The sequence below is a fragment of the Natrix helvetica genome (assembly GCF_964273705.1).
Source record: "Natrix helvetica genome assembly, chromosome: 2".
NCBI lineage: Eukaryota > Metazoa > Chordata > Lepidosauria > Squamata > Natricidae > Natrix > Natrix helvetica.
In genome coordinates, this window is record NC_138552.1 from 199598319 (window position 1) to 199651782 (window position 53464).

At 38.3% G+C, this 53464-nt stretch overlaps 1 protein-coding gene across 4 annotated transcripts; it reads left to right on the top strand.

Annotated features, from left to right (window-relative positions):
• The first annotated feature begins 10455 nt into the window (after nucleotides 1–10455).
• Nucleotides 10456–52053, top strand: MYB (MYB proto-oncogene, transcription factor). Of its 4 annotated transcripts, none has more exons than XM_081944865.1 (16): nucleotides 10456–10547; nucleotides 15288–15405; nucleotides 19818–19889; nucleotides 20567–20659; nucleotides 22769–22989; nucleotides 25502–25727; nucleotides 27149–27229; nucleotides 27895–27999; nucleotides 30472–30726; nucleotides 32649–33014; nucleotides 34109–34251; nucleotides 36079–36193; nucleotides 36970–37095; nucleotides 39044–39154; nucleotides 40909–41016; nucleotides 50678–52053. In XM_081944865.1, the coding sequence occupies exons 1-16, from the start codon at nucleotides 10525–10527 to the stop codon at nucleotides 50792–50794; spliced, it is 2280 nt and encodes a 759-aa protein (XP_081800991.1). In that variant the 5' UTR covers nucleotides 10456–10524; the 3' UTR covers nucleotides 50795–52053. The 4 variants fall into 4 exon arrangements, with proteins under 4 accessions (XP_081800991.1, XP_081800992.1, XP_081800993.1 ...); XM_081944866.1 differs by having other exon boundaries at nucleotides 36085–36193; XM_081944867.1 differs by lacking the exon at nucleotides 32649–33014.
• The last annotated feature ends 1411 nt before the right edge of the window (nucleotides 52054–53464 follow it).

Sequence of the window (53464 nt, forward strand, 5' to 3'; positions counted from 1 at the left end):
AGCATAAGTTTCACTGGGTTTGTGGAAGTAGTGTTGTGGGGTTTTTTTGCTAGTTGTTGGATTTTGGGGCTTGATGTGGATTCGTACAACCTACAATCAGGTTCACATAAACATATTACACAATAATGTGGATTTATTCACTTTGTTTAATAGAAAGCCACTGAGTTTTCTAAACTATACTTTATGACAGGGGTGTCCAAACTTGGGAACTTTAAGACTTGTGGACTTCAACTCCCAGAATTCCCCAGCCAGCATAGCCAGCATGTGGACTTCAACTCTCAGAATTCCCCAGCCAGCATAGAATTCTGGGAGTTGAAGTCCACAAGTCTTAAAGTTCCCAAGTTTGGACACCCCTGCTTTATGATCAAGTGTAGAGATGAGACAAACAAGTGAACCTGAAAAAAATGTTTCTAAGCAGGTGAATGAAAGAAAGTGATAGATTATGGAGGAAACTACTATCAGTTTTCTACTTTTGTATTATTTTATTTTGATGTTTAACCTCTTATTCACAAACTGAATATGTGACTATCTTGCGGAGATTTCTAAACTACTGAAGAGAAATAATTGAAACAAAAACAGGTGCCCTGGAAAGTGGTAGTACCTAGCTGATATCCAGGCAGATGTGAAGAAGAGTTCCTAGGAATGATATTCTATCAAATGAAACACAGGAATGTATCGTTTCTTGCCAAAATGACACAAAATCAGTAGAATTGTTGTGGCTGGCAGTAGAATTGGAGGTTCACGTGAATATCTTACTGCGTCTGCAATCAGTATCTGACCACAGCACTGGCTACTAAAATTGTGCAAAGTAAACAGTTGCTCCATTTCCTTTTCTGTGATTAAACCTGTGGCTTCCAATCCACTTTTCTAATTATTTGATATTTAGAGTGAATTCCAAAATAGGATGCAAAGAATATTTCATTATATTGTGACCATGCTTCTTTTTTGAGTTAATACTTTTATTTTATAAGCATAATTAGAATGCACACAATTCTAAAAGGTGGAACAAATAAGGCACACGGATTTTAGTGGAATTCACTTCCATGTACTGTGCTTAGCATTGGACTATGAAGTTTTGTGTAACAAATGTAAAATTTGCAGAATTGATCGAGCCTCACAATTCCACGGTACATGGAAGTGAATTCCACTAAAACTTGTGTTTTTAGCTACACTACATTCCACATCATTTCATTAGGATGAAACTTGTGCAACTTGATTGTAATGCACTCTATAAATTGAATCACAACCCATATGCTTGGAGTTTGCTGCAAGTACATAATAATACATGAGCTACACTTATGCTAGGAAGGTGAAAGCCATGACTTCCCACACATGAACCCACAAGGGAAATCCTATGAGTAGAACTGCTATACATGGCAAACTATATATAGATTATATATTATTGTTTCTTTAAAGAAATTCTGTACTTTATAAAGTTTCTTTCAAAGGAATTCTATTTCTGACTATTATGCATGTTACATTTGGTAATTAGTATTTTAAATCAGAGCTAAGTTTGATTTCAGCTTCAGGTCTTGGAATTGCTCATTATTCTTATTCCATCTTTTTTATTTACTTACTTGCAGAGTATTCTATGGTCCTCAGTATTTTAAAAACGTTTTTCCATATACTCGTATACATGCATTTCAGGCTTTGTCTTATGGGGAATTGCTAACATGTAAGCCAGCCATATTGTATTTAAGGGTTTACTTGTTCATTTGGTGTAGCTGCACTTCAGACTCCATATTCAGCCTTCATAGCATAATCATTTAACAAGCATTTTATATCGACTAATTTCATGAGAGTCAGTCCTAAACAAATTTGCTGAGTAGGAATTCTCACTGATTTCAAGGGAAAACACACTTAAGTACATTTAAACAACAAAAAAGCCACAAACTCAATACATTAAATAAATAGTTTTCCTTGAGATAGAAATTTAAATATTTGATGTATTTTGAAATGTGACTCATTTCTATATTTTAAGGTGTTTTTTGAGTCATTTAAAATATATCAGGTACTTTCTTACAATGACAGTAACAGTAAAAGATGCAGAAATCACAAGTACAGAAAAAAAGCATAAGAATCTAATAGAATTATTGTACAAAATCAAACAAAATAGCCTTTTTTCTATATATCACTGCAATCTTTTTTTAAGCTTTTAAAGTTCCCAAAGTCTTGAAAATACAATACAAATACAATAACAGAGTTGGAAGGGACCTTGGAGGTCTTCTAGTCCAACCCCCTGCCTAGGCAGGAAACCCTATACCTTTTCAGACAAATAGCTATCCAATATCTTCTTAAAGACTTCCAGTGTTGGGGCATTCACAACTTCTGGAGGCAAGCTGTTCCACTGATTAATTGTTCTAAATCTAAATCTAAAAGGAACATTTTGTAGAGAGTCATGTATAAATAAGATCATGCAAAAATTAAACCATCCAACTCTTATGAAGAATGAGGGTTCCTATACAGATCGTCCTCGACTTACAGTCATTCATTTAGTGACCATTTGAAGTTACAATGGCCCTGAAAAAAGTGGTCACATGATCAAAATTTGGATGCTTAGCAACTGCCATGTATTTACAACAGTTGCAGTATCCTGGAGTTATGTGATCATCTTTTGAGAACTTCTGACTTAGCCAAATCAATGGGGAAACCAGATTCAGTTAACAACCATGTTAACAACTATGTTGTTAATTTAGCAACTTCAGTCATTCACTTAACAACAGTAGTGAGAAAGGTTGCACAATGGGGCAAAACTCACTTAGCATCTGTCTTGCTTAGCAATGGGAATTTTGGTCTCATTTGTGGTGATCTGTACTACTGTACAGATAAAACCTGGCACATCATCTTGGCCTATAATTCTATGCATTCTTCTCAGCCTGGGGCTTGGATTGAAGTGACTGTGCCGTTTGACAAGCAGACTACAAATTTTACAGAGAAATACACCAAGAACTGCAATGTATAGAAATACATCAAGACAAGCAGAAGGCTGCCATACTGTCTATACCGGTGATGGCTAACCTTTCTGTCATCACATGTCAACAGCACGTGCATGCCCACACCCATAATGCAATGTGCACGTGTCACACACACACACATCCAGCAGGCCCCGTGCATGCACATGCAACACACACACTTTGCCCTGTTTTGGGCTTCCCTGAATCTTCCTGGGACCAAAAACGGGGTGCGTGTGCACGTGCCACACCCCTCCACCCCCTGCTTTGGGCTTAGCATGCCTCCCTGAAGCCTCCTGGGACAAAAAATGGGATACGGGGGCGCACTGCCCCCCTGCAGTATGCAGTCGCGAGGAGCGCGCAAAGTCCAGCAGAGGCAGGAAGGTTCTCGTCGTTCCCCAGTCGCTTTCAAGGACTGCGGAGCGCGAGCCGGCGGAGCACGCTCAGGAAGGCAGGGAATGGGATCACGTGTGCTGGAGGCTGAGGCAGCCTGAGCCTCCAGCACACGTGGTCCCATTCCCCGCCTTCCTGATGACGTCACCAGCCTCACCAGCCATAAACCTCACCGCACATCACTGCCTAGAAGAGTTGTTAAACCAGTTGTAAGTTAAGGACTGCCTACAGTATACCAATGTCTTTTTCAAATTTGCAGTAAGATTGTCTATCTCAATGCTTCCAGGATTTGATGTATATTACCTAGATAGGTGAACTTCTGCACATTCTTGATGGGTTGATGTTAAACATCCAATTCTGCATTTCCAAGATGCATTTTTTTTAGGATTTATCTTCAGCAGCTACTTCTATTTTGTCAGGCATGTCCTGTGAATAGTCATTCATTTCTGCTACTAATGTTTAAATTACTAAATTTTATATAAACTTTATTATCATTGTACATATATACACAATATACACATGCAACGAAATTCACATGACACCCAGAGACCAGGCCCAAATAAATTCAAATCTGTAGTAGTTTTTCCATGGGATGTAGACATATATGCCATTCAGCCTTTCCCATGACAAAGCCTACAAGGAATAATGACAAGATGATGCACCATTGCTTGTAATGTAGTAATGTTGAAAAACAGTTGATACCATTATCAGTCTTCACACAGCACCTGGAATTCAAGCAGAGGCTATATCCTAGACAAATAATCAATACATTCTTATAGATGACAATAGATGTTGGAATGCAATACTTTGTTCAGTGATGTTGCAGAGCATTAACACTTGGTCAATGTAGCCCATTTCTTCCTGTAATATATTGTCCACTGCATTTAGAAGCCGCCTTAATGGAATGGGAAAAACAACAACCCAGCCTTAGGAACTGAAAGAAATGTGATGCTTCTCCTGTTGTAACAGTTGGTGGCATTACCTTTTTGGCAATTTGACAATGACTCCATTTTTCCACAGACACACAGTTTTTGCCGAACATTTAATGAGTAGTCCAGTTAATTCCTGCTTCTTGCTGTTCCCACTAGAATATTTTCAGTAGTTCTGTTGTGATTTAGAGTAAATGAGGGTCTTTGTAATTTTTTTAATGCTTTTATTGCTTGCACAGTTTTGCTGTGATCATCCCCTGGTTTCCGGACAAGACCGGACACACAAAAACCATGTTATGGTTGACCATGGTTGATTTTGTACTTCTTTGAAATGCTTTACATAGCATATTTCTTGTTCTTCCTTAATGAGCAGAGTCTTCCCATTCTTATATTTGAAAGGAGCCATTGGACTTCATCTTTGCTCCTGTTATATCTCAGATAATACAATATACAGTATTTTCATTTGCTGCTATTTCTGCTTCAATTCCTTAGTCTTTCAAGCTTTTTTGTTTTAAGTCAGCCCAGCACCTTCTTTTGAGCTTAAGGTTCAGGGCTTGACACAAGCAGGGAAAAATAAATGCTTTTTTTTTTGCTAGTTTCCTAGAAACTGGACCAAAGCTACCTCCTTGGAGAATGCTTTCATTTGCATGCATTATACAAGGAGATGAAATCTGACCTACAATTGCAATTTCAGTATTTGTAGTTTGTTCTATCAAGACAAGAGTTCTTTCTATAAATGTATTTCTCATTTTGTCTGACTTCCTTGTTTCCATGCTAGTTTTTAGAAGGCAGAAATATGCAAAGATTGAAATAGTGCCAAAAAACCCCATAGAAATGTCATTTGGCTATGTGTTTCAAATACACATACATTATCCTTTCAAGCAGTTAGCTTGAAGAGAAAAAAAATCACGTGTTATTTGGAATATCTTTGAAAAATCTGTATTTCAGAATACATAACCAGAAGAATTCAGATGATTTGGATATCTTTATTGCCTTCAACTTTCTTATATTTTAGTGGATAGCGACTACTGTAGCAATATTCCCAGGTATATGTGTTTTAGAGTGGCTGAGATGATGCTTGAACATTTACTTTCCCTTTAAAAAAAGATATGTAGGATAATTTAACTAAGGTCCTGCTAGTCACCATCTTTCATCAGTTTAGGTTGGTGAACCAAATGCAGCCCAATTTAGATGAACATGGTTTAGTTTAATATTGCAGAATATATCCAGTAAGTTAACTCAAGCACAATAGCAAGCTCTATCTTGATAATATTAACTATTCACTGATTCCCAGATAACTTTATATTTCATTTCATGTTACCAAGTTACTAAGACAATCTTTATTGGCCCTAAATGAAAACATTGGGTGGCTGCCCCTTAATTGATGTATTATATTTGATTAATTACATATCTTTAAATTGTGTCAACGTTTAATGACATTAGATAGGTTTTCACCAGGATGATCTCTCTCCAACCTGGCCCTTCTGATCTTCCAGCATGTATCTACAATAATGTCTCTTTGCTTTTTCTGAAACCAGCTTGAACATCTGACATTCCCTTTCTATTAAGGTTCTAATGTATGTTGGATAATCCTATGCATTGTTTTGCTAACATGTAAAATTAAAGACAGTGCATATACATTTGTTTGCATGCTTGTTTTTACAGAAGCTGCTGCTGCTTGCTATATTTCAGTTCCAGCAACCCACTTTGTAATGACTAGAGTACTGATCTAACGTTATATCTAGTACTGGAATAAGTAAGGAATGCAGAGGCATGGTGACTCAGTGCCTTGAAAAGATGCTGGAGATGTTCTCTGCTCCAGAAGTTTGAGCTCTAGCATCATGCCATCACTTGCCTCAGCTTCTGTCCACCCAGCAGTTCAAAAACATGCTCCATGCAAGGAGATAAATACTGTAGGTACCACTTCAATGGGAAACATGGTGGTGTTTCATGTGGATGGTCAGACCCCTGCCAGTGTTGAACCTATTTGGATGCACTGCCCGACTGTGAGGCAACATCAGCGGTGAGAGGCCCCGGATGACATACCCCGGATGGTATTCTTCCTTCTGGTGTGGAGCTAATTTCCCCCCTAGGGTGTACCATGGATAAGCATGTGAGCATGAACTAAATGAACTAGCACTCTTTGGCAGCCAAATAACTACTATGTACTAACACTGTGGTCTCCTGGCTAATTGTACCATCATCATATGCTAAATAAGTAGAGAATATTTGCTAAACTATCTTGAATGTTGACATCTCTTTTGTTCAGTATTTCAGTATATTCCTTCTTTTAAATGGGTTACTACTTATCCGTTAATTTATTTAGCATACCAATTAAAGGTCAGAATCCTTAACATATCCCTTGTTTTTCTACATCTATTTCCATCTTCAATGTATTTACAGAAGTTGTAATAATTTCTAACAGCTCCTTGAAATTCATTGTTTTCATTCCATGGTTCCTCTGCTTCCTTATTAAATAAAGCTCAGGATTTCAATCTGTTCCTTATATTCTCCTTTAAAATGGTGGATATGCATTCATGTTTACACTATGGCAGTGATGGCTAACCTTTTCCGGACTGAATCCCCAAAGCGTGTGCGCGCATGTGTGAATGTGCATATCCAAACCCCCAAAATGCAATGCATGTGCATGGCCTCTGTGCATGCCCTGTGGCCCCGTGCATGTGCATGGCCCCCCACTCCGGCACATGCATACGCCCCAAGCAACCGCATATGCCCCCCCCTGCACACATTCCTGCCCCCGCACAGCAGAGACCCGAAGACCAACTAGCCGGCAGAAGGCGCGCACACATGCGTGGCAGAGCTGAACTGGGGCGACGGCTCATGTGCCCAAAGAGAGGGCGCTGCGTGCCACCTGTGACACGTGTGCCATAGGTTCACCATCACAGCACTATGGGAACTAGTATGTTTTCTTTCACTTTAGTTTGATTTCAAACTTGATAGGAACAGTTTGTGATCTGTTCCACAGTCAACCCCTAGCCACGTTTTTGCAGTTACAATTGAGTTCTTTCGTCTTCTCGTGCCAATAATATAACTAATTTATTTGTATTCCAGGTCATGCCTGTGTGTGTGTAGATCATCTTGATTATTTGAATACTCTGTTAGTAAAAACATTCTAGGAGGCATACATCATCCAAATATAGGCATGTAATGTTATGGGCACAATTCGGAACAGCATTTTGGTCGCTAAGCATTGCATTCGTTAAGCAAGTCATCGCTTGACAAGACCCAATTTTCAGGACTATTTTACTGAGGTCATTAAGCAAATCACTATGGTTGTTAAGCAAATTATGTGCTCATTAGGTGAATCCCATAGTCATTATGGAATCCAACTTCTCCCATTAACTTTGCTTGTTGGAAACCAACTGGAAAAATCGCAAATTGCAACCCCTTGATTGCAAGACACTGCAACCCTCGTAAATGCAAGTGATTGCCAAGCAACTGAATTGCAATCATATGACCACAGGGGTAGTGCAATAGTAGTAACTTCGAGGACAAATTCTAAGTCAGTTGTTTTGAGGCCAATGTAACTTCAGACTATGGTTAAACAAACAATCATAAACTGGAGACTACCAGTAAAACAATTAAAACATGATAACAGAACAACGTAGACTAAAAAACAACCATAACGATAAAAAACAAATGAACAAATAACCCTGGGACTGGTTTTAAGGTCTTTCCAGAATCCCAGGAGAATGACTACCCTACATGTTTCTGGAGGATGCAATTCCAGAGGGCAGGGACAACAACAGAGAAGGTACAATTCACCCACTCTATCTAAATGTGTTGAGTGGGCCAAAACAATTGGAGATAGATACTCCCTCAAATAATCCCCACTCAAATAATCAAGCCCTATGCTATGAAGGTTCTTAAAGGTGATGACCAGCACCGTTCATTGCATCCAGAGCCCAACTGGCAACCAATGCAGCTCATTTAGAAGCAATGACACATAACGACTAATCAGAAGTGCCTGTTATGCTTGTGCTGTCACAGCGTAGAAAGTAAAGATGACCGCAATAGAAATGTGCAAGCTCCATTACCAAAGTGATAAGGGGTTAATCGTGTCTTCAATCATAGAGATGGGGAGCTGGGTTTACATCAGTAATTGCTCTGATCTAAATACATTTCCCTTATTACTTGAAAGTGGGGAAAATACTGCACTTCCCAATACTTCTGTCTTGTCAAGTAGACTCTGGTTGCGTGTCAGTATATCATGCAAAGCTTTGGAAAGTCCCTGCTAGTGCTTGAGAAGAGGACAAATATTTGGAGGCTCACTGGTTGCATATGAGTACATTTTTCCAACAGATACCTGCACATAGCTGGTGTATAAGTAAAAGGTCAGACATAGTAAATGTATACCGTTCATTGATTAAAAGTTTGATCTTCCTTGCTTTCTCATGCAAAACATTATAAACTGCAGAGCAACAAAAAGTCTCTGTGATACGCACTGTTGTGTACTGTTCTCATAATGAACTCAACCCCAATACTGCCAAAATTATAAACCGACCACAAAAAACAAGGAGAGAGGTACTACATGCGTAGACAACTTCAAGGGTGGCAAAAAAAGAAAATCAAACAAAAAATAACATACAGAAGAAAGAACCCACACAGCCACAAGACACATAAGCACACAAACCAGTTCTATCTGGGCAGAACACGCTTAATGGCCAGCCATGAAATAAGATGCTACTGACAATGCAGGAAAGTGAAATTTGTTTGAGGGCCATCTTTTCCCAGTTATAGCCACCCAACCCATTGGAGCAGAGAGTAAGGGTGTTCGTTCCTTATGTTAATGAGATCCATTGTAGGGGGACCAAGAAGGGTCTTCTCCATGTAGCTGTCTCCCTGTAGAATAGCATCCCTGAGGAGATAACACTGCCATCCATCTTGATAGGCTTTTGTAAAGCTCTGAAAGCATGGTGTTGCCAGAGGGGCTCAGGACCCCAGGGCAATATGGAGCTATCAAGTAGTTTGGTGATTGCTGTCACCAAGGTGTTTATTGGGTTTTGTTATCTGAGGTTCTGTAAACTGTTAACTTCTGTTAATGTCTGCAAACAGCCCAGAGTCACTGTGAGTTGTGCAGGCATGTGCATTTTTTAAAATAAAGTTGGAAAAGTATGAAGTACCTTGGAAACGTATGCAACTGGCTAGCTAGGGCCTTCCATAGGAAAAGCAAGCAACAGAGTGCAGAAACCTGGCAGAGAAGACCACTTGTTTTTCTCTTACCTATATGCAAACAAGCAACCCTTCCTACATATGTACCCCTCATAGCTAATAGGTTGCTAGGTGCCATCTAGCAAAAGCAACTTCCCGTATCTAAATAATGGAATGCCCAGACTTACTACAAGCCTCAAAGAGAGTTGTGGCCACTTTTTAATCTGGTATCCTTTGCCCGTGCCTTTAACTAATCGCTTGGCAAGCAAAGAAAGGATTTTCTTTCAATAGACTAAGTCATCAGCAGAGTTATCTGTACTTCTCCTGTTGAATTCCTGTCATGGACCCAATTCTAGGAAGCAAAGGGCAGATTTCGGACACACACACACCCCACTCGTTGTTCCAGAAGTGAAAAGAAGCGGATAGGATGGTTTCCTTCTCGGCAAAGCAAAACGGGCATAGTACCTCCAGAGGAAGTTTGAACCAAGCCCTAAACTACAAGCCCCAAGGGAGGTGAAGGTATCGTTTTAACGGAGCGTGCACTGGCGTCGGAGCCGTCCCAACTCCGCAGCTCTGCGCTCACGACCCAGCCCGCGTTGGTGTGTAGCCCAGCGGGGAGGGTGCTAAAGTGCGCCTCCGCAGAGCGGGCACGGCGCAGCGAAAGGCGCCTTTCCCGCCTGCTCGAAGGTCCCTCCTGAAGCTCCGCTCCGAGCCTTTGCCGCCACCACCTCAGCCGCGCGCGCTTCGGGAGCCGAATGGCTTGGCAGAAGTTCCCGAGAGCCAGGCAAGAAACTCAAGAGCCAGCGGCTCGAGGAGCGCCTGCGCACTGCAGGGGCGCCAGATTTGGCGGGAGGGGGAGTGTCCAAAAAGCCTTTGTTAGATGGCATCTGTTTACAGAGTTACGCTTTCATCTCAACCTGTTTCCTCCTCCCCTCTCCGGCTCCTGAGAACTTAACAGCATAAGAACCCTTTTTTAAGAGGAGACACACGCCAAGCACTGCTTCCAGCAGCATAAAGCCCTCTCCTCCCCCGCCCGCCCACCCATCTCTCGCCTTTCCCCCCCAGTGACTAATGCAAGGATGGCCAGGAGACCTAGGCACAGGTAAAAAAAAAAAGGCAAAGACTGGAAAGGGCAAAGCAAATTGCTTTGCAACACCGAGGCATTTTATTTTTATTTTTTGGGTCGTTTCTCTCTCGCGCTCTCTTGCTGGCTCTTTCGGTCTCTAGCTATGTTGGTAATGTGCGCGCGCGTGGCGTCTTGTTTTGTTTTAGAGCGGCAAGATTCTTTGGGGCAAAAAGTTAAAAGGGTTGGAGAGAGATCGAGAACTGCTGCACAGGGTTCAGAGGAAGCGTTCTCTGCCAGTTCACCTGTCAGGACGTGCGTTAAATCGCTGTATTTAAATAAAATGCTGCATTGAATCAGTTGGTGCTTAGCAACTCACTTTCTCTGGGGCTCCTTAAGATTTTCCCCCACCTCCGCCGCTTATTAGCGATTAGGAATAGATAATAACCCACGGATCAGTGCAAAATTTCCAGAAGGGGTGGGTGAGCGTCCGACCGAGTTGCAAGTTGTACGTGAGCCGAAATAATTTCAGTAAAGACTCGAGAGCCGTTCCAGCCTTGCAAGGGGGATCCGTTGCTTCTGACAATCGCGATCTTGGTTTGCGATCGTTTGGGGTTGCAGGAGGCGAGAGAGAGAGAGAGCCCAATCGTAACGCAAAAAAGAGAGAGAGAGCAAAATGTCGGAGCTGCAGGTACCCGATTGCGTTTTCATTCATTCGTCCTTTCATTCATTCTTCGCGGCTGGGTCAATGACAAGCAGGGTGGAAGGAAAAGTAAATGCCTTTTTGCAGTTGTCGGTTTCTTTCGGGACCGCAAACCCATTGCCTTTGAATTTGGGTGTCTGTTACTTTCTTTTTTTATTAAGTGCTTGACGGTGAAGTTTGCGTTCGCGTTGCATGCGCTGGTTTTACTTCTGCGGGAGTTCGAGCTTTCCCTGCAGCGCGGCATGGGACAGTTTGGCACCGCAGGACAATGTTGCATTGAGGGAGGAAGGACTGGTGGTTTGTCAACTGTCACTTATTTGGTAATGGTGGAGCTTTTGACCTTGCTTTGCAGGCCTGAGTTTGACAGTTTCTACGGAGGGGAACTTTACCTCCTCCCAAAAAAAAATCCCGCTGAGGTGCTCGTATGTGGTGGCGAGGACGGCTTGTGGTTGCGGGGAAATGTTGCAGGGTGGAGGTGGCTGAGGCTACCCGCTGCTTACTCCTTTTTCTCCTTTGCACTGCGATGGCATGCCAGCAGCCGGCGAAGCGAAAACCTGCGCCTCGTGGCCTGCAGAAACGCTCGTTCAGTGCGGGGTTGTTTGCTTCAATTAGCTCGGGACAGCGTCCACGTGGAGTCCGGATTGAAAAGTCTTTCTCTTTCGCCCTTTGAACGCGCTTCTTTTCCTCTCAGTTTTCCTTGGCACGGAAAGCAAAGGGCTAGCCAACCTTTGGAACTCCGGAAAGTTCCCGCTTTACTTCTAAGGAAGAGAAAGGAAAATGAAATAAAGCCAGGGCAGAGGAGGCAGCCTTGCAAAACCGCCTAAGGAATATATACATATAGGTGTTGCATGCATGCAGACAACGTTGCTAATCCGGCTGGCAGAAACGATTTGCGGGGAGGGAGGGGGATCATCTGCGCCCTGGCTATTTTATTTTAAGTGGTGGCAACGCTTCCGAGCCGCACGACCGCTGGCGTCCTCCGGGTGGAGATCCGCAGCGCCGTGCGGGGAAGGAGCGGGGCTGTTACTGAGCTTTGCACTTGCACTTGGGAGAAAGCGCTCGACTGTGCCAATGGCGCCGTCTTCTCGACGCAAGCGCGGGACTTTCGGAGCATTTATTTTTAAAGCGATGTGTAATAATGTTCCCCGTTGCAAGAGCGAGGTTGAAGAGAAGGGTGGCGGTGGTGACGAAAACACCGCCTCCTCTGCTCCAGTGGGATTGGTGAAGGGCCATAGTTCCTCGTTGGCAACGGGCAGGACGGGCGGGGACACAGAAAATAAAACCACCCGCGGCTCGCTTCTTTCCAGCACCTGCCGGACTAGAAGACTGGCGAGAAGGATCGCGAGTGACTGTCCTTCGGCCGACTGGCGAATTGCTCGCTTTTTCTTCAATCACAGTGACAGCGGTAGTAGTAATAGTAGTAGCTGTAGTAGTAAGCGGCAACAACAAATCACTTCCTCCCCGCCCCATCCCCACCCTCTCTTTCTCTCTCAAATTGGTTGCACAATTGAAGTTCCTTGGCAAGAGTATTCATGAGAGTGTGTAGCATTTATGCACAAATTAGCTGGAGGAACGGTCTTAACCCTTTCCGTTTCTACAGCCTGACACGTCATCTCAGATTGCTCTGAGCGATGGCCCGGTTATGGGTGCTAAAGATCAAAAGCAGAAAAAGTGGATGGATGGAGGCTAGAAAGAAAGTTGGACTGCTTTTTTGTTTGCCTTTTTTTAGTTGCAAAATGTGAGAGCATCTGAGTCACACCATCCTTATTATCTGGAAAACAAAAGAACACTTATGGAACTCGGCTAAAGAGCCTATAAAATTGATGTGAAAATAGAAAGTAAGGGTTTCTTCCACACGGTCATGGTTTTTATTGCCTTGATGCAACAAAAAGTGCAACTTGTTAGTAGGTAAAGCTTAAAACATGCAATTAAATCAACATCTGAGAGCAGAAAAAATATTCAATTGTTTTCACAGCTCATCAAGCCCCTTTTGCATACACACACACACACACTTAAATTATGCACATAAAGAAAACCTCAAATTCATTTTATGAAGGAACAGCCAAATCATATGATCAGCAATTTTTGCATGTCATCTGTTCATAAAATGTCATTTGATTGTAGGGTCGGTTTCCTGGGAAGCAAGGGTTGCCCTGGATTTAGTTTGGTTTTGAGTATTTTATACCAATTTTACTGGTCTCTTGTGAGCACAAAATATGTATACGTATTTGCAAAAATATGTAAAAATACTTGGAAAAATATAAAAAATTATTTAGAAATAAATAAATGGACCAGTTTACTTTAATCTGATTTGTCAAAATGCATTTAAAAATGGCATTAAAGTGCATTCTATTAGCATATTGCCATAAGTACCCCTAAATCATCCATATTTTCTTCTCTACTTTAGATACAATCTTTAGGCTAAACTTTCAAAACCTATGTTTACATTTTCCAGTTGAAAATAAAGTATTGCTTAATAGAAGCAAGGCAACTTTCATTGCAAAATACTTTGAATTTTACCAAACTACATGAATTAAACTGGATGTTTTAGTCATTTCTGCTCTCACATTAGCTTTGAAAAAAAGCTGGGGCAATCAGCGGCTGAAGAATATTAGATGGGATTGAGGTAGCTGTAGTAGGAAAACCTCAGATTGTATTCATCTTAGAGATACCTGTTCTTGGCCATGAATTGTGAACTTCTTGTCATTGAAGAGTAAAACAAAACAAACTGACTAGTTGAATTTATTTTGCATTGACTGTTGACCTTGGGCACTTTGAGGCTACATTGCCGTGCATATGTGCAAATTGACCCTCTTCAAAGTCATCCTCAAAGAATTTAGTAGCATATATCCTTGTAAAATATGTCTGCTCTTTCTTCAAGTGCATAGAAAGTTCGCTTAGTACATATAAATGGTAGGTGAGAATGACTTTGGAAAGCAGGAGAAAGAACAGCAGACTAGACAAACAGGAAAATTAGTGTCCACAGAAGGACACGGGGCATGAGAGGCTTTTCAGAAGGGACCCTCCTAGTTTCCTGCAACATAAAAAGGGAGGAGGGGGAAATATTTCAGACCTGCAAGAATCTATTATGTATCCCTATAATAAAGGTAGAGCTAATATTCATTGTTGTGTTTCTTGCCTGCACTACATCGAAGGGCAAACAGTGTTGTTTGAACTAGGATCAAGTCTGGTCTGCAGAAAACCTGAAGATAAACAAATGGTGGGAAAAATCAAGAAAGTTCTCACTTTGCTGCCATCTAGTGGCCCTATAGAGTTTTGCAGGCTAGACACTAGTCCTAATTTGAAATTAGTAACAACGTGATTCCCAAACTCTGTGCCCCAGAGTTCCAGACTGAATTCACAGGGTCACAGACAGTGGAATATTTTACACTGTGTTAATAAATGGAACTGTTTGCGGATTGATTGTGGTATGCCAAGACACCAAAGCACACAGTGTGGGAATCATTAAGGTGCTATAAACTGAGGAAGCTAGTAAACTTCTACAAGAGTTATTGTACTAGAGTTATTCTGCATAAGAGGTTATTCAATAATATGACAGTAGGATAGTACAAAATACTAGCCGCCTGAAAATGTCAAAACGTGATTTTCATCTGAAAATTAAAATGTGGAATTTTTTTACCTCTTTGTGAGGTGTTCTTTGAATGATTTGGCATAAGGATCCCAAATATGTACTTGGGCAAAGGACACAGCCTCTGTTCCCTTTATTGTCCTAAACATTGTATTTTAATTTGAAACCATCATTGGCTGAACAGCTGCCAAATGTGTAATTTACCACTGATCTAACAGCATGAGCAGGTCTAAACATGCACAGTAAGCAGAAGGTTGCCAACCTTTTGCTTGTATCTGTGGATACCAGAAACAGCAGAACCAGTTCAGAATACTAGAACAGAATGCAGAACAAAATCTTGTCATGCAGCTTTCCAGACAATTAACCCTATAACCTTTGCAAAAGTTGTTGACTTTTGCTAACTTTTTGTAGAACCTGTGATATTGAAATTAAACTCTCCCCTTCAATGTTCTGTCTTAATTTTGCTTTCTGTATTTTATTTCTTCAGCATATATAGCAGTGATGATGAGGATGAAGATGTCGAGCTATACGATCATGACTACGATGGGCTGCTCCCCAAGGGTGGAAAACGTCATTTAGGGAAAACACGATGGACCCGAGAGGAGGTAAACTGGCTTCATACTAAGGGTCTGTAGAAGACAAGAATCTTAGTAACATTTGCGGCTGGCTTCTCAAGAAAGTGGATAAATATAACTATGAAGTGGATAAATATAACTATGATTAATAAATATGAAGCTGAACACTTTTTTTTTCCTTTTAGGTTGCCATGATTAGGCCTGAGTCTAAAAACGCAGTTTGCTTTACAAAACAAACCACACATAAGTAGTTTAGAAACAAGCAATACCTTTTGAGAGGGAAATGATATATAACGTTGATGTTGGGGCCTACTCACACTGGTGCCAGTTGTGATAGTGAGGTGAAAATAGGAACCGCTAAAAAGACAACGGGCAAATGAAGACCCGCTAGTTTAGAAGGGAAAACGATAGAGACGTACTGACTGAATTATTATTATATTGACTTGGAAGTCTGAGAACAGCTAGGCAGTGGAAATTCTATTTCCTCCCCATTTCCCATAAAAATCACAACAGTAGCCATGCCTTTGTATGTTGGATTGTATGAAAAATGGAGGTGGTTCTAGGGTGAGGCACTGCTTCAGCTATTTAGAATATAGGGTTCAATCTGTTGCTACAGATAATGGCTGATTTCATAGCAGTTGGTCAACTGGAATAAGGTGTGTAGAAATTGGCATTATGCATGTGATAGAAAATACATAGAAGCCATTGGCAACATCAGTATTATGTGTTGCAGGGATTTATATGTCATGCTTTGGTTGGTTTCCATCATTTCATAGGGTCAGGCCCTGAGGCAATAACACATAAACCAACTCTTCTCATTTCTAATGATTGTCATAAAAAAAACGAAGACTGAAATTTCTTTCGGCCATAGTTAACAATGCATAACTTTTATCCCCTTGTAGGCAGATAATCAATTAAAGGTATTACAAGGAGAGTCACCCTCTTAGTTTCTACAGTGTGAGTATGGGATGGGTAATGACTAAGTTCGCACATTATACTTAGCTAGATGGTTCCCTGTTTTCAGCTTCCCAGTTGTTATCAGGAAGCAAATTCAGCCAGCTGTGGCTAACTCCATAGCAATAGCAGTTAGACTTATATACCACTTCATGGTGCTTTATATCACTCAGCAGTTTACAGAGTCACCATATTTCCCCCAACAATCTGGGTCCTCATTTTACTGATCTGGGAAGGATGGAAGGCTGAGCCGATTTTAATCAGTCAGGATCAAACTCCTGGCAGTAAGCAGAGTTAGCCTGCAATACTGCATTCTAACTATTGCACCACCATGGCTCATAAATGTTCATGTTCAATCATAAATCATAGTTAAACAGACAATGGCTTAAAATGAAGTGTGAACGAGGACAATGTTTAAAATATGTTTCAGACTTCAAGAAGAAATTAATTTAAAAATGGAAACAAAATATAAGGCTGTCCACTTATTAAAATTGGTGTTAAGCTTAAAACATTATTTGAGTATGTTTAAATAAAGTTTCTAAATAACTGAATTTTAGGTTTAGGACAGTGGTTCTTAGGATATTAATAGCATTTACCACTTAACAAAATATTAGGAATATAGTCGTCTTTTTAGAAAGCTAAATTTTAAGAATTGAATGATTAGCATTTTTAATTCACATGTGTAGTGTACTCCCAATTTCTTTGACACAGTTAAAATGCTAAATTTGCAACACTGTGTGCTGGCAATAACTTCAGCTGATTTTTTGCTAAACACTCCAATTTTCATATTTAGTTTGCTTTAATTTCACTAACATATGATACGTAAACATTGACAGGTCATTTTGCCAATGATTTTATAAAAACTTAGGTTGTTGCTGCATTATTTGGCAATTCTCCAAAATAGTCTCTGTGCTTTCTAAACCCTTGCTAGAGGTTACTGGGTCAAATAATCACAAGGAAGTAGTCATCACCATTGCAACACTTTTTTTGAAAAATAGGGCCACAGAGAATAGTTTAAGGATGATTGTTGTGCTGTTCAAACCAGTGATTTGGTTAAGTTAGTTGAATATGGTTTCAGTTAAAGCAGCAGCCCTCAACCTCCTGGGCACCAGGGATTGGTTCCGTGGAGAAAGGTTTTTCCAAGGTTTTGCATGCTGCTTGCATCCCGCGGATGCGGCTTCATTTGTTTGGGCAGCCCGGTTGCTGGCATGCTGCGGACTGGTGCCTGTCCACAGACTGGGAGTTGGGGACCCCTGAGTTAAAGTTTTGAATCTTAATTTCATCTGGAAAAATGCTTCTGCGTGGGAATTATTTTATGTTGCAGCATAGTATTTAAAAAATCTCTTTCTTCATGCTTTGTGTGTTAAACCCAACACACTTTTAGTAATAGCACAAGACAATATTCCAGGTGGAACAAAGCTTTCCACTTGCAGACACATTTTTTATTAACATTTGTGAAATAGCCATATGTTAGATTTTAGAGTTCAGTGGTTATTGTCCCATCATTTAACAGTGTTAATTGGGACTGGAATTTCCATCCCTAAGCAATCTGGTCGTAAAACACAATGTGATGCAATCCCCTATTTAACTATGACAATTCTGGCAGTTCCCAGCTACCACTGTTAAGCGGAGCCTTGCAGGTCCTTAAGTGAGGACATCACTTGTTTGTGACTTCTGACTTCCTGCCAGCTTCCCCATTAATTTTGCTGATGGAGAAGATTGTAAATCACGATCATGTGATCGTGAGATATTACAATGCCTGGGAGTTTGAGGACTGTTATAAGTAACACTAATTCAGCACTGTCATAAGTTCAGTTGCTGAGCAAGTGATTGCTAACTGAGGATCACCTGTAGCATAAAAAGAAATGCTTATCTGGAGTAGTTCACAATATAATGCTGGCACTATCATGGTGAAGGCCATTCTTGTTCTATCTTGTATGATTACAAATAACAGTTCTTGCAATCAAGTATAATGTTGAAATGCAGATGGATTAATGATTACCAAAACATTATAATTAACTTCATATTCATTGAGCTTTCCAGTTACACTAATTCACTTTTGTACTGTAAATTAAATAACTTCAACACAAATAGTGCCAATATAGGAAGTGATTAGAGCAGTCTTCTTCAATCCAGCCCTTTGGATAAGATGAACTACGTGATTTTCAGTTAGCGTAGCTGATAACTTTGTTGGAAATTTGAGGACTGTGGTCCAAACTGTCTGGAGAACAGCAAATTAGAGGATGCTGGGGTGTGAAACTTGATCTGTGGGATACTGTATTCGTATTTCTTCATTTTTATTTTTGTTCTTCATTTGTTGGCTTTGGACAATTCACTGTGAGAGGCTACATTGCAGTTGCTGTCCAGAAGATTTCTCCCATTGAATTCGTCTCACATAGTAAAATTGAACCTAACCAATCAACTATCTCTAGCTAGTGATATAGATGCCAGACATCATGGAAATTGGACGTCTACAATCTGTTTGCTGTATATACATGGTTTAAGTCAATGTGTGGATAAGTCAAATATATAGTGATTTACTTAACAACCAAGGCAAAAAAGATCATAAGATCAGGCTGACTCACTTAATAACCACCTTGTTTAGCAATGAAAATTCTGGTCCCAATTGTGGTTGCAAGTGGAGGACGACCTGCAGTGTTTGGTACCAGTTGATAACCCAACTTCTTCACTGTTACAGTTTGTTTCATCCCAACCTTTGACTTGACTGAATATAATAAAAGCATATGATGCATTCAAGTCTCAAATGGGGTGTGTACCTAGGAATGCAGCAAATAGGTCAGCCCTATTGTTCATATGCTCCAACAAACCCAATTCTCTGCCAATGTCAAGCTGATAAGGTGAAATTGTGAAAAGTTATACATTTCAGATTCCTTCCATCAGTTTGTCTTTGAAAATAAATTGTAATCATGGTTGATTACCATTGAATTATAGGAATTCTGGCCTCTCCAGAATAGTAAGCATATGCATACATCCCTGGCCATTTCAATCCACACACATATTTCACCCTGAACTTCTGATGATGCAGTCAATGCATATATAAATGGATGGAGAGAGAAATGGGCAGAATCTATATCATGTTTCTTTTTCTGAAGACAAAGCTCAGGCATATTAAAAAGAAAAAAAAGCAAGTGACCTTTAAAAAGTTTAATTACATAAATTTTCCTGACTTCTGTGGCAGTTTTGATCTTCATCAAGCATACTAAGTTTTCAGTGCTGATTTCAGCTTAGCTTATCAGATGACAGCTTTCCAAATATAAAATGTCACACTGTTTTCATTGAAAACTACCCGGTTGAGAAATGGGGAAGAAAAAGACTACCGTGTTGCCTCCAACAATTAAATTGGAAATCTCACTTTTCATGTTTATGGAAAGAAGCAAGAATATTCAACAATGCGCAATGTTAGTTCTGTCTTTTTCCCTGTTTTGAAATGAAACCCCAAAATAATGGAATTTATATTACTGTCTTAGGATGAGAAGCTAAAGAAACTTGTGGAGCAGAATGGCACAGAAGATTGGAAAGTTATTGCCAATTTCCTTCCTGTAAGTAGGCCTCTTTTCTGTTTATAACCACACATTTATCAGTGTGCAAGGAGAGAGGTTGTTTCATAATTACAGATGGAGACTAAATAGGCATTTGGGAGACTTGCAGAACTCAAATTTATATACACTTCTTTCACTTCTCATGTGAAATAAAGGACGGAAAATATAAAGAGCCTTTGGGGGAAGATTTTATGTACAACAGATGGCCGATACATCATAGATTTCACATAGTGAAACAACAAAAACTTCAGAATAGAAGCTGACTATGATCTTGGGTTGCTGCCGCTTGTTAATTCTATATTTCTAGTAAGGAAGGTTGACGAAATGCTAAAGGCATAATATACATATATTAGTAAAAATAGCTTGCTTTTATTGGATCGATAAATATGATCAAAAATTAAAATGCCGTCAGTTAAGAAAAACTACAACTAAGCGCCTGGGATCTGAAATGACCACATAGCTGGCTTCCAACAATGTGTAGCTGCGTATCTGTTTTACTTCTCTCTGTACCACTGCACTTATTCTTTGTAGCTGTACAGATGGTATCTTGAGCAATAAAACAAAAAAGATAATGGAACCCTGCAATAAACATTGGCAGTTTAGATGTTTCTGGACGACATATTAACATCTGTAACATTTTCTAATAATTTGCTTTGGATTTTGTTCTGTAATCCTAGAATCGGACGGATGTACAGTGCCAGCATCGATGGCAAAAGGTGCTAAATCCAGAACTTATAAAAGGCCCATGGACTAAAGAAGAAGATCAGCAAGTAGGTTTGAGTAATCTGGATTTTACTGCTTCCTTAATATTTAATATTGTGTCTAAACAAGATGCATTCCAAAAGTAAAAACTCTCCATTTATATAGAGCAGGGGTGGGGAACTGTGGCTCTTTTGCGACTTGTGGACTTCAACTCCCAGAATTCCAGAACCAACATAGCTACCTCAGGAATTCTGGGAGTTGAAGTCCACAAGTCGCAAAAGAGCCACAGTTCCCCACCCCTGATATAGAGCATTGCCTTCCCCCCCCCCTTATTGTTACAGAATTTATTTGTTTTACAGACTGTCATGCATCCTTGAAAATTTATCAGCGTTTTAAATTGTTCCACTGGGGTAGCCGTAGTGTAGAATGTTTCAGAGATCGAGCTGTAAACTAAGTACATTCAAGGGCAACTATAAGGGGAGTGAAGAGTGGAAGCAGTGTCTCAATACAAGCCATGCCTCTTTTGTATATGCACAATGTTATGGATATGAAAAGGGAAGAGCTTGTAGCATGATACTGCTTTTATCATTCTGGTGAAAGCAGCAAGCTTCCTATAAGTATAGCCAAACACATTGTGGTGTAATTATTTAAGTTATTAATTAAAACTTTTCCCCAAAAAAGTATTTAGCAGGTAGCAGTTGCTTAATTTTGAATATTATATTCAAAATAACTTAGGTTCTATTTTATTTTTCTATTGCAGAAGGTATCCTCTCTAAAACCTTGCCTATTGTTGCACACAGATCATATTAAGCAAACAGTCTGTTATACTCTTCAGAAAACTGTTTTATTTACAATGCATGGTATGATCTTGTTATTTAAATTAAAGCTTCTGTGCTTAATATGACTGACTCATCAGAAGAGAGCGCTTATAATTGTTATCTTGGTGGATTAATGAATTTCAAATACAGAGTAAAATCACCAGACTGAATATCATTTCGCTTCAGCTGATTGTCTCTTAGGATTGGAATCATCCAAAGCAGGTTGAGGGAGGGAGGGAGGTAGACTACCTCATTGAAGTATGTTGCAAATTAGGGAAACTTGTTTATAAGTTGAAATTGGAATTCAACGTGTTGTTGTTTTTTAATTAAGATTTCTCTAATCAGGCAACAGACAATTATTTGATGCAGTATAGTGATCTCAATTAGGCTCTATTTATATAACACTTAGGTGGCTCAGTGGCTAGCTGAGCTTATCGATCAGAAAGGTCTGCAGTTTGGCAGTTCTTAGCCCTAGTGCCACGTAATGGAGTGAGCTCCCATTACTTGTCCCAGCTTCTGCCAACCTAGCGGTTTGAAAGCATGTAAAAATGCAAGTAGAAAAAATAGGGACCACATTTGGTAGGAAGGTAACAGCATTCCATGCGCCTTCGGCGTTTACTCATGCTGGCCACATGACCACAGAGACATCTTCGGACAGCACTGGCTCTTTGGCTTTGAAACAAAGATGAGCACCACCCCCTAGAGTCGGGAATGACTACCACATACACTATATATAAAGGCAGGTGAACAAAAGTATTCGCTCACCTGGCTTTACTCGCATATGAACTTACTGTAAGTGACATTCCATTCCTAATCAATATGACGTCGGTCCACCCTTTGCAGCTATAACAGCTTCAACTCTTCTGGGAAGGCTGTCCACAAGGTTTAGGAGTGTGTTTATGGGAATTTTTGACCATTCTTCCAGAAGCGCATTCGTGAGGTCACACACTGATGTTGTACGAGTTTACGTGGCCTACCACTTCGTGGCTGAGTTGCTGTCGTTCCCAAACACTTCCACATTCTTATAATACAGCTGACAGTTGACTGTGGAATATTTAGGAGCGAGGAAATTTCACGACTGGATTTGTTGCACAGGTGGCATCCTATCACAGTTCCACGCTGGAATTCACTGAGCTCCTGAGAGCGACCCATTCTTTCACAAATGTTTGTAAAAACAGTCTGCATGGCTAGGTACTTGATTTTATACACCTGTGGTCATGGAAGTGATTGGAACACCTGATTCTGATTATTTAGATGGGTGAGCGAATACTTTTGGCAATATAGTGTATGTGCGAGGTGAACCTTTACTTTTAAATACTGGAGATAGTTTTTTTTTTAATTGTTGTTGTTTATTTGCAGGTAATAGAGCTTGTACAGAAATATGGCCCTAAACGCTGGTCTGTCATCGCCAAGCACTTAAAGGGAAGGATTGGGAAACAATGCAGGGAGCGTTGGCACAACCATTTGAATCCAGAAGTGAAAAAAACATCATGGACAGAGGAAGAAGATAGAATTATTTATCAGGCACACAAGAGGCTTGGAAACAGATGGGCAGAAATCGCAAAGTTACTACCTGGACGGTAAGGTCAGAACGTAACGATTGAAAAGAAACCTGGATGGAGTGGGGAGATTCTGCACTTCTATTCTGCACTTTAAAGAGTTAAATGTTGGTATCAGTTGCATTACGCTACATCAAGTAATAGACAAGTCTTGTCATGTTTAATTTCATTTATAATTTTTTAAAGTTTATTTAGTTCTACTGTATGCTTTTTTAAAAAATTACAAAATTTGGATGCACTTTTGTGCATATTTCTAATATACATTTTTATATCCAGTTTTTCTAGTGCATGCTTTTGCAGCAATGATTTTTTTTTGTTTAATATTACATTTCCCTATTGTATTTTTTGTTTTAAGTTTTTCATACAAGGGTCAGTCTGAAACCCGTGAATTGTGGGGTACCATTAGATCATAGCATTGCATGTTAACAGTAGAAGGGCTAAAATACACAGCTATACATCTTAAAGATTGTGTTTAGTAACAACAAAGAAGTGGGAATAAATCAAGTTAACAATTTTGTGAAGTAAAGCACTTGCATTTCCATATTCTTCCCTTCAGAACCACAGATTCCCTCTAAGTGATCTACCAGTCATACCCCCCCCCCCCAAAATAATGGATTTAAAAAAAAATATTTGAAACCTCAGCCTTCCAAAATGCCTGCCCTTGCCTTTATGTCTGCAAAATACTATCACAAAGTCTAGAGAAAATGCAGGTATCAAGGGAAAAAACTATGCACACAGGAGTGCGAAGTATAACTTACATAACATTGTGAACTAAGTCAGTTTTCCCATCTACATTTTGTGTGATTGCAGGAATAAGTTAGATAAGATGTATGTTTTGTGTTGAGTCTTTATTGATAGAGCTTCTTTTTAGAGGCCATTTTGTCAATTATGTCTGATCTATAAAAGCTTCTGGGCGGTCCCTGAAGCCTTCGGAGCGCTCAAAACGACCCTCCGAGCAAACCGGAAGTCACGACCCTCCTATAAAATCTCTGGAGCCTGGGGAGGGCAAAAAAAGGCTTTTAAAAAGGGTGAACTCAGCTGGCCAGCACGCGCATGTGCGCTGGCCAGCTGACAGGCCAGCGCCTCGCGTGTCCTGACAAATGGCTCCGCGTGCCACCTGTGGCACGCGTGCCATAGGTTCACCATCACTGGCATAGATCATCTCCTGTATCACCAGCAAGCAAGAAGCATTGTATTTAATACTTCTATAACAATTAGAATTAGATGAGAAGGGACACTGGCTTATGGATATTTCTATCAGTGCTGTATCTCTATACAGGTCCTGCTATTCAGATTCCTGTGGATCCAAAAAAGGGGGGAAGCATAATCAACTTCCTTTTTTCCCCTCTAATTAATGTACAAAGCGCTTGTAGTGAACATATTTTTCATAATGCAATAGCATATCTTGACTTCTTTTAAAGATTGCAAAAAAATTTCCTACCAGAGACTGCCTATTGTTATGATCAAGCTATGCTAGAGTGGACCAAACACTTAGGCAATCCATTTTTTCTGATGAGAATGTGGAAAAGCTGGAAATAGGTCCTTAGTAGTCAACTGATAACAACAATTGTTTTGTCCCTGTAACTAGATGTAGTATATAAGACCTGTTACAACCTTGCTGTTTGTAGACTACCTTAACACTCTTCTAAAAGAATATACCAAGTTTATCCAGTTTCCATAAGACTTCTAAATGTAACTGAGAACCAAAATGGATGGGGTACAGGAGGTCTGTAAGAATAAATAACAGATATTATAATACAGCTCCATTGACCTTAGAAGATTAGGGAAGTGACTAATTCCATCCGTTCCTTTAACCACTTCTAGCCTCACGAGGAACTTGGGAAGAATAACTTATTTTCGCAAAGGTTTACATAATATTTTTTCAATGTGTTCATAAGGTTCTCATTAAATTCAAGCAACATTAATAATGCTATGGATTCTTATTACTCATGTGTTTCTCAGGTGGATACCTGTTGGGATATCTCCATATAGAACTTAAATTCAAGCAGCTAATTCTTTCATTTAGTTGGTTTGATTGATTAGTCTGGAGGGTGGGAGGAGGCAATTCTTTTTGCATTAAATATGTGCATTGGTTTCATGCAGCCAGGTTCCTTTTAGCATGGCAAATTTCCCTTTATATTTCACAAGCGAAGAGCCCTGATACCTTATACCAAAAAAACCAGGAAGTTGCTCCATGTCCCCATTTGAACTTTATGTTAGGGATGCAGTGTGGGATCGGAGAGGGCTAACGTGAGTTGATTTCAACAAGATATTTGCTTTGTATGCAGTTATGTATTATTGTATTTTGTGGCTAGTTAAAAAGAGACGGAGAAATAACTAAAATGCAGAGTGAAATAAGCATCTTGAAGCTGTATGGGAAGCTTCTATTAGAGTTCTGAAATGTTAAGTAAATCTCATAGTAATAAAATAATTGTTTCCTCCCAGTCAACACAATCAGCTCTGAAAATTCTATTTGTGCAATATATATATATATATATGTATATATATTTTTTTCGCCAATGTTCTTGTGCAGAACTGATAATGCTATCAAAAACCATTGGAATTCTACAATGCGTCGAAAGGTTGAACAAGAAGGTTATCTTCAAGAGTCTTCAAAAATCAACCAGTCTTCAGGTTTTCCAAAGAACAACCATTTAATGGGTTTTACCCATACTCCACCTTCTGTACATCTGGCAACAGACGCTCAAGCCGCAGTGGCCAGTGACTATTCGTATTATCATATTTCTGAGACGCAAAATGTAAGCTAATGGAAACAGTTGGATTAAAAGTTTCTCAGCAATTGAAATAGTGCAGTTGCATCCATGACGTAATTTGACAGTAGCATCTTGTTTGGATATGAGGCATCTGTGATCCAAAGTACCAATGAGGTTTACGTAGCTTTTGGTTGGATTAACTACAGCATTACAGACTCCTAGATTATACTGGGTGGCCAGGAAAAGTGCTAATTAGGATTTCTCAGTTAACTTGTAGAGTTTTGTGTAAATGTATTGCACTAAACAGAAATTTGCACATAGGATTGCCCTCTGAAAGCAGGCCCGTATTGACTTTACTGAAAATAAAGCCTCCTTAAAATGGAACTTTTGCCTGAACTTCTGTAGAATCGCTCTCTAAATTGCTACTTCTTGTAAAAAACTCTTATCAGTAAATATGCTCAGATAGCGCCATATTTTTGACTCTAGTTCACAGTGGGGTAAATGCAGAGAGGCATCTATTATCTTGTTTTGATGATACTGTAAATGTTTTAATTTTAATAATACATTGGAAGTTAATGCAAAGAAAAATTTTTGGATCTAAATATGTACTCCTCATCTGTACATCTGCTAGTTTATAAACTGGCTAAAGACCAAGTATTTAGCTTATGCAAATACACTGTACATGGATATATATACCATAATCATTACTAATTGCATAAAATAGATCTTAAGAAAAATGTAATTGGTTATTACGCATGGAATAATTTGAAAGTATAGAAAAAACTATTCAAAATTTGCCAGGACTCAGAAAATGTCAATTTATAAGACAAGTATGTATATTTTCTTTGGGTTTTTAATTTTAACTTTCATAACATTTGAGGTAAAATGAAATGTTGAGGTGAAAGACACTTGGATAGCAAAATTTTATTTCAGGACTTGGTGAGATGTGGGTAGCATCACATGGTTGTGCATTTTTATGTAAGGTAACACAATAGGTAATTTTGTTTTGTTGTTCATATCTGAGCTGCAATATAGAACATTCTAGATTCACTGCTATAATGGCTTATCCATATATATTTTTTAACTTTTATGACGCATTAGGGTCTATTGTGAACCAGCAATTAATTCTAAAAGGCAAGAACAGAATTATTTAATTTTCTGCTGGATATGATTTTTAAAAAATCTATCATTCCAGGAGAGGCCCTAATAGTAAGAGTCGTGATGCCACCAATTTGTTAGGGTTGTTTTTGTTACTAATTACCTGGCAACTTGAGAACGTCCTTGTAATTTTTTATTAAAATTATTAACTTCAAAAGAACATACAGTTGCATTTCAAGGAAATAGAATGATTAATGTGAAGGCTTTTATTGTTTCTTTAAGCCAGTTCTGTAATTGGGAAGTATTTTAGCATGACAAATTTACGTTTTTTTAACTTGTGTTTTGTTTTGTTCATTTTTTTGGTGTAGGTCTCTCCTCAGATCCCATATCCAGTAGCACTTCATGTAAATATTGTTAATGTACCCCAGCCAGCTGCTGCAGCTATTCAGGTAGATGATTTTAAAGATAATTTGAAGAGTCAATTTGATGTAGATCTGATGTGCAAATTAGATACAAATACTTCATTTTGCAGTCAAGCAAAAGCAAAGCTCTTTCATGTTTTATAGGAAATGTTAAAGAAATAACTGTGTAGATAAAATGTTGTGGCTAGCTCTACTGCTAGCAAATTCTATTCCAGTCTTGAAAAGATGTGGAATTCTGGGAGTTGAAGTCTACACATTTTCAGGTTTAGAAGTTAGGGAAATGCTGGTTTAGAAGAAACTGGCTGAGCAACATATACTCAAATTTGGTGAAGAAAAACTGCAAAAGCAGAAGGAGGAAATAAATTTCAGGAAAGGAGGCATATTTGGTTGAATTTAACCTCTAATTTGCTGAACCCAGTTATCAGGCAAACCAGTGTTATATTTTCATTCTAAAAAGGAGATCAGAGAGAATGCAATGTTGAAATAAGAGGTGAAAAGTTACAAATCACTCCAGAATGATATCTTTAGTCTCATGTTCTCAACATGAATCTCTGTAAAGGTTTAGTTGAGACATTCTTCAGTCAGTAGAAGTCTCTTAGGCCTATCTACAACATGGCACGGGTCATTCTTATGGTGACTGCAGCATCTGGCTGGGCCTTTACTTTCTCTTTTCCTTTAACTCTTAATTTCAGAGACACTATAATGATGAAGACCCTGAGAAAGAAAAACGAATAAAGGAATTAGAGTTGCTACTAATGTCGACTGAGAATGAACTGAAAGGGCAGCAGGCATTACCAGTAAGAATGTCACCATGTACTTGGATGGAGGGATAGCAGCTTTACCCCAGTGCTTCTCTTCACTTCTTCTCGCTCTTCCTCTTCCTTCATTTTTCTCTCTTTTTATATGATACTAATTGAGACTCTATATTTCCATTGACTGGGACAAAATATTATAGCCTTCTTACCTGATTTATGCTGAGATGAAATATGAGATATGAATAACTTACAGTCCTTCGGGAGAGGGTGCGGCTTAGAAATAAATATTGATTGATTGATTGATTGATTGACATTACTTTGCATAATGGAAATGTAGTGTCTAACTCTTGCATTTTGTTTCTCCATGGTGCATTTCTTCAGCTACATGTTATATTGTCCTGTGATTCTGAAACTTTCCTAGAATATTTAATTTAATGGCCACCCTTTTCATCCAATGTGTCACTTCACACTTCTAAAATAATGGAAAATGAAAAGCCATTTGGATTTTTCAGTTATACGATGTGCAAAAGTGAATAATACACTCAGAAATATTTTTAGTAGTTGATATTACCCAGAGAAATGGGTTATTGCTTGTTTGCAAAAAAACATATGCTAGGCAGAATTGCATGCAAAATGCATCTATTGGAACAAGTATACACAGAAAGATCTATAATTTTTATGCAGTTTAAAACACACACACACACACACACACACACAAACAAAATCAACCCAGTGTAGAAATAGGATGAATTGAATTTAGGGGCAGAAAAATGAAAACTTGAGAGGAATCCAAATGGACAATTGTGTTGATTCTTCCTTTAAATATTAAATATCTAACACATATTAAAACCATCTTGATGTAATGATGAAGGTACTATGGTTAAAAACCAGAAGTCTACATTTTAGACTTTCCTTAAGTATGAAAACCATGTGAGTGGTGCCTTTGGGGCAGTCAACTCTCTCTTAGTCCACTCACCTAGCAGTGTTGTTGTGAGGGCAATAGCAGGCAAGAATATTAAAGGTGCAATAAGTAGTAGGCACCCTGGGTGCAACTCCAGAATAACAGGAGCACCACTTGAACTTCATTGGCATTGAGAAAATCACTACCGGTCAATTGGAAAAGGTGGCCTTACTTGAACTGCCCACATCCTGCGACGATTCCTTTAATACCATTAAACAGCACCTGCCTACCTTGAGTCCTTGGGAAGGACTCAATAAATGGATGCAAATGCCAAATCCAGTCTAAACATCTGGCTTATTGTGCAACCAACCATAATAATAGTACAAGACATATGTAGCTCTTCCCTCCGCCCAAGCCCCAGTAGCGCTGTTCTCAGAAGCAAGTAAGCAACTTTACAGGAAAGAAGCAAGCAAAGAATTGAAGACTCTCTCTGTCCACACCCTGCTGCTTTAAAGAATGCCACAAGCATCATTTGCCTGGGCCACTTTTGGCATACATATTGCATCGTGGACATGTTGCATCTAGTGTAATTGGCTTGGGAGATTACAGTTCCAAGTGGTTTGGGAATCACAGTCCAAGTCATGTCATGATCTTTTTCATGTTTTCTTTAAGGAAAGTTAGATTCTATAACTGCATGCATCAAACCAGGGCTATTACGGTACTTTAATAAATAAATTTGTTTTACCTCCCTGTTTCGAAAATAAAAAATAAAAATAAAAAAACCAATTTATGAAATTAATTAATACAGGCATTGCAGGAAAAAAAGCAAGTGGTAGCCAGCAGAAACTTCTGTGTATAATTGAATTCTATTAATATTTAATTTCTAGTTAATACGAAAGAGCAGCTGTATGCATGATGCCCTGTTAGTTTGGCCACTTCTAATTTTTATCTTACATTTTGCAATTTCTTGTCTTGCATGGTTATTCTATAAAGAGACTTCTATTAATTTGCTCTTCTGCTTTCTTAACCACATTGATTTTACAGCCTTTCCATTGCATTGGTGTAAGCTGTAGTGTTAAACAGGGATAGGAAAAAGTCCCCCAAAAGTCAATGCTAGCTCTAATCTTGACCCATAAAAATAAATCAGACCAGTTCAGGTATCCTCAGGTGTGATATGGAGCAGACCTAAAAGATTTAACTTCTAAATCCTTTAGGTACAGACAAGCGTGAGCTTGCATTAGAGAAAATCTGCCATTTCCATGCTTCTCACCAGAAAAACATATTCAGCTACTTTGGTGAAACAACACCATGACTGTGTGGCTTTAAATTATACTTACTTGCCCAGGATGCAGAGTTGTTGCCCAAAATGAGGTAATGCCAAAATGAGAGCTATAAATCATCTACCCTTCTAAAACCCGCTCTTGCTGCACTGATGAAAGGAAACATCTTGACAACTGTTTCATAGGCATTAAGTGCTTAAATGATGCAACCACTTTTATCTTTTCCTTCAACAGCCATCTGACGCCTTGTGCAATTTCATTACTAAGTTCCTTCTCCCTTTCTCTTTCTTTCTCCACTTTCCCTTCTCATACCTGCTTTCCCCCTCTTTTTAGACTCAGAATCACACTTCAGATTATCCAGGATGGCATAGCATCGCAATTGCAGACAATACCAGAACCAGTGGTAATGGTGCAGCCATTTCCTCTTTGGGGGAGCATCATTGCACTGCATCCCCACCCATGGACCATGGCTGCTTGCCTGAAGAAAGTGCATCCCCTGCAAGGTGCATGATTGTTCACCAAAGTAACTTCCTGGATAATGTTAAGAATCTCTTAGAATTTGCAGAGACACTTCAGCTAATAGATTCCGTAAGTAGAATTCTTCTACATTCTTCTAAAATGTGACTGTTAGAGGAATCTGCCTGCTATGTCTACAGCAGTGTGTTTTCTTACTGTGTGTGTGTGTGTGTGTATGTATTTACATACGTACATACATTACTAAATGTTCAGGCCACCAGCATAAAAGGCTAAATACAGGTAGTCCTCTACTCACGACCACAATTGAGCCCAACATTTCTGTTGCCAAGTGAAAAAATTTGTTAAGTGTTAAGTTTTGTCCCGTTTTGCGACTTTCCTTGCCACATTTGTTAAGTGAATCACTACAGTCGTTAAGTTAGCAACACAGTTGTTAAGTGAACGTGGCTTTCCCATTGACTTTGCTTGTCAGAAGGTCACAAAAGGTGATCACGTAACCTTGGGACATAGCAATGGTCGTAAGTATGAACCAGTTGCCAAGCATCTGAATTTTGATTGTATGATCATGGGGATACTGCAAAGGCCGTAACTGAAAAACAGTCATAAGTCACTTTTTTCAGCGCCGTTGTAACTTTGAATGATCACTAAATGAACTGTTGTAAGTGGAGGACTACCTGTAACAGTTTTCACCATTGCTATATGGCTACTAAAATGTTCGCTTCGTTTATTAAAGTTTATTAAAGTTCAGTAATTTATATGGCTACTCAAAATTAAATCTTGTTAAGTCTTATTAAGTACCGTATTTTTCGGAGTATAAGACACACCTTTTTCCCTCAAAAAAGAGGGTGAAAATCTGGGTGCGTCTTATACACTGAATACAGCATTTTTTTGCCTCCAGAAACCCTGCCCACTTTGCAAAAATGGCCGTGCATAGCCTTTAGGAGGCTCCCAGAATGCTCCTGGAGGCTGGGGAGGGCAGAAATGAGCAAAAAACTGGACTTTTTTGCTCGTTTCCCCCCCCCCCTCAGCCCCCAGAAGCATTCTATAAGCCCCCTAAAGGCTATGTATGCCCTTTTTTTGACAAAAAACGGGCCCATTTTTGTGAAAAATGGGCTGTTTTGGGGAGATCTGCAGAGTACAAAACCTTTTTTTAATTTGCCTCTTCCAAATCTTGGTGCGTCTTATACTCCGGTGCGTCTTATACTCCAAAAATATGGTAAATGCAAATATTTCTGAGTAAGAACAGGTTAGCCTAGTTTGGGGTTTAACTAGTTTGAGGAATGTAGTATTAAATACATTCATATAAATGTAGAATGCATGTTTTCTGGAAATTGTGCTCAATATGAATGTTCATATGAAACAGTTATTCACTGAATAACCACCCAGAGTCACCTTGTAAAATGGCTCGCATAAAAAATTAATAAAATAAACAAACAAATATTATAAATAATATGATTTGCCTAATACAAAAACATTACTTAATCTGTAAAAATAATACCATATTACATATTCTATTTCAGTAATATAATAGATTTTGGATCCAGCTTTTTTATAGTTCTGATGGTTTTATCATAATTTCAATAACATCATTGTATTTTTAAAGATTCTTACTAAAGAGTAAGAATATGTGTTACTTTTAAGCACTGTAATTTGAGACAAGAGTTTTAATAAACTAAAAATACATGAAATGTATAACGTCAATAATGATTGATACACAATTTTCCATTTAAAGATGTTGCTATTGTATAAGTTTAGTCAGTAAAATATATTTGCGTAACAAGGCTTGTTATAATTGAATGAACAGCCAGTTTGAGATAAAGCTTGTTCTTTTTTGGAATATATCATTAGGATGATTTGTATCTTAATTTTTACATTTCGGGAAAGTATCCCAATTGGGTCAAACTCAATTAAAAGGAACCGATCTTTCTCCTTTGGTTAATTCTGTTGTTGTGTTAGTAATTCAGTTGAGCTTCTTAAAATAGGTGGGAGGAATATGCACTCTCTCATAGACGCGTGGCTTCCCCCATTGTTTCCAGGATCTGTCGTCATGGGGTGATCTCAGCAGTTTTGAATTCTCAGAAACATCAAATGCTTCACCTACCCAGGTTCCCTCAGACAAAACCCCACAGCTTCAGAAAACAGACAGCAGTGTGTGTAGGCCCGAAGGACACCCTCTTGCAGACTTAAGCAAAGCCATGTTGAGTCAGGATTCCTTTGCTTTACCAAAGTCCTTGACTGGCTCCAAATGTGGCCCAGCTCCATTGGTCATTCTGCGTGCAAAGAGAAGCCATTCCATGAACCATTTAGCCAATGGTCATAATAAGTCCTTCATTCTTGCTGAAGTCAGCAGCTCAACTCCTAAGCATTCCCCTGTCAAAAGCCTGCCTTTCTCTCCTTCCCAGGTAGAGCAATTCTGTTTAAATGTTACTAATTCTCTAAGTCAGTAAAGTGTTAACAACAGGGAGAAACTAATCTTTGGGGCAAATGACTAATCTCTGTTGTGCTTGTTAATTGCATTCTGATTTTGAATCTACCCACCGTTGAGTTTAGAGAGCAAGCAATCTAACTTACTTGTATACTTAATTCTTGATGATTTGGGAAGGATTTGTTGTCTGTTTGCTTTACTCTAGCTTGCAAATTCCTTCATCTGTCCAAAATTAGCATTCCTGTTTCCCATAATCATTTTTTTATTTCATCCATTTTGCAGGATGTTTCCTATAATCCCAGAATTTGGGCTAAACAATAACTTCCAAATTATGTACTAACAAGTTCATTTTTAAAAAAGAAAATCACACTAACCTAATAATAAAAATAAATTTGGAGGGTATTGGAGGAACTGTGCAATGTGACTTACAAATCAGTTGAACGGATATACTTAAATTGTCTTGGTCGCATAGAAGATTTAAACATAAATGTGTTTGCTTAAATAAACTGCGGGACTTTATCTTGGCACAATCTAAAATGATGAGTTAATGAATTCATCTTTACTAGTACCGCAGTTCTGTTTTTTTTAAATTGTAACAGTCTTTTGCAAACAAAATCAATTATTTACATTTTAAAAACCCTGTGCATCCTTTACTACCCATGCTGTTAAAGCAAAGTAATGTTTTAACAAGAAAAATAGGAATCTATTTTTTCTTACTTGTTTCAATTTTTTAAAAATTCCTACATTTGTTCTACTTTAGCTGGAGGATTCAACAATCTTCAGAAAGCAAATTTATTCTTCTCTGATAGCTAAAATTCCACTGAAACAGGTAGTTATTCTTTAACTGTCAACTTGGAACAAATCTAAAAAAATAGATTTGAATAAGCTTAAGCAATAGAAAATTTTGGAAATGCAGTAATCAAAATGCATAACAGCATCCACACTCACATGAAATTAGTACTGATGCACAAAGTTACACTGTGAGTTCCTTTTCTTCACTTCTCTTGGTTTTACTTGATTACTGTTTCAAAAGCTAAAAGCCATTAATTCCATAAAAATATACATTTGCAGTTCTTCAGCACTTCTTCTATCCAAGAAAGTCTGGATCTGGACAATCCTATTTTAAGTTCCACTCCACTGTGTACTCACAAAGTCGCTGTTACAACACCTCTTCAAAAAGACCAAGCGTTTAAGAGCCAGAAAGAAAGTAATTCGTAAGTCTTTTTAAATTATACTTTTGACAGCAGTTTCAACTCTCAGAATGTTTTGTACATGTGTGGAATTGCCATGCAAATTATTTTCCCCTTTGCATCAGTGAAAGATAGCTTGGTGCTTAAAGCACTCAAGTGATGTTGCCCCTTTCAATATGATTAAGATGGCAAAATACATAAAGCTTAATCATGGGTTTGAGAGTTACGTCTTCATATTATCCCTTTACAACCTAATCCTTTCTATAAACTGTTTGTAAAATATATAATAGAGTAGTCCTCAACATAGGACCACAATGGAGCCCAAAATTTATGTTGCTAAGTGAGAAATTTGTTAAGTGAGTTCTCCATGATTGGTGGAGACAGCAATCAGATAGGTTAACTCCATCCAGTAACTAATAGGGCTGAGTCTACAGTTTATAAAACCACCCTCCGTGCAGCTCCTCCCCAGCTTTAGACTCAGCCACTTTTGGACTGGACGTGTAGTTGATCTTCTCTGACTTAATTGTACTTAATTGCTAATTTCATGGCTTTCCTTGCCACATTTCTTAAATGAATCCTTAAATGAATGAAGTTTTTAAATTAGTAACACGGTTGTTAAGTGAATCTGGATTCCTTATTAACTTCGCTTCTCAGAAGGTTGCCAAAGTGGATCACCTGCTCCCGGAGCACTGCAATTGTCATAAATGTGAGTCAGTTGTCAGGCATCCGAATGTAAATCACTTGACCATGGGGATGCTGCAATGGTCATAAGTGTGAAAAACTGTAATAAGTCACTTTTTTCAGTGCTGTTGTAACTTCAAATGGTCACTAAATGACTGTTGTAGGTCGAGGACTACAACAGTATAGGCTCGCTCTGAATTCACAATAAGTACCTTATTTATAACAGGTAATTTACTTTATTTAAACGATCAATGTTGAAATTAAAAAAAAAACCAGGTAGGCCTTGTTTAACAGTGGTGATTGAGACAGCAACTCTGTTGCTAAGCAACACAGTTGTGAAGTGCAGCATCACGTGACTTACGTGCTGATTTACAAGGGCAATTCCCTCATAGTCCCTGGGCCCCATTAGTCTTGTGATCCCCATTTGCTACTACTGGCCAGCTTTCCCATTGGCTTTGCTTGTCAGAAACCAGCAGTAACGGTTGCAAATAAATGGTGATCTCATGACAAATAGGCTGTGAGTGTTGCAATTGTGAGCTAGTTGATGAGTGGCCAGATTGCGATTATGTGACCACGGGGATGCTGGGACTGCCACAACTATGAAGAAAGGTGGCCTGTCCCCTTCTACAGCACCACCATAACTTCAAACTGTTGCTTAAGGAGGTCTTCATGTACGGTGCTAAACAAATTAAAATATTCTGTATCATCTTCTAAGTCAGTGGTTCTCAACCTGTGGGTCGGGACCCCTTTGGGGGTCGAACAACCCTTTCACAGGGGTCGCCTAAGACCATCGGAAAACACATATTTTCGATGGTCCTAGGAACTGAGACACCAATTTTATGGTTGGGGGTCACCACAACATGAGGAACTGTATTAAAGGGTCGCGGCATTGGGAAGGTTGAGAACCACTGTTCTAAGTGTTTGCCTAATTGTACGCGAATAAATTTAACAAATAAATAAATACACTTAGATTGCCTGTAAGACAAGCCAGTGTGAATATTTCCATAATTTAAATGGGAGAGTGAAACTGGGAATTTGCAGCGGTAACACATTCTAATTCTTGCAATACTCTAGTTGTATGCTAAGCAAAATGTTTCAACTAATGTCTTGAAACTTGTTTCTCTCCCTCTTCCCCCTCCCCCAACTCTTTATTTCTTTCACTTTGGTAAGTTTCAGAACTCCGGCTATCAAAAGATCAATATTGGAGAGTTCTCCTAGAACACCAACTCCATTTAAAAATGCAATTGCAGCTCAAGAATTAAAATACGGACCCCTAAAAATGCTGGTAAGGAAAAAAGGGACACTAATTTAATGACCAATCAAACCTTTGTTAACAGCCATATGGCCAGAAGTTAGAAAAATACAACAGGCAGAAGTGAAAATATATAAAGATAAAAAGAAATGGCATGAATACAAAAGTTCAGGCCTAGGGAAAGGCAGATAGTGTTCATTGTGGTGAACTCAGAAAGATATACAATATGCAACCAATGGCCTGCAGAAGAACTGATAAACAGAAGTCATGCTGTCTTACCCTGAAGTTTCTTCAGGATAGGATTTATTTATTTAAGTCATTGGGGCTTCTTTGTAGAGAGAGCAATGAAAAGCATAAAACACTGGTGAAAGGAAATATTTTTGTAGTACCCGAACAGACAGGAGAAGGCATGTTTGCATCCAGCCTGGCCAAAGTGAAGGCCTGTCAGAATTTCAGAAGTGATAAAAAAGAAATAGGAAGCTAGTGGGTGATTTAATGAGGTTTTTTGGGAAGCTCCAGTAGGACATAATCTTTGGGAATGGAGGAACATGACTGCACTTGGCTGTAACAAGCCAAGAATTGCATGCCGAAAGTTAGTAGGATCAAATTGGATTTAATTTAATTTGCGCCTATAGTGATTGAAATATAGATAATACCATTTCTTTTCCTGAGGTCACATTAAATTTTTGTGGCAATTTTGGGAAGCAATCCAGGAGCCCAACATCAAACTACATAAACCTCTGGCTTTTTAGCTCTATTATAAGGCATTTTTTTTGCTGTTTATGTGCATTTCCCTCTCTCCCTTTCAGCCTCAAACACCAACTCACCTGGTAGATGACCTGCAAGATGTCATCAAACAGGAGTCTGATGAATCTGGTATTGTATCCAGCCTATGTGAAAATGATTCCCCTTTGCTGAAGAAAATCAAACAAGAGGCAAGTTAAACCTTATTTACTTAAGGTTAAACTAAGCTCTGTTCAGTTTGCCAACAAATGCTTCTAAATCACTTTAGGCACTGCTTCAGGAAATCAACTTTGGCAGGCTACTTTCAGAAAAGAACTTGCTATTCCAATTTACATTTTTGGGAAACTAATCAGAATATTCAGAAATGGTTCTAAACTTTGGTTATTTAAAGCTACACATGACATTGCCAATAAGATTTAATAGTTCTGTAAATATAGTACAGTCCTGCTATTTCTGACTTCCAATTTCTTGAAATTCACCATGCAGATAGTGAAGAATATTTCACTACGGCTTATTTTACTCTATCTATTAAGATTAGATTATTTGGGATATCAGTAGTAGAGTAATAATTTGCATTTAACAAAACATGTCCAGGCTTATAATCTAGTCAGTGAAAAGACATCTTTCAACATAGTATGCAATCTTTAGTAGAAAAGAAATGCCTTTGAAATCTGGCTAAATTCATGTTATATCAATCAAATAAGAGCAAGTTTAAATCTGTTTGAAGTGAACAGGTCCTGAGTGCTGGAGTTCATTGTTAGAGGTGTGTATGACACAGGAAATCATTTATTTCAAGATTGGAACAGATCTTCTCCATTCAAAATGCTCTCTCATAAGGATTTGAATTGGCTTGTTCCTTTGGAATAATTGATCACTTGAATGTTCTGTGTTAACAAAACTCAAAAATATTTTAATTATTCTGGTTCTAGTAAATGATTACCAGCTATTAGTTCCTTACTTTTCACTTTAGGGCAAGAAGAGTAAGTGGGTTGGTGGTTATATTGACTGATGTTTATATCCTAACTGCTGAAAAATTAGCCAAGGACAAGGTTTTTAAATATTGAAAATATTAACGTAAAATGCTTAGATAATAGGAATGCAATTTATCAACTGAGAAATCTATTTTGATTAGCATCTGTTATTACCCACCCATTTTTGCCCCATTCAGCAGAAAGACATCTTTTCAATTTCTTAAAACAAACTTTATGGGTCACTCAGCCAACATATTGTGGACAAAAAGACCAGCTAGATTATTTAATATTGTTTTTAATTAGTATGTTTCCTTTAGAGATTTTCCTGAGGTTTTGACCTTATTATTTTATTTTTTTGACCTTTTATTGTAAATCTTTTTTCTTTCTTTCTTTTGCAGTTAGTCTTTTCCTGATGTTTTTGTTTGCATAGAGGGGTGTCTAGTGACTGTCAGGTGGGAAAGAAAGGCTGCTAGTGCTTTTGAGTTGCATGAATAATAACCACAGTAACAGTAAAACAAGTTCTAAAAGCGTGCATATGCATGGCAAATTTGAGCAAGCCAGTATTGCACCAGTAGTATTTACATTTAAATAGCTTCTGTAGCATTAATAGTACCTCTTCTGGGAAGCAAAGCCATGCACACAAACCTGCACTTTTGCATTATCTACACCAGTGTGGGGACCCACCAGTGCATTCAGATGAAAACTCAAACATCACCTTTTTGAAAAGCAATGATTTACCAGGCAGCTCCAATAGTCTTCTACCTGTGTTTCGTTGTTTCTTTCCAACACTTCACTCCTGTATTACCCCACATAGGCTAAAGCAGTAGCAGCAAGGACATAATGGGCTCCTGCTGCTCTGTTGGTTAAAAGGTGGAAAAGATTTGAAGAAAGCAGCCTAATAATTCATCAAACAGCCCAGTCCAAACACTCTAAATGCTTTCATGTTGGAACAAAACAGTTTGTTTTCTTTCACACTCAGAACACCAAAAACAGCTGTTTCAAACTCGAAACACTTTGCTTATCTCTGTTGCGTGGCGCAGCTCAGGACATTGTATGCTGACTGAATTAGGTTTGGTGCCAAAGCTTATGTCAGAACGCACTTTCTGTTAAGCAAGACAGAATGTGTCAGTCAACTCTATCTTAATATGGCTTTTGTTCCTGCCTGCAGGTGGATTCTCCAGCAGGGAAAGCAGAAAACTTCCTTTGCTCAAATAGCTGGGGAGGCGAAGGGCTAAACGCACAGCTTTTCCCATATGCATCATCAGCAGAAGACGTGCCTGTATGTATTAATGCCCTACATCTCAACATCTTGGGCTAGGGTGTTTTTGTTGTGGTTTTTGTTTGTGCAACCATGATTGGTCTGAGGCCAAAAGAAGAAAAGAATACCCCCATATCTGGGAACACCTCCTAAAAAATGTTTTTCCCCTTTTCCCTACTACCCTGTTTCCCCCAAAATAAGACCTCCCCATATAATAAGCCCAATCGGGTTTTTAAGCGTATGTGCTAAAATAAGCCCTCCCCCGAAAATAAGCCTTCCCTGAAAATATTGCAACACAGCAGCAGCCATGAGGTGACCACGCTCGCCATTTCCTACACCTCAACAATTATAAGACCTCCCTGAAAATAAGGCCAATTCCTTATTTCGGGGGTCAAAAGAAAATAAGACCCTGTCTTATTTTCGGGGAACCATAATAGTTTGCTCGTAGTTGTTACCCTTTTCAGTAGCTGCTTCAGAATGATTTACTTCTCTGCTTAACTGCCAGCTTTTGGTCCTGCATTATTTAGTAGCCACATTGTTAATGTGACTTGGTTTGATTGAATAACATCAGCATAATGTCAATTCAGATATTTGCTTGAAGTTCTTTAAAAAGTTCTTTCACATAAATATTGTGACAATTTAGAGGACTGAGCAGATAATCCTTGGATTATGACTATTTGTTCAGTGACTGTTCAGAGTTACAGCAGCACCGAACAAGGGGGACTTAGGACCCAGTCTGCAAAGTTGCAGCCATCACGGTATCCCCATAGTCACATGACCCCACGAGCACTTGGAAACCAGTTCACACTGATCACCATTTGCGACCTTCCCTGCTAGCTTGGTCAATGGAGAAGCCAGTGGGAGATTTCAGGTTGTTGTTTTATCACCCATCTCTTCATAATCTATAGCACGGGTGTCAAACTTGCCACATCACGTTGCTGCCACATGATGTTTTGCATCGTTTTTACCATTCGTGGAGCTGGGGTGGCATGGCCTGCATCCAGCCCATGCGCCGCCAGTTTGACACCTCTGATCTATAGCACCCACCCATGCTTTATAATACCTGGTAAGCTTTTTCCAGCCAGCTGGCTTACATGGAACTCCCATCTCTTCCCTTTATGGTCATGTGAGTTCGTTCCTTGATGACCTGTGCAGTTGTGAGTTTACAACTACCAGGATTGTCAGCCCTAAGCAATGCAATCATTTGACATCACGTTTTATGATTGCATTGCTTAATGCTGAGAATTTTGGTCCTGCGTGCCATCACAACTCAAGAACTACCTGTATGTAGTACTGCCCCTTACAAAAAATGTCTTTTAAAGTCCTTCTAATTTCATCTGCTATCTGCTTTATGTTTTCAGAGTATTTAATTATCTAGGGGTTTTTAAATACTGTATTTTAATTGTTGTATTTATCAGCCGACCTCCTCCTTGTGTATGTCTCGGTATATGTCTCTGTTATATGTCTGTTTTGTCCACATATTTATTTCATATGTTTCATTGTACGCCGCCCCGAGTCCTTCGGGAGAGGGTGCGGCTAAGAAATAAATATTTATTATTATTATTATTATTATTATTATTCCAATATTTCAGTACTCCAAAATTCCAAATATTCTTTTAAGTCCAATGTGAATAGGATGGAAAGGAGGGTGGAGAGAGAAAACCAAACAGTCCCATATCATTATATCATAAATATCGTTCTATCATAAATAATCCATTCAGTATTATATATCATTCTTACACTGTTAAGATTTTATTGTGGGTCTTTTTTTCCAGAATCTGCTAACCAGTTCACATTTAAAGATGCCTACACCAGAAGAAGACGACAACAATCATAAATTATTCACATTTCATAGAACTAGATCATCAAGTAGCCCACTTCAGGTAAAAAAATTCATTTTGTAGAATTCCATAGATAATCCTTGAACTTACTTCCAAATAGAGAAATAATTATTTCAATTCAGAGAATACTTTCTTTGTAAAACTTGAAGATCTCATTTTATTGTATAAATGGAAAATATTGTAGATGCGTTTGTATAAGAATTGAACACAAACCTAATTAGCTATTGAATCCAGTATCCAGTAGAATAGTTCAGGAACAAGAAGCTCTTGGGAAAACATAACTGAACCTGTTGACTTTTCTTGACAATAGTGGGAAAGTGGCATTCTTTTCTTCTCCAGTCTTGGGGTGGGGGGGAGTGAGTTGGGGTGCCCTGTTGAAGTGTAAAGGAAAAGGAAGCCAAGAAACATTGGTATTTTTTGACTTCCCATTTCTGGTGTCCTTGTTTTTGTAACAGTGAAATAAGAACTTCCTCAGATCAGGTTGCTTTCAAACACATTTGAACTCAATTTGAAGTCTGAGTTTTGAGTTGAATGGAAGAGTAGCAAACACTGCAGGATTGTCTTTTTGAGTGATAGAACTCAGACTTGTTATGAACGGGAATGAGAACTTAATACAGTACCAGACATCTTCAGGTAGACTTGAAATGTTCTCTCTACAGAACCACATTGGTAGTCTGCATGGAAAATACCGAGCCAACTGGATCAGTGCTCTGAATTTTTAAATTACGCTTCCAGTAGAAAACTGATGTAAAAATCTTTGCAGTACAATCCTGTGGATGTCCACTCACAATGAATCATTTTCAATTCAGCAAGGTTATTCCTGAATAGTTGGATATACATTGCATTTTTTATAATGATAAGAAAAAACCTGGGAGATCAAAAGAAAGATCTGTGTCTAGTTTACTATCGAATTTCTCACTGCAGTCTGCTAGATACCTACAGGAAGCCTGGAAGCAGAACATAATGATAAGAAACAACTCTCACTGTTCAGTAGAATCTGGAATAACTGCTGTAGACAAGATTAGATTCACATGCTTCATTCTTGTTCCAACATAAAATGGCCATAAAATGATGAAAATATACTGAATTTCACCTATCGAGGAAGGGATAATGCTTGAAAGTGTCTCGTAGGCATAACACTTTGAAATTTGCCTCCGGCTTTGCTATTTGCAAATATAAATTAGACAACAATTACTGCTATGTTGGCCAAGTTCATGAGAAATTATTCTTAATCACTTCTACAGAGCTTGAGCCAACAGAATATGTAGACTATTTTATTACTGCTATTTATGTAAATAGGTACATTAGAAACAATTATTCCCTAAGTAAATGAAATAGAAAACGGCTTGTTACCTTAATTTAAAGTTGGCATTAGATTGTTCTTTCTTTAGTGTGAACTCACAAATGGGAAATAAACAGGCCTTTTCCCATTCCAGTTCTTGGGTAGCCAGAGATTTTTAGACTGTAAATCTGTGTTTGTGTACAGTTGTTTAAATCATTGAATGTGGGAACCCAGATGGTGTACTTCCTGATCCATTTCCCCTTTCTAATCAGGAGATAGAAGATGTTAAGTAGTCCATCCAATGACTTGGTGGGCTGGATCACAAAAAGGGAAAATATGTTTGTACATTATGTTTCTTCCCTTTGTTAATCTAAAAAGATGGTGATGCCTTTTGAGAGCTGTATGGAAATGTACACAGAAGCTAAATTTCCTGCCTTCCACAACTGTTCCAGGCATTTGGGCACAATCCATTTCTGGATTGGGTTGCCATCTTTCACTATATTTAGTCCTCCTCTGATCATTTTTCCTAAGAAGGATCTCTGATGAATACCACTTTATAATGCCTTGGTAAGGCCACACTTGGAATACCGCATCCAGTTGTGGTTGCCATGATGTAAAAAAGATGTGGAGACTCTAGAAAGAGTGCAAAGAAGAGCAACAAAGATGATTAGGGGACTGGAGGCTAAAACATGTAAAGAATGGTTGCTAGAACTGGATATGTCTAGTTTAATGAAAAGAAGGACTAGGGGAGACATGATAGCAGTGTTCCAATATCTCAGGGGCTGCCAAAAAGAAGAGGGAGTCAACCTATTCTCCAGAGCACCTGAGGGCAGGACAAGAAGCAATGGGTGGCAACTAATCAAGGAGAGAAGCAACTTAGAACTAAGGAGAAATTTCCTGACAGAACAATTAATCAGTGGAACCACTTGCCTTCAGGAGTTGTAAATGCCCTAAAACTGGAAGTTTTTAAGAAGAGGTTGGATAGCCATTTCTCTGAAGTAGTGTAGAGTTTCTCCTTTCTGAAGCAGGAGATTGGACTAGAAGACCTACAAGATCCCTTCCAACTCTGTTATTCTATTCTATTCTGTTCTGTGTCAACACACAACCATTTTGATGTGGTATTTCTTTCAAGAAGCGAAGTAGCAAAAGAAATGTTATGAGGCTCTTCAACATGTTCTAATCTGGTGCAGTGAAAGTGCTTTAGCAGTTGTCCCCGTTGCTTATGGAAACTTAATAATTCAGATGTAGAAGTGGGATAGATAGGTGGGATTCTGTTTGAAATAAACTTTTCATATAAGTGTTGCTTGAAGATAATATTTTTCTGCAGAAGCACCATAATTCAGCAAAACCCACTTTAGGGGCTTTGGAGGTCATAATAATTTTTAAATGACTGCATAGAGAGATAAAGAAGAACTGGCACTATCAGAGGAGAAAATATCTTAAACTTAGACTAATTGATTGAAAAGTGTTGACTTCACTAGGCTTGGACAGCTAGATAATTCATTCATTCATTTTATTTCTCTTGAATATTAAGAAAGACATTTACATTGAATGTGCAAAGTCATTTCTATATATCAGGCTACATTTTCAGTATACATAAGTGAATGAATAGACATTCTAATATTTTCTTCCTGCATACATATATATAATAAATTTGAGGTATATTTAAAAAAATATTTTACTGAAAACATTTGGAGTTCACTAGCATAGGCAGTGGCAGATGAGAGAAGACTGGTTTGACCCAGCCTTGTTTCTTGAGTACTTATTTGCAGGAAAATGTAATATGTGAATCTGCCATTGCGTTAAGTAGGTTTAAGAAAGCACCTTTGCACAGTCTTCCCTTTACTGCTACGTTTTCCCTGGAGGTTCACTTTAACTGGATATCCCAGCTAACACGGTGGCTCAGTGGCTAAGATGCTGAGCTTGTCGATCAGAAGGTTGGTAGTTCAGCAGTTTGAATCCCTAATGCCGCGTAATGGAGGGAGCTCCCGTTACTTGTCCCAGCTTCTGCCAACTTCTGCCAGTTCAAAAGCACGTAAAAAATGCAAGTAGAAAAATGGTGGCAAGGTAACAGCTCTCCATGCGCCTTCGGAGTTTAGTCATGCCGGCTACATGACCACGGAGATGTCTTTGGAGAGCGCTGGCTCTTCGACTTTGAAACGGAGATGAGCACCATCCCCTAGACCCGGGAACAGCTAGCACACATGTGTGAGCGAACCTTTATCTTAACAGCAAATCTGCTTTGAAAAAAGAAAAGCGTTTTGTAAGAGAGGGTAAGAGGATTGCCCACAATTTCATTGATTCCATGGTCTAATGCAAAACATACAGACTGCCATTGATGGGGCATGACCAAGTTAAAAGTAGCTCCAACTAAACTGTATTGGAAAGAAGGAAATAGAAACACGAGAACCACTGTTGCCTTGATCTGTGTAGGGCATTGTCACATGGCAGTTAGTGATAATTTAATGGTTTATGGTACGGCTGTTATTAATGAGGGACAGTTTTAAGTGAGTGGAACCCTAAACATCTATTAGTGAGCATCATTAAGGAGGAAGCAGTGAGTACCTGGATGCTAATGTTGACTAACAAAATATTCCTGCAAGAAAACCTTTCCCATTGTGAGAATGCTTCAAGATGGATGGATTACAACTCCTGGGATTCTCTAGTTAGCATGGATATTATCATTTATTCCGGGACTTGAGATGCATAGTACAGGAGGGCATCCGGACCAAGGATGGCTGCTATAGGACTAGATCACAAAAACCTGTCTTCAAACCTGTCTAGAAAATGGGACACTGCTTAGGCAGCATGTTTTGCTTTTGAGTAATCATCTCAAGAAGACAAGGAGAGGGAACAAAAACAGCAGCATATTCTGTTCAGTATAGGCAGCAAAAACTCGTTGGTTTCAATAGTGTCTCCTTGGCTGTGGTGGTCTTTTTCTATTCCTCTGTAAGCAAGTAGGCTCTAGTCATAATTTCAGAGGGTTAGGAAGTTTTCATTAGTGTCTAGCAAAATCAGATTGTGACTTTTCCTTCCCTTCTTCCTGTAGGATTTAAAACTTTTCTTTTATCCTAATAAGCATCCATGCAATTACTGTACTTGTGCCTTAGAAAGAAATGGCTTTCTTTCTCCTGGATTACTTTTATTCTGTTTCTCTTTAATATCATTTAATATTATAACTTTTTATTATAAAATGAGCAGTTAGCAAACTCAACCCATGTAATAAAAAAATAAATAGACCAGTGAAATATTACCAGAAGTCAAGAAGGGCTATTTAACATACATCCTATTTTTGAAATGAATGTGGCTGTATGTGAATAAATAAGTATGAAATTAATAGCTGAGAATTCCAAGGGCTCATTTGTGCAAAACCAACTTTTAAACCTGGCATATCATAACAATTGAAAGTATTCCTAGCTCCTATGAGAGTGACAGGAATATTTTTATATAGAGCTGCATATGGTAACAAATACAATGCATCTGCTTCAGTATTAGTTCGCACAAAAACATTGGTAATATTACAAGTGGGATAGCACACTCAGTCTAAAGAAGAGCAAGAAAGTAAGACCATCATTACTTTGAACCTTGTCAAACACTTTGAAAGGGAAATTATTCAGGCTTGTTTTCAGAAATCAACCATCTCTGTTTGCTTACAAATAGAATCCCAAAGTTATGATGAGCCTTAGGGTGTGACTATGCCTGGTAATTATCAAGTCACAGAGTGTTTGTAATGAATATCAATCCTTACTCATTTCTGCAGGTTTTAGATAAAAAGGTCAGACCACTGTTTACATTATATATCATGTGAAACAAGGGCAGCAGTCAAAGAAGGACATTTTATCATTTTGGAATAACATTTGCCTTCTCACTACCAAACAATGAACCATATGAAAGATTTGTACCTGGTACAGTACAGTATATACCTTAAAGTTTCCGTAAATCATTTTATAAAATGTTCAAAGCCGAAAGCTAACATACATCCCTGTACCCTTTGATCCATTCTCATTCAATGTTTTGAATACTAGAATAAAGATTGCTCAGGAGTTGAGTTGTCATCAATCCATAGAATCTTGAAGTCTGAACATGTAATTGGTTGCATTATAGCACAGCTTTTGCAGATTATAGAGTGTAAAAGAGGGGACAATTAGTCTTCCAGTAAGTCAGCCATGAATCTTCACAGCCACATTGAGCAAGTTGTGCAGCCGCTCCATAAGTAAATCACAAACCCATTTTAAGATTTCTCCACTTATATAATCTACATTAGCATCCTTACTATTTTTTCAGTATTCTTGAAGTGTTTATTAATAGTTTCTTTGGATCCGTTTTTTTTCTTGGACACCAACATATTCCTATACAAATCTCTGAAACACGCCTTCCAGCCTTCCCTCATGATTTTTATCAGAAACCAAATTTTATCAGTTTTGCTTTTAATTTCATTCACTTCTGCTGGTGATTTTTATTTAACTGTCTTCTCTCCATTTTTTATTTTCATCAAAATCTCTGTTTTTTCTGTCTCCTTTCAGCCATAATCCTCCAAGGAAGAAGCCTTTTTTGTTCAGTTTGAAAGTTTATTTTCAATTATCTTTCTCTACATGCATACCACACAATACCTTTATCCATCACTCATAATGCATTTTTAAAATATTGTTCATATTTTTCTGCTGGAAAACTAATATGCCTTTAATATTTTTTTCAAACAAGACTCATACTTTTTTCTTGCGATTTTCTCATTTCCTCTACTTTTTTTCCTTTCCATTCCCCCCCCCCAAGTTTCACTCTTCACGCTACCCAAAATATATGATTCAGAATTTTTTTATCACCCTTGAATTCTTTGAAGTCATTTCAACAATCACATTTTCAGATTTATAGTCACTCTTTTGCCATTCAAATAGAGCTAAAACCAAATCTTCAAAACAAACAGAAATACAGTGCACCTAATCATCAAGCAATTATCATTGATTCAGAATGTTGCAGTTTTACCCAAAATTCATCCCTTGTTGTTGCATTCTTTAGAACATCATATGCTGCAATCCCTAACCTAAGAGTTTCTAGTTCCATATGCAAAATGTGTTTGTGAGTGTTTGTGTTAATCCAGTTTTCTACAGCAGACTAGACAAAATCAGATAATACTTTCTGGCATAGGTTTTATTACTTCTCTTCAAAATTAAACTCACACAATCACTTTCTGACTGTATTTATTAACTTCTCCGTTAAATCGGATCTGTTAGATCCGTTCTCTTAATTTGAGGGGCGGGCATACATATCCAGAACATATGTATTTTAGTCAATATATCTGAGTGATAGTCTTTGTTAAAAGAAGGAAACATTTTAGCCAATCATTAGAAGAGACATGGAACACTTTATCTCATGCCTTATCCCATATCATATCAAGGAACATCCGCTATTCCCTGCAGATCTTACCAGCAGCTCATCATTTTCCATGATCAGAACCATTTTGGGGTTTGCAGTAATCTTTACAAAAAAAAGATCAGTCATTCGGGCAGCAGCTGCTATTTCCCCTGAGCAGATCTGACTCAGTGGAGTTACAGAGTGTTGAACATTACTGGAAGTCTAACCAGCTTCTCAAGAGAGTGGAGGCTGTCTAGTGAAATCATGAAGAGGAACAGCACTGTGGTATATCTGTGAGGTAAAATGTATGTCACACCTGCCCTTGAATGTGGTTTGCAGAGCATTATACTGTGTTGTGTGTGTGTGTGTGTGTAAGGAGGCGAGCCTGTGGCTTAGTGGCTAAGTCTCCTGCCTAAGATATAATACAGCCCAGGTTCAAATCCCAGTAAGGGTATGGCTAGCTGATGAGAGCTAATTAGCTCGAAATAGATCTATACTAGTCTCCCTTTATTTATTCATCAGTACAAATACAACACACACACACACACACACACACACACACACACATAGTAGTGGGAGGGTGCTGTTTTACAAATACATAGCTACATATTTGGACTGTTTTTGACATGAAGGTTGATTGCTTTATGACAGGACTACTGAAGACCAAAGAACTAAGTGAGAGATATAGATCAAGAAAAAAAATGCATAGTTAACTCAAGTTCACATTAGAGAGTTAAACTCTTTGACACATCACTTGTTTTCTTCTGTAGGGATTTAGATGATTTTGATTTGTTTTAATTTTATAGAGTTTTATATCTCTGGTACGGAGTTTCATAGTGTTATATCTAAAAATCGATTCTTGGTTATATTGTATTTTAGTTCTGCAACATGTTCAAGATAGTAATATCATTGAAATAATAATAATAAATTTTATCTTTGTCTAATGCTTGCATCATAACACATCATTTTGATATGGGAATGTCCTGATTAAGGACTATTACCAAGCTATGGAATAAGTAAGTGTTGCTTCATTGAAAAATTTATTTTGATGGAAGTTCAGTTTAAGTGGCATTGGAGATCCCAGTCACAAAAAACTATATGGGTTTGGATGGTCAACGAATACATTAAACAAATGTATATATTATATAGTATTCCATTCCATAGTGTATCTTTTCTGTCACAGAGATAGAAGGTTGTGTGTCTTTGCAGGTTTTATCATTAGGTTTGCGGGAATTGCTGCTCTAAATGTACCAGTTCTGATTTCCCACCAGTAAATTTTAACACATGGGTAGAAGAAAGCAATACTTATCTCTATCAGCAAGTTCCATAGTATGTTGACATTTTTGTCCTTTCTGATGACTGGAGGCAGCAAGAGATAGTTTGCAAGACTACAGAACAAGTTTATCATTTTCCAACACAGTGTTGTGTTGAGTTTTCAACCTTTGTAAACATTGCAAGCACAGACTGTAGTTAAGAAATGTGTTTCTATTGTGGCAGGCCTTTCCCCTTTCTCCCTACATTTCTCTAGGGACGGTTGGCCTTCCTTTTGTGCATTAATGTAAAGATTTTGTTGCTTTTTTCTTGTTTTGGAATATTCTTAAGTGTTAGCTTGGTTTTAATACACTGTTTTTCAGTTCAAGAGATGCAGAATAGTTAGCAGTTCTAAAAGCAGCAGCGGTAGTCTGCTAAAGCACACAATGCCCAGTGTCTTAGGGGCCAAAGCCTAAAAACTTGAAAGGGCCCAGACGAATATAAATATAATAATGTCAGAGGAGGAGAAGTAGAAGAAAGACTTCAGGCACATATTTCCCTGCAGCGTACCTGAAAGAGCACATGGGAAGTTATTTCTTCTCTTAGGCATCAGAAGAGCCTTAAAGGATCTTAACATCCAAGCAGGGTGATATAGAAGAAGGCAGTTTTAAGATTCACTGGTTGCCTTAGCACAGGACAATGGAGACCAATGTTGAATCTATCATGCATTTTATCATAACCCTGAATTTCATGTTACCTGCTGTACTCATCATTCATATACTGAATAAATAACCACATTGCAACATCAGAAATATTCTCATAGAAATGTCCTGAAAGTAATATCACAACCAGATCAAAAGCAACCAATAATAGTCATCTTTTAGAGGCACAAAACATAGGAGTTTGTTCCTGCTCACATTCTCAAAGCTTAATAAAAGGTTGAGTAGACATTATAAACTTGGCATCTTCTGGCTCCTATTATTTTAGCAATTTGTAATAGAAGCCTTTGGAGGGAACAACTGATTCCTAATCTAAATGTACTGATCTGTTCTTGTCTAGGCAATCAGAAGTTTAATCTTACGAACTAAGCGGATTGGAGAAAGGTGCCAAGTTCATTAGAAAGCTGGTAACAAATTAGACTAAACAGGTTTTTGGAGGTGAGGCTTGAGCTCTTCTTGACTGGTCTTTACATGAGACTAAGCCCCAGTGGTGAGTTCCGTACAGTGCAACGGGGCTGGGCGTCGACCACATGAATGCATACAGCATGCGCATGCGTACTTACTGCCCGCGGTGCTCCAGTTGCTTGGCATAGCATCACGCAGGCGCTGTACGCTCCGTGCGTGGAAGTTCCGAAAACTTTAAATACTGGTAATGAGTGTGGACAGGCAGGTGGGCCCTCCAGATCACCATACCGGAACGGTACCTGGTGCTACTGGCAGGCACAGGTACGCCCGTACCGGGGCATACAGGTTGTAACCCACCACTGCTAATCCCCCTCCTGAGTACTGTATTGCTTCCCAAAGGAACCCTGCTTATGTGTTTTAGACTGAAATCTAATGACTTCCCTTGGGACATCTAAGACAGGGACAAGTGATGAAACATGTATTACAATTCCATACACTTGATTTAGGTATCTGAGGTCAAGATGCATGTACAAAAGGCCAGGGCACGTGTCATGACACATTCCATCATCATTTTATCATTGTGGTTTGTATGGCAGCCTTTGGACTTCCCCCTTCTCAATGTCACAGTCCCTAGTATTAAGTTCTTGGAGAAGAAAAACCCCGTTTCTCAATTCTCCTCTCTTCTTTTTGTCTTTAGCATTTTAGCAACACATGGGATTCAACTTTCTGCGGGAAGACGGAAGATCAGCTGACTTTTTCCGACCCAGCGCGCAAATACATGGGTGCATTCTCAGCTCGAACTCTGGTTATGTAAAAGTCCACCAACAAGCATTACGTTCTCTTTTTCAAAACACTTAACAGTTGATTTAGATTTACCATTCTTCTACATGGGAGAAAAACATTTTTGTATATTTGTTTGTTTGTTGTTATGGTACAACATTTGGGAGCAGCACAAAGTGCATATATTCACACAAGCATATATGAATCAGGTTGGAATTCACCCAACTTTAAAAACGGAAATGGACAGAGCAACATTCTCTTATATTGATGATGCTTTACTGTACTAAGTTATCAGGTATTCAATTTTACACAGTTATTAATAATGCAGATTTTAACAACACGGTGATTTTAAAGGATTAAAAATGTTTGGGGAGATCAAGTGCACAGTATTAATTCAGTGAAGAGTGGCTACCTGAGTTCCAGTGCCAGTGAAAATGTTGTCTTAGGTTTTTATTGGTTTCTTTTTTAGAACTGGCACTCAATCAGTAGCTTATGCTAAAATCATTGAACAAATGTCTTGGTCTGAAGTACTGCAAGAAAAGCATTACTGCAAATGCTATTATAAAAGTTAAGGCGGGGCATACCTTGTGTGTAAATGCTCACTTACCTTTAATTATTTGAAGTACTGTTCTACTTAATGGAGATCTAGATAGTTTCTCCTTTTTTATTAAGAAAAGCTTGCTTTTATTTTTTATTTTTACTGTATGAAGCATAGTTTTATGAAAACAAATTATATTTTTATTCAGTAATTTAATTTTTGTAAATGCCAAATGGACTTTGGGTTGGGGTTTTTTTTTTAATGTTTTTTGCTGCTGCAGACTTGGCAGCATGTAGATGGACTACTAAAGAACTATAAAGTTTTATATAAAAAATAAAACGGGGAGCAAGTAGCTATTTGACTATGCACTAGCATTTCTGATTTTTGCAATATTGTTTTGATGCTCCCTCTTTTCTTGGACAAGCAATATTTTGAAACACTTATTGAGAGTTTTTATGTGCCTATGTATGTATTTTCAGAGGTTTTGACAACATAGAATGCAGATCTTTAGTATTTTGGGAGAACACAATCTTGCTTATGTCTTCAATTATTGTCTCATGTTTAAAGATTCCATACTTAGACTCTGCACAATTCAAAAAGAAAATTATGGCCTTGGGACTGCCATATCTGAATTTTTCTCAGTGTGAAGAGAAAATGGCTTTTTTTTAATGTCAGACATTGCTGCCTTAATAGAATTAGTGCAACCTTGTCTGCACTTTTTATAATACAATGTACTGCCTTGTAGATAAATAAAGTGTGGCATTTTGTAAAAAGATAACTGCTTGTTTATTACCTTAGATAAGCTGGCATTTTAGCAAACTCGTCAAGAACGTCATTCGACTATATCCATTTGTTCTGTTAGTTTTACAAAATATTAGAATGTGTAAGCTTCACTTATTTTAGGTCGGAGCTGTTTCTACCATTTCAAAAGTAAAATAATCAAATTCTTGTTTCATACAATACGAGTCTATGTAGAGAATCAGCTATATTCTCATGGGACAATATGGCAAGGTTTTAATACTTCTGTCTGTAGTCAGTTGAGGTGGTGAAACTGCAACTCAGAAATATATTTTCTGAACCTGAATGACTGCTCTGTCAGCCTTGGGAAAGGTGGGGTGCCTTTAAAGAACCAGAGATACAGAGAAGGTACTTGTGGATCCAGAGTACCCTACTTTAATTACAGCACATATCTAATGTATGTTGTGTCTGGGTCACATGGTTTATAAACCATAGTTTGCTTAGCTTTGGTTAAGTCACAATTGGAGGGTTCATACAATAAACAGACATAAGCTTTGGCATTAGGACCATACCAAGCAAATGCTTCCTGATTAGGGCAGTGAAGGAACTCAACCATCTCTCAAACAGACCACAATGTTTTCATGTAATATCCAAAGGGCATGGTGGTGGGGCAACATTTTGGGAAGATCTATTGCTACATGACAAACACATTTAAATGATTTTGTCCTAAAATTTCTAGTCAGTGGTTTGTACCCTGGGACCAGATCATGAAGATATAGAGTTAGAGTTTTGATACATAACATTCCTATATTTCTAAGTGATGTTTTGTCCAAAGCATTCAACACAAACGCCAAATAAGACTGGACTGCAGCTAACCACAAAATGGTTTGTGAAAGATACTTTGATACAACTTTGGTCTTAATTTCAATTGATACGTGTTGCAGCCTCAGGAGAATTTGAAATAATGTCTGAAAAACCATGATAATCCAGCCTTTGCAGAAAATAATACAAATTTCATGGCATAAATCAATTCCTAACCTAACCATGAGAATATTGCAAGAAGATTATTAGGAACAAAAAGCCATTTTACCATATAGTAGCATACTGTGCATCTTTCACATCCAACATAACCAATTATTTACAATATAATTTGTTCCATTTTTATGTAATTCTCTATGAACATCAAACAGGCATTATACCAAGTTTTCAATTAATTTTATTAAGAATATATTAAGCAGATAAAAATATACAAGAATCTTAACACAAAAATACACTAAAAAAGAAATAATAAAAATTAACTCCCCCAAAAAGAGTAATGGAAAAATAAACCTTCCCCCCTTACCCCAGCAAGCATATTCAACATTACCTTACTACTATCTCTTAAAATAAAACTAAATACATCTTCATTCCATACCTCACCCCATTTTC

What these genes read in the sequence shown, in the direction of transcription:
- MYB (XM_081944865.1), top strand. Translation starts at nt 10,525, where the DNA reads ATGGCCAGGAGACCTAGGCACAG. An exon ending in CACGATGGACCCGAGAGGAG is followed by an intron (nt 15,406 to 19,817) that starts GTAAACTGGCTT and finishes TTACTGTCTTAG; the next exon opens with GATGAGAAGCTAAAGAAACT. An exon ending in CATCAAGTAGCCCACTTCAG is followed by an intron (nt 41,017 to 50,677) that starts GTAAAAAAATTC and finishes TTTTGTCTTTAG; the next exon opens with CATTTTAGCAACACATGGGA.